The following is a 72089-nucleotide window of genomic DNA, read 5'->3' on the forward strand; positions in this document are numbered from 1 at the left end:
AGCTCTTGTGAATGCAAACCTAGTTGACTTAGTTTCTGTGTCTATGACAATTTCACCATTTTAGTAATCAAGCTGGTAAGCTTTGCTACATTTCCTCTATGGAAACTCTATCCTTTCTGTGGTGAGGAAATCAAAGCTGTGCATGAAACAAATGTGGTCTCCCCAAGATAATATATAATTATAGCAAGACATCATTGGTCCTGTACTCAAATCCTCTTTCCTTTAAGAGTTAAAATAACAATTGTTTCCTTAACTACTCAATGTACGTTTGCATTCAGTGGCAGTTGTTTAAGAGCACCTGAGTCTCTTATGCAGTCTTAGCACTTCCCAGCCTAAACTTCGCCAAGCCAAGCAGAGAAGGTAGGAGGGTTGGGCATAGTGCCAGCGACCCTACCCTGTCAAAACCAAGAGTTACAGAAATGCCAGCAGAAGTTCCAAAGACCTCATTCCTGGGAGCGAGGGGATCTAGAAGATATGTTACACCTGGGACAACTTGACAGAGTGGCTCAGGACAGGAACTCTGAAATGCTATCGGCCACCTGTGCCCCAGCAGGGGTGATGGGCTTAAGTAAGTACTTCCCAGCTGAACACTTTCTGTTCTTTCTACCAATCAATAATTTCACATTTATCCATATTTATGATTACCTGCCATGTTTATATCTACTCATACAATCTGCCTAAAATGCATTGAAGACATGTGTATCCTCCCTTCACTTTATATACCACCATTTTTGTGCAGTTGCCAAAATTCAAGATATTACACTTGGTTCCCTAATCCAAATCCATGCTATATTGTATTGTTCCAAAGACCAATCCTACCAATTAATGCCTGTTACCCAAATAAGGTTTATTTTATTCCAATTTTCAGTCTCCTCTTCCTGAACTGGTTTTCAACCCATGCTATTTTTGATAATATATAATTTTGTCAATAGACTTCGAAATAATTTTCTGTATAATTTTGTCAAAAGCTTTCTGAAAATCTAAATACAACACATCGACAAGTACTCTCTCATCTATTCTATCAGTTGATTACTCTTAAAATTTCAATAAATTTGTCAAACATGATTTCTCTTTCTGAAAACCATAATAAATTTTTCTAATGTCATTAATATTTTCTAAGAATCTGGTTATATTGTTACTTCATCCTTTATAACAGTCTCCAGCATTTTACACACTACATTTCTAGGCTGACAATTATTAGCTCTCCTCTCCCCTACCTATGCTTCTCTGTCTCCCTTCTCCCCTCTTCCTCTTCCTCTTTCCTTTCCCTTTCCCCTCTCCCTCTTTTCTCTCTCCTCCCTTCTCTCCCTCTTCCTCTCCCCTTCCTCTCCCTCTTCCCTCTCCCTTTCCTCTCTCCTTCTCCCCTCTACCTCCTCCCTCTCCCTTTCCTCTCTCCTTCTCCCCTCTACCTCCTCCCTCTCCCTTTCCTCACTCCTTCTCCCCTCTCCCCTCCTCTCTCCCTCTCCCCTCCTCTCTCCCTCTCCCTTCACCCCCTCTCCCCTCTCCCCCTCTCCCCTCATATTGATTATATTTTGCACCCTATATTGTGGGACTACTCCATTAGTTACAGAACTCTGGAAAATGATAATCAATACATCCATTAAATTCATACCTATGTCATTTCATTCTCTGGGATGCAAGTTATCAGGTCAGAGGATTTACCAGCTTTCAGTCATTTGTTTCTTTAGCATTCTTTTGTTACTAATTTTCTTTCACTTATCACTTATAATTCTTGGTTCTAAACCAAGGGGACTTTGGTAATATTTGGTAATGTTTATTAAATTGTGCTGCTGTTTTCTTCCTCATTATGAATCCTTTTATTTCTGACTGCAGTGGACTTTAACTTGACTTCATGAATATTTTTGCTTTTACAGTATACATTTGCAGAAATGCAAACAACATATTTCAGTTATTACCAACTATTATTTTCCTTTAAATACAATTCCAAAGACTCTTGTTCACATCTCTTGTAGTAACTCTTACATAAAATTGATCCTTGGAACACAATCATGCACTTCTTACATGGTAACATGTTACCATGGAGTCACTGCCTAGCTCAATGTTCCTGCTGGTTTTTGAATGACTGCTGACTGAGGTGAAGTCAGGCACAGCTAAATCATTCTAAATTGTTTGAGGATACACTGAAATAAAGGACATTAAAAACCTGCATTACTATTAACCACATAAGATATTCAGCCAGTCAAAGAATTCCATAAGACCATAAGATACAGGAGCAGAATTAGACCATTTGGCCCATTGAGTCTGCTCCTCCATTTCATCATGGCTGATTAGTTTTGTCTCTCTGCCCCAATCTCCTGCCTTCTCCCTGTATCCTTTCATGCTCCCCCTAAACAATCAAGCGTCTATCAACCTCTGCCTTAAATATGCATACAGACTTGGCTTCCACAGCTGCCTGTGGCAAAGAATTCTACAAATTTACCACACCCTGGCTGAAGAAATTCCTCCTCATCTCTGTTCTAAAAGCACGCCCCTCTATTCTGAGGCTGTGTCTTCTGGTCTTAGACACTCCCATCACTGGAAACATCCTCTTCACATCTACTCTATCAAGGCCTTTCACCATTCAATAGGTTTCAATTGGGTCACCACTCATTCCTCTGAATTGCAGTGAATACAGGATTCAAATGAGTTGACTTGTGGAGCCCCAGCAGATGGTTCACATCATGTTCCTGTGAATTTTCCTAACTATGGATGTCATTGCCTCCAATATGACTATGCCAGGCTGTAGAAGGGTCCATTACTTTGGTGGATAGACGTGAAAAGAAAGAGCTGGCTTATGGGTCAGTGGCCTCTGTTGAAAAGCTTGGCCCATGTAATCAAAATGCTGGAATAAACTCGCTTGTCAGCACCACTTTCACATTTGGATCTTAATACATATCAACCAGCAACGGTTTGTCTATTCAATACAATAGGAATATCTTAAATTATAGTTTAATCACAGTTACATCAACTGTTAGTTGTCAGTTAATTAAAGCCCTGTGCTTAAGATTCACTATCAAGACAAATTTAAATCTGCTAAGCACAATGATCTTTAAAATACATTCTACACTTTTGACGAGGTTAAATTTCAAACAGAACTTGATAAATCAATTTGCACGATAAATATAACTTAATGAATGTTCCAGATTTCAACTTGATTTCTTCCTTAAAATCACATTAGGATGCTTACTCTGGTTTGAACTGCATAATAAATTTGCACATCAGTGTGTTCTGATAATAAGCTGAAGTAAGATATTTAATCCCTCGTGGTTATTCAATGCAAAGACCATCTATTCAATGCATTATTTTTACATTAGCAATGTTGGAAGATTGATGTTAAATTAGGAAAAAGATAGATAATAAATTAGGAATTTAAATGGCCTAATTTCTCATGTGAATAATATCAAGTAAAATCAAGGCAAAATAACATGGATTAATGCTAATTTCATATTATTATTATTCAGAAATTTTGCTGTAGCCAGGAATAAAACATGAATAAATACAAATTAGAAGGTGTCTCTCTATGGTCCAACATCATACCCATTAAATGGACAAGAACAGAGAAGCAGCTCTTAGTTTACATAATGTAATGCTTGCATATATGAATGCATATTAACTATTGTAAGAACTAAAGGAGAATCCTACAGCTAACACGAAATGAAGCCCTTGCGGTAGGGTCTGCTTTTAAACTGGCTGAAAGTTCAATTGATAGTAACAATTTTATCTCCCAGATAATACCCCTGTGATATCTGCTGGCATCATTTCAGCTAAATTAATGATTTCATAACAGATTGAAATGGCAATTAAAACATTACTGATTTACCTGTAATCCCAGCAATATTCCAAAAATACCTCTGTGTCTTCTCTGATTAGCCATTCTTCACATCCAATTGATCTGTTGAGATAATTGTCAGAAACATACCATGCAGTAATTACTTACAGCTGATTTAAGAAAGGAATATTCAACACTCCCACTGTTCCACTTTAAGGTCTTCATGCACTATTAACTCATTCCTGTTTATTAATACTCTAATGGGTGGTTCCTGTCTAGGTTGCAATGATTATATACATATTTAAGCAAATGAAATTAATAAGTGAGGGTGAATTATTTGTGAGTTTTATGTGACAGGATTTACTAGTATATGACTCCAAACTGAAATAAACTGGGTTGCTAGACAGGTATGGATATAACAATATTCCTGTGTATGCTTTAATATGAATAGTTGTAATAAGTTTGGGAATTGTGTGTAGTGCCAGCTGTGGATGCTAAATTTATTTCATCCCATTGTACCAAGAAGGCTAATATTTTATAGACTGTTGCATTTATTGTACCTCTTTCTTTTATTACACCTCTTAAAATATGTTGTATGTCATTATCCATATTTTCTAACAATGTTATCCAGAGATCAGAGATACTATATGTAATGAAGAAATGAATAATTAATTATATTTAAAGACACTGCTTTAACCTTTTGAATCATACAGCCTGAGCCTAATGCTTTTTTTTTCAGGAATTCAGACCTGGAAAAACCTTAAGAACAGCAGTAGACATTTAGCATCTGGAGCTTGTTCTACCATTAACCGAGTCTAGAGGTAAATCAGGTAAATCTACACCACATCTCCTTAAAGTAAAATATATATTTTCTGAAAAGTAGTGCTCAGAAGTTTTCAGATTACTCCATTACTTTCCAAGGAAAGTTTTGTAGAAGCTTAGAATAACTTTTACTTCCTGGAATACCACACCTGCTGGTACTGTCTAAAAACTAGAATACCATTTGCCAGTTTGATTGAACTTTGTACTCACCTGTGATATTCTATTGATTATTCACTTACCCTACCGTAAATTTTCAAACCTCTTTGATCCAACAAATCTTTTAGTTTTCCACCCATTAAACTCAACACAATACTATCTTTCTGTACATTAATGTTCTAGCATATTTATGGCAATATAACATTCTATGCCATCTTCTAAATTATTATTAAATATGATAAATAATTGAGGTCCCAACACCACCCTTGTGAACACCATTGCTTAGTTCCTGCCAATTTAAAATAAAAGAGAGGAAGTATAACATAGCAAAGATGAGCGGGAAGGCAGAGGATTGGGAAACTTTTAAAGAGCAACAGAAGATAACTAAAAAGGCAATACGGGGAGAAAAGATGAGGTACGAAGGTAAGCTAGCCAAGAATATAAAGGAGGATAGTAAAAGCTTCTTTAGGTATGTGAAGAGGAAAAAATTAGTTAAGACCAAAGGTGGGCCCTTGAAGACAGAAATGGGTGAAATTATTATGGGGAACAAGGAAATGGCAGACGAGCTGAACAGGTACTTTGGATCTGTCTTCACTAGGGAAGACAGAAACAATCTCCCAGATATAATAGTGGCCAGAGGACCTAGGGTAAAGGAGGAAATGAAGGAAATTCACATTAGGCACAAAATGGTGTTGGATAGACTGATGGGACTGAAGGCTGATAAATCCCCAAGGCCTGATGGTCTGCATCCCAGGGTACTTAAGGAGGTGGCTCTAGAAATCATGGACACATTGGTAATCATTTTCCAATGTTCTATGGATTCAGGATCATTCCTGTGGATTGGAGGGTAGCTAATGTTATCCCAATTTTTAAGAAAGGAGGGAGAGCGAAAACAGGGAATTATAGACCAGTTAGCCTGACATCAGTGGTGGGGAAGATGCTGGAGTCAATTATAAAAGATGAAATAGCGGCATATTTGGATAGCAGTAACAGGATCGGTCCAAGTCAGCATGGATTTACGAAGGAGAAATCATGCTTGGCTAATCTTCTGGAATTTTTTGAGGATGTAACTATGAAAATGGACAAGGGAGAGCCAGCGGATGTAGTGTACCTGGACTTTCAGAAAGCCTTTGATAAGGTCCCATATAGGAGATTAGTGGGCAAAATTGTAGCACATGGTATTGGGGGTAGGGTACTGACATGGATCGTAAATTGGTTGGCAGACAGGAAACAAAGAGCAGGGATTAATCGGTCCCTTTCAGAATGCCAGGCAGTGACTAGTGGGGTACCACAAGGCTCAGTGCTGGGACTGCAGCTATTTACAATACACATTAATGATTTAGATGAAGGGATTAAAAGTAACATTAGCAAATTTGCAGATGACACAAAGCTGGGTGGCAGTGTGAAATGTGAGGAGGATGTTATGAGAATGCAGGGTGACTTGGACAGGTTGAGTGAGTGGGCAGATGCATGGCAGATGCAGTTTATTGTGGATAAATGCAAGTTTATCCACTTTGGTGGCAAGAACAGGAAGGCAGATTACCATCTGAATGGTGCCAAGTTAAGAAAAGGGGAAGTACAATGAGATCAAGGTGTCCTTGTTCATCAGTTACTGAAAGTAAGCATGCAGGTACAGCAGGCAGTGAAGAAAGCTAATGGCATGTTGGCCTTCATAACAAGGGGAGCAAAGAGGTCCTTCTACAGTTGTTCAGGGCCCTGGTGAGACCACACCTGGAGTATTGTGTGCAGTTTTGGTCTCCAAATTTGAGGAAGGACATTCTTGCTATTTGAAGGAGTGCAGCGGAGATTCACGAGGTTAATTCCCAGGATGACGGGACTGTCATATGTTGAAAGATTGGAGCAACTGGGCTTGCATACACTGGAATTTAGAAGGATGAGAGGGGATCTGATTGAAACATATAAGATTATTAAGGGATTGGACACGCTAGAGGCAGGAAACATGTTCCTGATATTGGAGGAGTTCAGAACCAGAGGCCACATTTTAAGAATAAGGGGTAGGCCATTTAGAACGGAGTTGAGGAAAAACTTTTTCACCCAGAGAGTTGTGGATCTGTGGAATGCTCTGCCTCAGAAGGCAGTGGAGGCCAATTCTCTGGATGCTTTCAAGAAAGAGTTAGATAGAGCTCTTAAAGATAGTGGAGTCAAGGGAGATGGGGAGAAGGCAGGAACAGGGTACTGATTGTGGATGATCAGCCATGATCACAGTGAATGGTGGTGCTGGCTTGAAGGGCCGAATGGCCAACTTCTCAACCTATTGTCCATTGTCTATTGTCAATTTGAGTGCCTACTCTCCTTTCCCTGCCACTCACTGATTTCCTAAAAAAAAAATAGCCTTCAATTCCACAACCATAGCAAACTATACAATCAAACTTTTCTGGATGTTTGTATAAATAATATACACAGAAATCATTCTGACTTTTCTTGCGAGATTCATCCAGGAAGTATGTTTATGCAGCAGACTGGATTCTTTATACAGGGTGTCACTCTGAAGAAATGCTGAGATGATGTGGCAAATCATTAAAGTAATCGGCCAGGGATGTCCATTACATCCATTGTTGGGCCTTCACAGCAGCATGTGATGGGATGTAATGCAACCCAGCAGGTAATTCATATTGGTAGTAGTAACAACATAGGTAGAGAAATGGAGGAGGTCCTGAAAACAGGTTACAGGCAGTTGGGAAGGAAGCTGAGAAGCAGGACAACAAGGGTATAATCTTGGGATTACTGCCTGTGTCACGCGACGGTGAGGATAGGAATAGACTGAGGTGGCAGATAAGTGCATGGCTGAAGAATTGAGCAGGGGACAGGGATTCGGATTTCTGGATAATTGGAACCTCTTCCAGAGCAGGAATGACCTGTACAAAAAGGACAGGTTGTACTTGAATCCAAGAGGGACCAATGTCTTGCAGGCAGATTTACTCGAACTGTTGGGAATGGTTTAAACTAGTATGGCAGAGGATGAGAATCAGTAGGATAGAGCTGAGGATGAACCAGCAGGTTTAAAACTAAATGATGGATGTAACATGAATGTAAGGAAGGATAACCCAATGATTGGGTAGAAATGAAGACAGAGCAAAGAGTTAAATTGTACCACAGAAATAAAATTCTAAAGGACTGAAGGTGCTGTATTTAAATGCATGTAGTATTTCGAATAAGATGGATGAACTCATGGCAGAATTAGAGATTGGTTGTCATGATGTTGTGGGCATCACTGACACATGGCCACATAGTTGGGAGTTTAACATCAAAGGATATACTTTGTACCAAAAGGACAGGCAGAAAGGCATAGGCAGTGATATGGCTTTGTTGGTAAGAGATCGAGTTACATCTTTAGAAAGAGGTGACATCGCGTCACATCAGCCCAGCACATCTGTCCTTGTGAGCTTCCCATGATTCAGAACAGTTACAGTGACAGGTGTGTGAAAAGGGCCCGCAGGATCATTGGGGACCCGAGTCACCCCAATCACAATCTATTCCAGCTGCTACCATCTGGGAAACAGTACCACAGCATAAAAGCCAGAACCAACAGACTCCCGGACAACTTCTTCCTCCAGGCCATCAGACTGATTAACTCACACTGATTTGAGTGTAATCTATATTACATAGACTGTTCTATTTATTATAAATTATTATAAATTACTATGATTACACATTGCACATTTAGATGGAGATGTAAAGATTTTTACTCCTCATGTATGTGAAAGATGTAAGAAATAAAGTCAATTCAATCCAATTCAGAGAATGTTGAATCATTGTTGGTGGAATAAAGGAACTACCAGGGTAAAAAAAAACATTATGAGAATCATATATAGGGTTCCAAATAGTAGCCAAGCTGTGGGGATGAGATTGCAAAGGGAGCTGGAAAAGGCATGTAATAATGGTAATGTCACAATTGTAACGGGGGACTTCAATATGCCAGGGGATTGGGAAAATCAGGTTGGTGTTGGGTCGCAAGAGAGGGAAATTGTTGAATGCCTATGAGATGGCTTTTTGGAGCAGCTTGTGCTTGAGCCTACCCGGGGAAAGGCTATCTTAGATTGGGTGTTGTATAGTAACCCAGAACTTATTGGGGAGCTTAATGTAAAGGAACCCTTAGGAGCTAGCGATCATAATATAATTGAATTCATACTGCAATTTGAGAGGGAGAAACATAATTCACATGTATGAGTATCGCAATGGAATAAAGGGAACTACAGAGGCATGAGAGAGGAGCTTGCCCAGGTGGATTGGAGGAGGATACTGGTGGGGATGACAGCAAAGCAAAGATGGTGAAGTTTTTGGGAATAGTTCACGAGGCGCAGGATAGATATGTCCCACAGAAGTTGTTCTCAAATAGCAGAGATAGGCAACCGTGACTGACAAGGAAAGTTAAGGACTGCATAAAGCCAAGGAAAGGGCACATAAGGTAGCAAAATTGAGTGGGAAGTTGGATAATTGCAAAGCTTTTAATATCCAACAAAAGGCAACTAAAAAAGCCATAAGAAGGGAAAAGATTAAATATAAGGGCAAACTAGCCAATAATATAAAGCAGGATACTGAAAGTTTTTCCAGTAACAGAGTAAAAAGGAGTTGGGAGTGTTACTTGGAGACTAATAATAAAATAAGTCAAAGTCAACATGGTTTCTTTGAAGGGAAATCTTGTTTGACAAATCTGTTAGAATTCTTCAAGGAAGTAACAAGCAGGGTGGATAAAGGAGAGGCAGTGGATGTCATTTACTTGGATTTTCAGAAGGCATTTGATATGGTCCCATACATGAGGCTGCTTAACAAGATAAAATCCTATGGCGTTACACCAAAGATACCGGCATGGATAGCAGAATGGCTGACAGGCAGGAAGCAGTGAGTGAGAATAAAGGGAGCGTTTTCTGATTGGCTGCCAGAGATTAGTAGTATTCCTCAGGGATCAGCATTGGGAGCGCTACCTTTCACATTGTTTGTCAGTGATTGGATAATTATTGACAAAGTTTGCAGATGATATGAAGACAGGTAGAGGGGTAGGTAGTGCTGAGAAATCAATGCAATTGCAGCAGAACTTAGACAAAGTGGAAGAATGGGCAAAAATGTGGCAGATGGAATATAGTGTTTGGAAGTGTATAATAATGCATTTAGATAAAAGAAACAATAGTGCTGACTATTATCTAAATCGGGAGAAGGTTCAAATGTCAGAAATGCAGAGGGACTTAGGTGTCTTTGTGCAAGATACCCAGAAGTTAATTAACAGGTTTAGTCTGTGATAAGGAAGGCATTTATTTCAAGGGGAATAGAATATTAAAGCAGGGAGATAATGCTGAGGATTTATAAAACACTGGTCAGGCCAACAGTTTTGGGCCCCTTATCTCAGAAAGGATGTGTTGTCATTGGCAAGAGTCGAGAGGAGGTTCACGAGGGTGATTTCAGGGATGAAGGAGTTAAGATGAGGAGTGTTTGGCAGCTTTGGGCCTGTACTCACCGGAACTTAGAAGACTGCAGGGGTGATCTCATTGAAATCTACCGATTGTTGAAAGGACTAGATAAGGTGGATGTGTAGAGGATGTTTCCTATGATGGGGGTATTCAGAGCTAGAGAGCACAGCCTCAAAACTGAGGGGAAAACTTTTGGAACAGAGTTAAGGAGGAATTTTTTTGGCCAGAGAGTACTGAATCTGTTGATTGCTCTGCATAGACTGAGGTGGAGGCTCTCTGTGTGTATATTTAAGGCGGAAATTGATCGTTTCCAGATCAGTCAGGGCACCAAAGGATATGGTGAGAAGGCAGGTGTATGGGGTTGAGTGGGATCCAGGATCAGCCATGATGGAATGGTGGAGCAGACTCGATGGGCTGAAGATCCTAATTCTGTTCCTTTGTCTTAAGGTCTTATAGTCCTATGGTAACTGGAATATCATGTTAATGTTAAGGATTGAAGGCTAACGAGGATCATTAAGTTTAAATTTTATGTTCTAGGTTCTCATGAAAGTTGTATTATTATTGAGGAGTTCCTAATTTCCAGATAGCTAGTGATTGCCTTATATGTTAGCTGGAAGATGAAGCCGAACAGGGACTTTGACATGTTCTTGCTCACTTTGCTTCTAAGGCTCTACCTCGAAGACTTAAGCTCCTGGCACCTTGGTCCTTTTCCTTCAGCAAAAGCTGCTCTCCTTCATGGCAAGGTTATGCAGCACACAGCAGTCAATGATATTGTATTCACATTCTCGGAGTGTTCTGCAAGGTGCCCCTTGACAGATACAGGCAGCAAAATTTCATCTTCACCAGACTGTCTTTTTTATCTTACTTTATGTTAAATCTGCGTCTTTCACTGTAGCCTTGTTTTGCTGGTGTGGTTGGAAACAGCACTGGTGTGGGAAGCCAGGGAAGTAGAAGGTAGCCCTTGTCTTGAGGTTCCTTAGCCACTGGGCAGTGCTGCGGACTCCTTCAGAAACACGACTCTAGAACGATGGAGTTCCCTTTGAGATTAGTGACGACCTTCAGCTTTAAAGAGACAATATCGCTCCTGTTCACAAAAAGAGCTGGGTCATTATGGGAAGACCTTATGATTACTTGAATACAGTCAATGGATACCTGTACTCATGGGCATCCAGCAATGCTGACAAATTCTAGTCGTCATTACTGAAATAAAAATAGATGAAATTATTTAATTTTGAATCAGTAACTAACAAATTGAGAGTCGCGCTGGAAATATACTGTGGTCGCGTGAAAAGATTCTGTAGGAGGCAACTTGAGATCTCCACTTCCTCTCTCTCTCTCTCTCTCCTTTCTGAAATAGTGGGTTTACATTTGCTACTCTTCAATCTAGAGGAGCCGTTCCAGAATCCACAGAGCCACGAAAAATGATGACTAGAGCATTCGTTATCTCTAAGCCACCTCATTCAAACCTTGGCCGTAGATCAACAAGTGGTTAGGATTTAGCAACTTCCACCAACTTCTCTAGCATTATTTTTTGGGTAATACTTAGTTCTTTCAGTTCATTATTCTTACTAGATACTTGATGGTCTAATTTGAAAAATTTTATATGTCTTCCATGGTCACAGGTGCAAGGTATATTTTAATTCCTCTGCCATTTCTTGTTTCACAATTATAAATTTTCCTTTTGCTGTCTGTAAGAAGGGGGCCATTTCATGCAGCTATGCTTGTATATGTTTCTTTCTAGTCTACTGTCACATTTTGCCTTACATTTTTTCATCTGGGTCTCCTTTTCTCTGTTCTAAAATACTTCCAATCCTCTGGCAAAATGTTATCTTCGGCATTTCTCCTTTGATTTAATACTAGCTTTAATTTCTAATGTTACCTGCATTTGAATCACTTTTCCTTGGGGTTTTGTCTTCTCAATTTGTGTTTTTTCTTAAAGGTTAAGCACTATGGTTCTCAGTATTCTCCCAAACAACTCATGCCAACTCTCCTTTCACAACTTCATAATTTCCTTTATTTATGTTGAACACCTTGTTTTGTATTGAATTACATCATTGTCAAGCTCAACGTAACATTTCATCATATGATTGTCACTCTTCCCCATAGGGTGCTTGACAGCAAGATCAACAATTACTCCCTTCTCATTGGACAAAAACAGATCTATAATAATAATTTGGAAACTCAAGAAATTCTGCAGATCACAGAAATCTTGAACTATATACACAAAATGCTGGAGGAACTCAGCGGGTCAAGCAGCATCTACAGAGGGAAATTAACATTTGATGTTTCTGGCCAGAACCCTTCATCAGGATTAGAAAGGAAAGGAGCAGAAGCCAGAATAAAAAAGTGGGGAAAGGGGAAAGAACACAAGGGAGAAACTCAGGGAGGGAATGTGAAAGGAAATTATGTGAGGAGTGCTGAGGTGGTAGGTGGAAGAGGCAAAGGGTTGAAAATGAAGAGATCTGATACGAGACAACAGTAAACTATGTAATAAAGAGAAGGAGTTGGAGAACCAGAAAGAGGTGATAGGCAAGTTGTAAGGGTGGAAAAATAAGAGAAAGAGTGAAAGAGCCAATGGAATAAAGGGAAACAAAAAGGGGAGAGGAACAGGGATAGAAGAGGAGAGTGGTTACCTAAAGCTAGAGGAATTGATGTTAATGCAATCAGGTCGAAGGTTACCAATGTGAGATGTTGCTTCTTCAACCTGTGTCTGGTCTCGTCATGTTAGTAGAGACAGCAACAGGCAGAACAGATGATGTGGGAATGGAAAGAGAGATTAAAACTGGTGGCCACTGGGAGATCTTGTCTGTTGGAGCAGACAGAGGGAAAGTGCTAACTGAAGCAATCCCCCAGTCTGCGTCAGGTCTCACTGATATAGAGGAGGCCGTACCAGGAATACTGGATACAATAAATGAACCCATCAGACTGGTAGGTGAAACGTTGCTTACCTGGATGGACTGCTTAGTGTTCTATATAGTGGTAAGACAGGAGGCATAAGGGCAGGTGTAACACTTAGCATAGTTGTAGGGATAAATGCCAGGAGGGAGAATGGTGGAGATGGTCTAGTGATCAAGGGAGTCATGGAAAGAATAATTACTGCAGAGAGGTGGGAAGGAAAGATGTGTCTGGTGGTGGCATCCCATCCCTTTCCCTTCATGCTCCCTCTGTGTGTGTGTGCACGCACACACGCACACACACACTCTTTGCTTGTGTTGTTAAAATCGCAATTTCCCTGGTGTTTGATCTGAAACGTTAATACTTCTTTGCTTTTCATGGATACCACCTGACTTTTAGAGTGTTTCTGGAGTTAAGTGTTCTTAACACAGATTTCTAGCATCTGAAGATTTATTTTTAATTTTAATTTAGCCTTTTTCCCGGCTATTTCTTCAACATGTTGTTCCAAAAAAAAATCTTGTTTGCATTCCACAGAAACATGTTTTATCAAATTACAGTAAATTTGATTTGTATAGTCTGTATGTAGATTAAAAACACTCATAAGTACTGTATTATGGATATCTAATTTCTGGATATGTCTAAGTTGCTGGTGAACGCAGCAGGCCAGGCAGCATCTCTAGGAAGAGGTACAGTCGACGTTTCAGGCCGAGACTCTTCGTCAGGACTAACTGAAAGAAGAGCTAGTAAGAGATTTGAAAATAGGAGGGGGAGGGGGAGGGGGAGATCCAAAATGATAGGAGAAGACAGGAGGGGGAGGGATGGAGCCAAGAGCTGGACAGGTAATTGGCAAAAGGGATATGAGAGGATCATGGGACAGGAGGCCCAGGGAGAAAAAAAAGGGGAAGGGGGGGAACCCCGAGGACGGGCAAGGTATAGTGAGAGGGACAGAGGGAGAAAAAGGAGAGAGAAAGAGAAAGAATGTGTGTATATAAATAAATAATGGATGGGGTACGAGGGGGAGGTGGGGCATTAGCGAAAGTTTGAGAAGCCAATGTTCATGCCAACAGGTTGGAGGCTACCCAGACGGAATATAAGGTGTTGTTCCTCCAACCTGAGTGTGGCTTCATCTTTACAGTGGAGGAGGCCGTGGATAGACATATCAGAATGGGAATGGGACGTGGAATTAAAATGTGTGGCCACTGGGAGATCCTGCTTTCTCTGGCGGACAGAGCGTAGGTGTTCAGCGAAATGATCTCCCAGTCTGCGTTGGGTCACCCAAATGTACAGAAGGCCACATCGGGGGCACCAGATGCAGTATGTCACCCCAGCCGACTCACAGGTGAAGTGTCGCCTCACCTGGAAGGACTGTCTGGGGCCCTGAATGGTGGTAAGGGAGGAAGTGTAAGGGCATGTGTAGCACTTGTTCCAGCTACAAGGATAAGTGCCAGGAGGGAGATTGGTGGGGAGGGATGGGGGGGACGAATGGACAAGGGGGTCGCGTAGGGAGCGATTCCTGCAGAAGTCAGAGAGAGGGGAGGAGGGAAAGATGTGCTTAGTGGTGGGATCCCGTTGGAGGTGGCGGAAGTTACGGAGAATAATATGTTGGACCCAGAGGTTGGTGGGGTGGTAGGTGAGGACCAGGGGAACCCTATTCCTAGTGGGGTGATGGGAGGGTAGAGTGAGAGCAGATGTGCGTGAAATGGGGGAGATGCGTTTGAGAGCAGAGTTGATGGTGGAAGAAGGGAAGCCCCTTTCTCTAAAAAAGGAGGACATCTCCCTCGTCCTGGAATGAAAAGCCTCATCCTGAGAGCAGATGCGGCGGAGATGGAGGAATTGCGAGAAGGGGATGACATTTTTGCAAGAGACAGGGTGAGAAGAGGAATAGTCCAGATAACTGTGAGAGTCAGTAGGCTTATAATTTCCAGCATCTGCAGAATTCCTTGTGTCTGGATATGTCTGCCTGATTTTGTCATTACTGTTTGGTGACATATAGATAACTCCTACCAATTATTCCTGTCTTTTGCTATGTTAGACCCATATTGATTTTGATTCTATATCAAGGTCTGTGAAGCCAAGATCATTTCTCATTGCTACACTAATTCCATCCCTTTTATACTGAGGCATCTAGAGCACCAGCTGATGTTTAGGATATAGTGTTCAGCACAGGAACAGACCCGCAGCCCACAGACTTGTGCTGACCAGCTAAAAAGTAAATCACAAAACCCCAGAAACGAATCCCTCCTACCTACACAATGTCCATATCCCTCTATCTTTGTGCCTACCTAAATACCTCTTAAAACCCCCTAGTGTATTTGTTTCTATCACCACACCAGATAGTACATTCCAGACATTCACCTCTCTCTGATTAAAAATTTTACTCCTCACATCCCCCTTGAACCTACCCCCTCTCACCTTCAATGTATGCCCTCTGGTATTAGACATATCAACCCTGGGAGAAAGGTACTCCCTGTCTATTCTATCTATGACTGGCAATATATTATAAACTTCTATAGGATTTCCCCTCAGCCTCCACCGCTCCAAAATAAATAATCTGTTTGTCCAGCTTCTCATGATAACACACATACCCTCTAAACCAGGCAGCATCCTGCTAAGCCTCTTCTGCACCCTCTCCAAAGCCTCAATATCTTTCGTATAATGGAGCGACCAAAACAGTAGGCAATATTCCAGAGGTGGCCAAACCAGAGTTTTTATAAAAGTGCAACGTATGCCTCGACTGATAAAAGCAATATTCTAGATTAGCTCCCAAGAGGTACTTTGTCAAACGCCTTACTAAAATCCACGTAGACAGCATCCACTACTCTAGGTTCAATAATCTCTCTCAATCACCTTGTCAAAAAACTGAATCAAGTTGGTAAGAGTCAACGGGCCTTGTACAAAGCTATGTTGGCTCTCCCTAATTAGGCCATGGATTTCCAAATGTTCATGTATTCTTTCCCTAAGAGTTTTCTCCAGCAATTTCCCTACAAGTGATGTGAGACTCACTGGTCTACAGTTTCCCTTGTTCCCTTTTTAAATATACGTACATTAGCCAGACCTCCGGGACATCGCCTGTGCCTAGAGAGGACATGAAGATACTGATCAAGCCCCAGCAGTCTCACCTTTTGCCTCTGACAATAATTTTAGGGAATGCCCATCAGGCCCTAGGATATATCTACCTTAATGGGTGTCATGGTAGCATAGTGGTTAGCACAACGCTTTCCAGTACCAGAGATCAAGGTTCAATTCCCATTGCTGCCTGTAAGGAGTTTGTATGTTTTCTCCCACAGTCCAAAGACATACCGATTGGTCGATTAATTGATCATTGTAAATTATCCCGTGATTAGGCTAGGGTTAAATTGGGGGATTGCTGGCCGGTGTGGCTTGAGAAGCCAGAAGGGCCTATTCTATGCTGTATTTCAATGAATAAATCAATCAATCAGTTAATTCATACACATTATTGGACCCAACACTTCCTCCTCCATGACCTCTAAATGCCCTAACATATTTATGCATTCAACAGTGATCTCCTGGTCTTCCATGTCCTTTTCCTTGGTAAATACTGAAGCAAAGTACTCACTAAGTACCTCACTCACATTCTCCACATCTAGGCAAATGTTTCCCTTTTTATTCTCTCTCTAGTTACCCTCTTGCTATTGATGTATGCATAAAATGCTTTGGGATTGACCTTAATCCTACTTGCCAAGGATTTTTCATGGTCCCTTCTGGCTTTCCTAATTTCATAGAAACATAGAAAATAGGTGCAGGAGTAGGCCATTTGGCCCTTCGAGCCTGCACCGCCATTTATTATGATCATGGCTGATCATCCAACTCAGAACCCTGCCCCAGCCTTCCCTCCATACCCCCTGACCCCCGTAGCCACAAGGGCCATATCTGACTCCCTCTTAGATATAGCCAATGAACTGGCCTCAACTGTTTCCTGTGGCAGAGAATTCCACAGATTCACCACTCTCTGTGTGAAGAAGTTTTTCCTAATCTCGGTCCTAAAAGGCTTCCCCTCTATCCTCAAACTGTAGCCCCTCGTTCTGGACTTCCCCAACATCGGGAACAATCTTCCTGCATCTAGCCTGTCCAATCCCTTTAGGATCTTATACGTTTCAATCAGAGCCCCCCTCAATCTTCTAAATTCCAACGAGTACAAGCCCAGTTCATCCAGTCTTTCTTCATATGAAAGTCCTGCCATCCCAGGAATCAATCTGGTGAACCTTCTTTCTACTCCCTCTATGGCAAGGATGTCTTTCCTCAGATTAGGGGACCAAAACTGCACAAAATACTCCAGGTGTCGTCTCACCAAGGCCTTGTACAACTGCAGTAGTACCTCCCTGCTCCTGTACTCCAATCCTCTCGCTATAAATGCCAGCATACCATTCGCCTTTTTCACCGCCTGCTGTACCTGCATGCCCACTTTCAATGACCGGTGTATAATGACACCCAGGTCTCGTTGCACCTCCCCTTTTCCTAATCGGCCACCATTCAGATAATAATCTGTTTTCCTATTTTTGCCACCAAAGTGGACAACTTCACATTTATCCACATTAAATTGCATCTGCCATGAATTTGCCCACTCACCCAACCTATCCAAGTCACCCTGCATCCTCTTAGCATCCTCCTCACAGCTAACACTGCCACCCAGCTTCGTGTCATCCGCAAACTTGGAGATGCTGCATTTAATTCCCTCATCCAAGTCATTAATATATATTGTAAACAACTGGGGTCCCAGCACTGAGCCTTGTGGTACCCCACTAGTCACCGCCTGCCATTCTGAAAAGGTCCCGTTTATTCCCACTCTTTGCTTCCTGTCTGCTAACCAATTCTCCACCCACACCAATACCTTACCCCCAATACCGTGTGCTTTAAGTTTGCACACTGATCTCCTGTGTGGGACCTTGTCAAAAGCCTTTTGAAAATCCAAATATACCACATCCACTGGTTCTCCCCTATCCACTCTACTAGTTACATCCTCAAAAAATTCTGTGAGATTCGTCAGACATGATTTTCCTTTCACAAATCCATGCTGACTTTGTCCGATCATTTCACCGCTTTCCAAATGTGCTGTTATCACATCCTTGATAACTGACTCCAGCAGTTTCCCCACCATCGACGTTAGGCTAACCGGTCTATAATTCCCCATTTTCTCTCTCCCTCCTTTTTTAAAAAGTGGAGTTACATTAGCCACCCTCCAATCCTCAGGAACTAGTCCAGAATCTAACGAGTTTTGAAAAATTATCACTAATGCATCCACTATTTCTTGGGCTACTTCCTTAAGCACTCTAGGATGCAGACCATCTGGTCCTGGGGATTTATCTGCCTTCAATCCCTTCAATTTACCTAACACCACTTTCCTTCTTCAGTTCTCTTCTGGCTTTTTTATAATCCCTGTGTGCTCCATTTCATCCTTCTGAACTTCTGAATCTTTACATATTTTTCCTTTTTCTTCTTGACTGAATTCATTACCTCTCTGGACATCCAAGATTCTCTTCTCTTTCCATCCCCATCCTACCTTCTAACAGGAACATAGCTTCATGTACTCTGTGCAATTGATCTGTAAACACCCTCCATATATCTGAAATAGAATTGCCAGAAAAATAGATGTTTTCTGTTTTCTGGCAGTTGGGATGGGGCTTTGAATGCCCTCCATCAGCAGTTGTTACAAAAATGTAAGTTGGTTTGGCTTTCTGAGATAGAATCTGGCACTACCTTCCGTAAAAATAAAGCTACTGAAGGCTTGAAACCCAATATATCTAGGGGTACCTTTATAGTTCTGTAGGTGGCCTGATTTGTACACTTGAGTGGCTTCAAGTGAGTACCGTGAGAACAAAAAGTTGTTCAAGTCAATACACATTTCGACATGCCTGTCAGAGTTTACATGCAGTAGATTAAAACCAGGAAAATTGGGCAGTGGTTAGTAGAATATTTCCTGTGCAAATCTTATCTTTCAAAAATGTTGAACTTGTCTGCAGCTCTATGGGGAAGCTTATAATTTAGGTATTGCATTGTCTGGTTAGAGCATCTATATCAAACTAATCTGCAGTGCGCTATTTATTTAAAATGTTTAATTTAAAGAAAATTAATAATGACATTGCTAAGGTAGGGTGCATTAAAATTTGATAGAAATAAATTAGCCAGTCTGATAAACAAGTCACACAGAGGAACTTCAACCCAAACTCTGTAAATATGAATTATTGAGCCTTAATTGTTGCTGATCATCTCTGACCTATTGTGCAAAATAATATTTAAATTTCAAAAACAATGAAGGAAAACAATGATCAACTTAGGCTTTTAAAAAGATCTGGTATTATATTCATCCAAATTGTGAACTGTGTTTCTTCCCACACAGAAGCTGTTGAGTTGCTACATTCTTCCAGTATATTCCTTTTTAAATTCATTTTCCAACATTTGCAGTATTTTGTTCTTGTATATAGAACTTAATTCATAATAAATTAGTGTTTGGCATGTTAGATAAGTGGTATAGTTCAAATCACTGCTCTGTCAGTGATGGCCAGGTTTTGTTAATAGGTGCACACTGCAGAGTCACTCCACTGTAGTAAACCTTCAGTTAACACGTTATTTTTTGGATTTTTAAATATTTACTTCAAATGTGTGTTCATGTGCATAGATCCAAAATCGAAACTAAGCTCAAAATATAATAATAATACGTTGCAGTGAATTGAAACAACTTACTAGCTCATAAATTTAATACACAATTTGATGATTGAAAGGATTGCTAATTAATGCCAAAAGGAACTGGTAATATGAACTAAATGGTGTATTTTTGAAGAGGTCTCAGGACAGAGACCTCAACGTATATGCACATTAATCTAAGAAGTTGTCAGAACAAAGTGAGATTTGTTTTAAAAAAAATTGTAATTGTAACACTTGGCTCTATGAATAGAGGAATAGAGTTCAAGTTCATGGAAGAGATGCCATTTAAAGAATAGTTTATACTGGGGACTGATGTAATCATTCTTTAAATACATTTTGAATGCACTTTGCTATCATTTAAATGCAAAGCTAGGTGCTATAGAACAGAGAATCCGAGATCTTATAAAGATTATCACTTACAGCTTTAGGAGGTCTACTTCCATTTCGATATTTTTGCACTTGGAAAAATATTTCTTCAATATATGTTTAAATACAATCTTTAACTTAATAATAAAGAACAGGTTTACATTTTTGACATCAAACACAATATTTCTGGAGTATTGTTTAACATAGTTTTTTCAAAGTAATCAAAGGACTTAGTTGATAATAAAGCCATACAGTGTCTGCAGTTGAATCCAATGTCACTTCACTTCATGCACCCATTATGACTGCATCAAAGCATTGTCAATTGAGCACAACTGTCCTCAGCTAAGCAGCAAGAATCCTGCATATCTTTAACTGAGGAATTGAAAGTAGGTCAAGGGAAGGACAAACCTCTCAGGTCAAGTCCTTCAATTGATCTGCCCATTCTCCATCGCATAGTAAAATATGGCAAGATGTCTACTAATGCTGTTTGATCACCCTAGAAATCTTAATATTGTACTGAAGTCTTTCCTCAGCCCTATCACTTCTGCTGGAGTGCTGTCACAGCCACTTACCTTGTATGGGCAACATAAGTATATGTGCCCTTAGATGCATAACATTTGCTTAACTGGGTGCTGTGAGGTTGTATTAGACAGTGAAATTACATTTATCCTTCCTGCCTTTCAGATGTAATGTGACTGAAAGGTGAATACCCAACATGGTGAGCTGTAATTATCTAGCAATAGTTAACTAAACATATCTACACTGTAAGACCAGAGCATTTCCTTCATGATACTTCTTTCTGTATGTTTCCTGTGTTGCAACTTTATCATTGATTTTGGTTTACATCAATCACAGTAATAGTTCACAGTTACTTGCATAACTTTTATAAATATTTCTAATTTGGACTTAGATTTCTTCATTTGATTGTTATTGGTTTATTCCACTTACAATGAAAAAGCAAGCTCTAAACCCTTAGAACTAGATTCCCATATTTGTTATTTTGTTAAGCTTCTTTATAATGAAATGTTACTAAGGAGAAAATATTGTTAATTAATGACTTTTTTTCTGGTTCCTTTTACCTCTATTTTTATTAATCCTCACACTGTTTAACTTAGTTTCATTTGTGAATTATAACGGAGGCAAAATCGCGACACTTACATTGCAGAATGTGCATAATGTAAAGGGAAATCAATTCCTCACTCAGTCTCCCATTTATCACATATCTGGTTATTTGAGTGTTAATTTTATCAGCTTGCAATCTTGAGGTTTATAGAGATGCTTTTGAACCCTCTCTGTTACATTATCGAGATAGAGATAAGGGCCTTCTGGCCCTTAGAACTGTGTCGCCCAGAACCCCTGAATTAATCCTAGCCTGATCACAGGACAATTTACAATGACCAATTAACCTACTAACCTTTAAACCTACTGTCCAAGTCTTTTCCATACTCTAAAAGTAAGAAAATCTCTCTCATGTATTCTATTGGTTTGTTAAGAAAATAGATTTATACTGCTTGCCTCTTCTTTAATACCACCACCAGCCCCCTTCCCCACCACCCTCACCTCAGTCTCACCCCTTAACCAAGCACTGGGCAGGAGTAGTTCATTTCAGGTTTAACCATGTGATGTCAGTGTCCCTAAACATAAGTTATCCTCAAGTACTTTCAGGTCATGTGGGACATCCTTTGTCCATGCTTAGCACCAGAAACAAGGCTTGAAAATGGAGTGACTGTAAGACAGGCTGGTTGCAGATCTTAGAGATCATAAATATATGCAGAAAGAAGCCCATCTGTCCTTGGAGGCCCATTTGTATGCTGCTGGATCCCTCTCAGAGACTTAAACCCTCCAGACTGGCAATGTTTCCTTGCATCTCATTTACCTGTCAGCTATGAACATGCATTTTTACAGCATACATTCAGCTTTCTACCTCTTCTGGAAATCCAGGCCATGACCAAGGATCTCCACTACTTAATTCCAGAACCTGAGAAGTGAATATTTCATGGGCTAACAGCGACAAAAATCAAACCACTAAACTTCTTTTGAAGCATCTTACTTCAGTGCAACACACGTAAAGTGATTTTGTTTGTTCAGTAACTCAAGAAGAACTGCATTTCTTAATTTGATGTGATTTATTCAGGAGGATGTAATTCTGTGATAGACATACAAGAAGGTACTGCAAGCATAAAATCCTTGCACGGGGTGCAGCTGGTGAAGCAACCCTCCTATCCACTAAACCAGTGGTATCCAACCTCCGGGCTGTGGACCGATACATGGCCGCGAAGAATGCAGGGGTGCAGCGGTAGTCAGAATGCACCCAGCACATCTTTAAGAACAAAGCCAAAATAAACAAGCTAATTAATTAGGTGCTGCCCAGCACGTAAATGTCAGCCCAGATCAGAGGCAATTGCCGATTGCGTTGCCTCTGATCTGGGCTGACATTTACATGCCGGGCGGCACCTCATTAATTAGCTTGTTTATTTTGGCTTTGTTCTTAAAGATGTGCTGGGTGCATTCTGACTATCGCTGCACCCCTGCATTCTTCACGGCAATGTATCGGTCCACAGCCCGGAGGTCGGGGACCACTGCATTAAGCTATGACCGTCCCACCTGTGGCAGAGTCCGGAGGTCCCACACTGTTTCTCATCAGTCATCTCTGATTCTGTAGAGGCAGTGTAGAAGCAAGTCACCTTTGACTCTAAGGGACTGCTTCAGGAGAAAAAGGAACTATGATGATGAGAAGCTTAGGCAGCCTGCTATCTTCACTCTCCCATGGCCAGAGCCCATTTCTCCCAGCAGGTTGTGGTATGATGGCTTCATGGAGCCATTATTACCCATGGCCTGGAAATATACTATCTGTAGCTTCTGGTTAAATTTTGATTTAGAACTCAGGAAAAGGCTTGGCGAGTTGTTTGGTTGTGACTATTACGGGGTGTTTTATTTTTGCATTTGCACCACCAGCAGCATGGACACAGAGATACTCACTACACACCAACAACCCCACACACCTACAGATACATGGACTCAGGAGAGGCAGGTCTCCTTCATGTACACACACATGAACAGAAAAGTACATTATGTACACTCAGAAGGGCAATAAACCAGCATGGCAAACCAGTGAGAAATTGGTTAATGAAATCAATATACAGAATGTGGGTTAAACTGCCAATGCTAAAGACGTTACAACTGGCAAGAAGTTTAACTTACTAAGTCACTTTACCTTTGAATTATTGGCAAACTTCACTTCAGAAATTCCCAGGTCCAATTTCTCAAAATATACAGATCCTGTTTAATGGCTAGGTTGTTGAGGTCTGCACAGAGAAAGATTGATTTTCAATCACGTTGCACTTAAAAGGCAGTGCCACCCGATCCAATTTCTGGCAAATGAGTTCAGGATCATCACCTCTTGACAAGTCCAAAGCCAGATAATGGGCACAATGAGTGTGGAATGATGACAAAATCACGGCTTTAATCTGGTGTTCACTTACTGCTGGCAACTGTTCAGAGGAACTGTTCACTGGAACACTTAACAACTAATTGTCCTATCACTTAAGACTCAGAAATATCTGAAACAAAAATAGACATTTGTAAAAAAAGACTTTGCATAATTTATACTGCAATAATTTCCATACTACTCAACAGAAGAATCAGACCTTTCCATTTAAAATCAGACAATGCAATTCTTTACAAATTAGCTCTCCAACTCTACTCAGGCCATTGGTAACTCACCTGACCATTAGGCACACAAAAGTGAGGCAACTTGTAAATTACTGCCAATTTTAATTCCTCTCCAAAGCACTTAGAGTAGCGTAAAAATATTGCGAAGGATTGCTTGTAAACTAGCCTGCAATGGAGCTTGGAAAGGGATTATAGAAAGCCATGCAATTTGCCGTATCTCAACTGAAATAGGCTTTGGGTGCAAATATTTTATCTGGTCAGTTTGCCACTGCTAACACTGTGCCCACCTGAAATCTCACTATGATCACAAGGTTTGCCATATAAGTCCATAATTAGTGGAGAAACAGAACTCATTTCATATCTTCTGGTCATTAACTTTTCAGGAGCAAAGGGGGAATGGTCAACTAACACCACCTATTCTCTCCTTTCTTTTCTGTTCGCAGATCAAAGAGCTTGGAGTAGTTTTCTGACCTGATCAGTTTTTCCTACTTAGATTGCCAGATGGGACAGGCTAGGTTTTTATTCCTTGGAATCAAGGATAATGAGGGGAAAACTTTTAGAAATGTTTAAAATTATGAGAGGCAAGGATGAGGTGATGGTGTCAGTCGGTTCCCAAGAGTAGGAGATTCCAAAGTTACGGGGCATGAATTTAGCTTGAGAGCAGAAAGGTTTAAAAGGGACCCAAGGAGTAACTTTTTTCATGCAGAGGGTGGTGAGTAAATGGAACAAGCTGCCAGAAATGTTTGAGGCAGGTACTATGGTATCATTTAAGAAGCACATAAATAAGTATATAACAGGAATTCTAGAAATAGGTATATAACAGGAATTCTAGAAATAGGTATATAACAGGAATTCTAGAAATAGGTATATAACAGGATGCTAGAAATTCAAGCAACACACATCAAAGTTGCTGGTGAACGCAGCAGGCCAGGCAGCATCTCTAGGAAGAGGTACAGTCGACATTTCAGGCCGAGACCCTTCGTCAGGACTAACTGAAGGAAGAGTGAGTAAGAGATTTGAAAGTGGGAGGGGGAGGGGGAAGGGGAGATCCAAAATGATAGGAGAAGACAGTAGGGGGAGGGATGGAGCCAAGAGCTGGACAGGTGATTGGCAAAGAGGATATGAGAGGATCATGGGACAGGAGGTCCGGGGAGAAAGACAAGGAGGGGGAAACCCAGAGGATGGGCAAGGGGTATAGTCAGAGGGACAGAGGGAGAAAAAGGAGAGTGAGAGAAAGAATGTGAGAGAGAGGATGGCATGAACAGCGACTTCTCTTAACTTCCGCTAATGCCCCACCTCCCCCTCGTACCCCATCTGTTATTTATTTTTATACACACATTCTTCCTCTCTCTCTCTTACATAGGTACATGTAAGGTTGGGGCTTAGAGGGATATGGAACAAATGCAGGAAATTGTTGCATTCTTGTTAGCATAGACTTGTTGGCTGAAGAGTCTATCATGCTATATTGCTCCATGACTTTATGACTTATTTGTAGTAATTCCCAGTTATCATATCATTGCACTGATTCGGATTAACTATTTCAATTGACAAGAATATACATTTTACAGCTACAACTATTGAACATGGCCACTCGTATTCCAATTACCACTGTAACATAAAATTACGTTTTCTTTGATTCTATTATATACTTACTGATTCTGTTAATTTTTCTGATGTGAAATATTTATATTCTTAGTGTGGTCTATTTCACCATTGATTTAGTCACCTATACAGTGACTTCTGAACTGGCTAGTTGAAGTCTAACTGTGCACTAGGAGAAAATATAATTCCAATCATTTTTGAGTATTTGACCTCCTGTATTTAGTGAGACTTTGGAAGTTAATACAACAGCTAGAACAATTATGTACGTGGATTTCACCTTTAACCTGGTAAAATGTTTAAAGTTATGGTCAAGGGTAAAAGATTTTAAAGAAAAGATTAACGCAGGGGGAGGTGTGGAGATGCAGAAAGGTTTTGTGGTGGAATTCCATTGCTGAGGGGTTAGCCCGAAGCAGAACAATGCACAAAACCAATGGTGGAGCAATTATTATTGGGAATTTGAATGGGTTTATACCTACAGGTACTTTGAGCTGGAGGAGACAAGTTAGGAGGGATACAACCATGCAATGTTTAATAATGTTTATGATGTTTATAAGTAAAGGATAAATAATGCAACAATAAACCTAAGCTCATCCAAACCTTCCTTACCTGAATTCCATTTCCACCTCCCCTCCACCCTCTGTACTCACTGACCTGTATTGGCTTATAAGCTTTCTAAAATTCTCTAGGATTTTGCTTTTCATTAAACATTGCATGGTTGTATCCCTCCTAACTTGTCTCCTCCAGCTCAAAGTATCTGTAGGTATAAACCCATTCAAATTCCCAATAATAATTGCTGATGAGCTTAGGTTTATTGTCGCATTATTTATCCTTTACTTATAAACATCATAAACATTATTTTTGCCATTCACAAAACAAGATAGATTGTTCGATGTATTTAACAAGGTGCACAATATATCAGCATGCCATTAATTGTCTTTTTTATGTACTAGGTTTCCATCTCTCAACATATAACAGTTTCTTCCCTCAAGCCGTCAGACTCCTCAATACCCAGAGCTTGGACTGACACCAACCTACTGCCCTCTACTGTGCCTATTGTCTTGTTTATTACTTATTGTAATGCCTGCACTGTTTTGTGCACTTTATGCAGTCCTGGGTAGGTCTGTAGTCTAGTGTAGTTTTGTGTTGTTTTTTACATAGTTCAGTGTAGTTTTTGTATTGTTCATGTAGCACCATGGTCCTGAAAAACATTGTCTTATTTTTACTGTGTACTGTACCAGCAGTTATGGTCGAAATGATAATAAAACGTGACTTGACTAGACTCAGTGTATAGGCACTATGGCCCATCATCATATCACCTGTGCAGTAGATGCACCAAATCTCAGTATTTCATTCAGAACACAGTCCCAGATCTTGGCAAGTTTCTGTTTGCAGACATCCCACCTCTCCCGGAAGTTCCGGGAGTCTCCCGCATATTAATGGTGGCTCCCTGATGCCCGCAAATTATATACAATATCCTGGAAATCAATTTTTTTGAGAATGAGCGAGCGAGAGAGCAAGAGAGAGTGAGAGAGACCACGAGAGAGAGAGAGTGAGAGAGCGAGCGCGAGTGAGAGAGCGACCACGAGAGAGCAAGCAAGAGAGCAACCACGAGACAGAGAGAGAGAGAGCACGCGAGTGAGGACGATAGGGAGAGAGCGAGCGCACGAGATAGAGAGAGAGAGCACCATGGCAGGGTGTTCCCAAAAGAGAAGAGAAAACATACGTCACCCCAGACTACCCTAAAGTGTACCCCTGCCTAATAGGGGTCAAAAATAATGACATTGTTGCTCGCTGCACTGTTTGCAACAGTGACTTTTCTATTGCCCATGGTGTGTTAAGACTGTAAAAGACATGTTGAGGTGAGTTTAACAGGTGTCATTCGTTCATTAGCATAGATAACGTTATTTAAACTACCTGGCTGGCTGCTAAGGAGCTATTCTATTGCAGACATCCCACCTCTCCCGGAAGTTCCTGGAGTCTCCCGCAAGTTGATGGTGCTATCTTCCTGAAATGAGTTTTTGCAGGGTGGGATATCTGTGTTTGCAACATTCATTTCAGAGCCGCACCTCACACTGGATGGCCAGCAAGTTCTGGGCAGAGAAGAAGGCCCCCTACCTAGCCTCATTTTATGTTTATTGATGCATATGGTTCAGCACAAAGATAGCAGGTCATGAGAAACATGCATAGATGGTTATTCACGGCATTCCATGAAACCTTTTCATACTCTTGTTCCTTAACTTGGAAGTAGTTATTGTTCACTGTCCTACAGGTCTGCCCATGTCACTTCCTGAAGTCAGAGAGCAAATGCCCCCACTTTCTTGTCAGGATGTTTAAATGTGGAAATAGATTACATTATGCTTCTCTCTAAATCCACAAATCTATTGTTTTAATTTCCTCCACTCTTACTCTAACCTTCTCGCCGATACATGCATTGTCAATTATAGCTCAGTGGTACACCACTCTGCCGTTCCATTCACTGATACTCCAAGAGGATGGATTATCTTTCATTAACTGTATGAAGTAGTTTACTGGAACCAGAGTGTAAATCCCAAGACTGTTTTATATAATCAGACTCTTTTCATTATTTCAGCACAGTGCGATATTTCATTGCTTTTATTTATGCAATTGTCAATGTTCACATCAGAGCATAATTGTCAACTGGCATTAACAGGCCTTGTAGCAAATCCATAAATCTGTTCCCTACTGTTGAAGAATAATGATCTAAAAGAAGAAAAGATCTGCATGATAAACAGGCAGCTGCCTTCACTTAACTTTCCTCCACAAACAGGGCATGAACTCTCACCTGAGTGTATGCTGTTTATTCTCAGGATTCAAGGACAAGCTCTCTTTGGCCTCCAGCTGCCTGAATTCAATTGGTAGATATGGTGATTAAAGATTACAATTTAATCCTGTGTATGGCATCTATCATGGTGAATGATATGCATAATTTCAGCAATTTTTGACAGGAGCTGTAACAAAACAGAGCTCCTTCCCCCAGATGCTGAATTTCAGCTGTATCCATGTGTGCTCATTGAAAGCTTTTAGGTTTTGCTACAGAAACAGATGACAACGCCCCCTTGTCTGGACCATGAAGACTGCAGTGCAAAGCTCAACATATCCAACTATTTCCTGGAGCAGCAACTTCACTTCGTGTATCACTTCAAGTATTGTGCTAAAACCAGACTTACAGAACTCTTTATATTTTACTAATTTAGGAAACTGTTTGTGAGGCTTACAGCACGATGACACTTTATATCCAATAACCTTCTTCAGCCTAGACAAATGGTGTGCCAGGTGAAAGAGAAAAGAATTTTTAAATTTTGCAATTGTTTAAATTATTCATTATAGGTTCTACATGAATTGCATATGGTATAATGCTACCATGTGATACGCTTAAAGTTAACTCAAAATTAGACCCACATTTCAGACTCCCGGGTCTTCCTTTGAATTAGTTTCATGTTTTGAAGTTACAAAAATAATCAATAGGTATCTAAAACTGTAAGGAAGAATGTTTTTATCTAGGGGGTGGATGGAACCTGGAATGCAATTACTGAGGATGTGTGAAGCATTCTCATAATGTTTAAGCAATATTGAAACAAGCATTTGAACTGGGATGGCATAGAAGGTGACGAATAAAATGTTGATAAATAGGATTAGTATGGATAAGTAATTGATGGTCAGCATGTACAGAGGGCCTGTTTCGTGCTATGTGACTGTATGACTCTCTTTTTATGCTAATCTGGTTAAAAATGACAATTAGAAGAAAAACATGTATTAGTTTGCACTTAACATATCATACAATGGAATTTCAGCCAAAAGAATAAAAGAAAGCCACTTGAATCTTTAATTTTGCTGATTTATCTTCTGGATTTTCAAGTTTAATACACCAGTATTTCAGACTGTTTCCCTATACAGGTACAGAGAAGCCATAAAAAAGGGTTGTGCAGATATAAAACAGGAGGCAGATTTTAGATTAGTTTGGAGTGCCCCTTCCCAGCTTTCCATTCAGGTAAAGCAGACCTTCATTCAGAGTTTGTCTGTGCAGAAGTGTTAGTGCAGCTGAGGAGAGCAGCCATTAAGGTCAACATTAAAATGATTGCAACTTGCTCTTTTTTGCCCCTGCATTGTACTATCACTCCCTAATCATATTCCCTTTTTCTTCATTGCATTAAATTGCTGATTTTACACTCTTGTTTTCTCCACTGAAGAAAATCCCTCCAAAATCATATTTCTATTGCTGTACAGAAATTGGAATACTCAAAGTGTTTCTGCTTGCTGTTATTGCATTCATTCTGTGACCTGAATATGGCTGAGTGTAAATTTCTCTGATGGGGATTTGTTCTGCTTGAATTATATTTTTTTAATATGTTTACATCCCAGATTACACATGATTGTGCTCATGTTCAGCAAATATCATTCTACTTTCAATCAAAGCCTGACAACTTTACATTTTAAAGCAGAATTAGTAGAAAGTGTTTTTGTTGCTTGTAAATTATAAATTGCTTCCTGCTGATACACTTTATGCTGCAGGTTTGCAATCCTACTTATAAAGGTGCCATGGGCACTAATGCCAAAGATAGTAGGTGTCAAAATTCATCAATAAGTTTTCTAATATTATAAATGACAATCAGCAAATAAGATTGGCTTTAATTAGATGTATATTTTTTCCAACTTTTTTCAGGTTATGATCAGGGTTAGGGATTTTTCCCTTTGTTTGGGCTTCATGTTAAGATATACTTTCACTGGTGTTATGTTTTTTGTGGTGCCTGCATATCCACAGGTCTGGTTAGTGAAATGTGGGCTGCATCTGATCCCATCTAGTAACCTCACTCTCCATCAGAAATCTTTAGACGTCGATTGGAAGACAGAAATTTGATTGATTTGTCTTGTGTGAACTCCAAGATTTGAAGGCCAGTATCAACGCTGGAACCCTTTTGCTCAAGAGTATCTAGACATTAAGCATGAAATACCGTGAACTCCTTCCCTTATTAATATATAATACTACACATGTGAGATGCATCCAATAACTCAAAAGTAAACCTTATTTAGGATGATTTTTGAAGAACACAGAAAATGAAAAATGCAGAAGCTCTGCCATTCAATTGGATTATATCTGGTCCTGTACTTTCGACTCAATTTACCACCTGATCTCCAGATCACTTGATTCCATGAGTGCATATAATGTTTATCCATCTCACTTTTGAGTATTCTCAATAATTGAGCATCACAGCTTCTGGTTAGAAAATTCCAAGGATATATAATACAATGTAAAAATTTCTCATTGTTTCAGACTTCTGTGAACAGCACCTTATCTTGAAATAATATTCATCATCCCTGATGTGCTATAAGATGGTACTTCATTTTTCTAACTTCTATATACCTTTGGATTTTTCATTAATAATTGTTTCTAAATTTACCCTCACTTTCAGGTTACAAGGAGTTACAAGGTTTTGAGTAACTGCTTCAATGCATTGTGTAATGATTTGATCTACATGGACAGTATGCAAGACAAACTTTTTACTGTGTCTCAGTCTAGCTATGTGTCAATGGTGAACCAATTCAATTCAATTGACTTTGAATATAATGGAATTCCCCTTCAGAAACAATCAAAAACTATTAAAAATTAATCAAATCACCAAAGTTTGAGATGTTTAGGTAAATTAATTGGTTAAAATATATGTATTACCTTACACTTGCAATTGTGCCTCCCCAATGTAATGAATGGATTTGCTGTTTCTATATCAGGTCCAGCTTGGTGCAGGTTCAACAGATACATGGTCAAGTGTAAGCTTAACAAACAAAATTCCATTAAAAAAATTCTGGAAGGTCTGGACTTCTGCATTTGTATCTTTAGGCACAGGGAGAATCGTCAATATTTCACAGAAAAGTCTGGGCTGATGACTCCGGTAGATTGGATATGAGGAATATTTCCCCTATGAAACAATTTAAAGAGTGGCAAGCATTTCTTGTTCAGTGAGAATATGTATAAATTGAAAGGAACCCTAAATTTGGTGACACTTGTTTGATAAAGTTCCACAGTCTCAGTATGACATAACCATGATGCACTAGAGTAAAGCTAACAACCATCTGTACAATGCCAATCCTTTTTCCATTATCCAGGAACTTACACCACTGAAAGAGGCCATAAAGGGAAAACTGATACAGCCTCAATGTCTGTCCACCTTCCCAAAGTGCAGAGGATATCTTGAACAATTAATCACAAATATGCAAATAATTATATTGTTATTAAATATATTGTACTTTCAATTGTCAACCTTGATGCGGATGAGATTTCATCAACTCATTTGCATATTGTGTAATATTCCATAACGCTTTGGAGTTGACCATCACAAAGGTAAGACTGCAAATAAAAGCTGGAACTTTCATCTTGAGCAACAGCCTTTTATTTTTGAACTCCTAATGTTTTCACACTCTTTGTGTTTACCCGAGTTTTAGGTTTATACTTGATCCAGTTCTGTATCTCTCCCATGTCAGCTTGAACATATTTGTCTGATTTTATAAGACCTGCTTGGCAGTGCAGATACTTTAAGCACCAATAACCACCAAGCTTGTGGATTTTCTACTCCACAGAAAATACATGAATAATTGTTATTGGACAGCAGAGCTCTCAATTGGAAGTGAAAGGTATATGTGATAAGAACAAGTGTCAGCAAGTCTTGCAATATACCAGACTGATGCATAGTGATTCACTCCCACATAAAAAGAGCAATAATTCCTTGGGATGTCGTAAATCCTACTCTTGTTTTGTAAGTTGTGTTTTAGTTAAAATGAGGTGATTGGACGAAGACTACCAGAGCTATGGAAGGAGTGCATGTCATTTACAGACCAAGTTAAGACATCCTTTTACAATAGGATTGTATTCAAAATGTTATGCCTAAAATATAAAGCCATTTTATGCTTCTTTATTGAATTCATAAAAAAGTATTAACTTTTTTTTTCTTTCATCCCTAATAAAGAAAGTGAACTTGAGTGTATTGTGACATTCACTGCTTTGCTCGATTATTCTTACAACTATCTTACACTAAAGTAAGCAAACAGTGGAACATATAACATTAAACGATTCATCTGCAGAATCCCATTTTATTCCATTATACCTGCATGTTCAGTGAATTAGAACCTTTTCACAATTAGAGAGTATCTTTGACCTTAGCCCAGACTTTGGATAGCAATGCTTAAACTCACACGACTGGTTTATTAATGAGAAACCGAAGTGTTTGCTTTTCTGTAGATTTAGTGGTGACCTTCTGTTACTATGACCTTGCCAGTTGCCTGGCATTACAGATCTGGAAGCAGAGAAAAAGAAATAGAGTTATGTTTCAACTTCGAGGGTCCTCATCAGAACTGGGAAAATCAGAAAGCAATTTAGTTGCAGAGACGGTGGAGACGTAGGTACAAACCAAAGGGATTATCTTCAGTAGTGTATCGCCAAAATTGCTGAGATCATCTTGATGTTTTTTCTTTAATTCTCTCTCATTAATAGATTACTCAAGACAGTTAGGGAGAGAGAGAGGGAGAGAGGGAAAAAACAGGAAATCCTTATGTTCTGTTGTTACCAAAACTGGAAGTCAAAAGTAGGATGCTGGAAATACTCAGAAGACCAAGCAGTACCTATGGAGAGAGAAGAGCTAAGCTTAATATTACAGATGAATAACATTACAGCAGAACAGGTCAGCATGGGAGGCCAGAATCAGAAGAGGGAGTGGGGTGGAGAATTAAAATCACAGATAACTGGAAGCTCTGCAACGAGAGTGAAGGTGTTGCACATAGCCAGCCGGTTCCTGAGCTGGAGATTAAAATGAAAACTTATAAGACAATCAAGAAAAGTCAATTTACTTTAAGTGATCACAAATAAATACATTTAAATCAACAGAATTAAACCATATACTAAGAAAATTTGCTTCTTCTTACCATTTCGCTGAGAATTCTTCTTTCTTATTGATTTCAGTGAGTTGCAGATGCCCCAGTCCAACTACATTGTCTATTAGGCTTCATGAGGAATCCTCTGTCAAGCATAGGTGTTGCAGAACTGGCTCTTAGCTGGAGCAGAAAGATGCATTTCAACCTGTGCTCAGAGACCTGAGCTTCTATCCACTCAGTGGATAATATGAGACAGATTAATGCAGACCTGCTGACTTTTAATTGAAGGATCAGGTTCATTAAGTTGCCCACAATGGAATTTAAAGTGGAATGCCTGGCCATAAAACTTACATTTTTGTGAACATTGAAAAATCATCAGCAAAACATAATGTAAAATGTATTATAGATCCTCGAGCAATTCGGAATGACTTTCCAAGTCAGGTTACTGGTGTAAATGTTGGATGCTCAGTCTTTTAACAGAGGCATTTCATTTTAGGTGAAGATGGCAGAACCACATGAGAAAAAACTTTAATAATTATTATCTGAGCTGAATGAATGTCAAATGAATAAAGAAGCCATAACACTAGAATAATATTAATTTAATGTCAAACAGAAATGCAAGTAAACTATACTGATAGACAATTTATACAAAATAATAAAGTAGTACTTAATGAGCGATGTGAATCTCAAATTTTTCAGTGCACAGAGATATGCATTCAATGGCCATTTTATTAGGTACCTCCTGTATGTAATAAAGTGGCCACTGAGAGTATGTTTGTGGTCCTCTGCTGCTGCAGACCACCCATTTGATGTGTAGTGTGCTTGGAGATGCTGTTCTGCACACCACCCATCAAGAAAGCTTTAAAACTCTCCGCTTCTTTCTCAACAACAGATCCTACCAGTTCCACTCCACCACCACCCTCCTCTCTGGCAGAAATGGTCTTCACACTCAACAATTTCTCTTTTGGCTCCTCCCAATTTCTCAAAATTGAAGGTGTAGCAATGGGCACCCACATGGGCCCCAGCTACGCCTGTCTTTTCGTTGGCTATGTGAAACAGTCCATGTTTCAAGCCTTCCCTGTTAACACACCCCAACTCTTTTTGCACTACATTAATAACTGCATTGGTGCTGCTTCATACACCCTTGCTGAGCTAGTTAATTTTATCAACATTGCCTGCAACTTCCACCCTGCTCTTAAATTCACCTTGTCTATTTCTGACACCCCTCTCCCCTTTCTCAATCTGTCTGTCTCCATCTCTGGAACAAACTGTCTACCGATATCTTTTATAAACCTACTGACTCTCACAGCTATCTTGACTGTACTTTTTCCCACCCCATCTTCTGTAAAAATGCCATTCCCTTGTTTAGTTCCTTCATCTCCACTGCATCTGTTCCCAGGATGAAGCTGTCTTTTTTGACACATCAGAGATGTCCTCCTTCTTCAAATAATGCTTTGGCAGTTGAAACAGTTATAAAGAAGGCAAGACAGTGACTATACTTCATTAGGAGTTTGAAGAGATTTGGGATGTCAACAAATACGCTCAAAAACTTCTATAGATGTATCATAGAGAGCAACCTGACAAGCTGCATCATTGTCTGGTATGGGGTGCGTGGGGCGGGGTGCGGTTGCTACTGCACAGGACCAGAAGAAGCTGCAGAGGGTTGTAAATTTAGTCGGCTCCATCTTGGGTACTAGTCTACAAAGTATCCAGGACATGTTCAAGGAAGCATCCATTATTAAGGACCTCTAGCACCCAGGGCATGCCCTTTTCTCACTGTTACCATCAGGTAGGAGGTACAGAAGTCTGAAGGCACACACTTAGCGATTCAGGAACAGCTTCTTCCCCCATCTGATTCCAAAATGGACATTGAATCCTTGGACACTACCTCACTTTTTTAATATATATTATCTCTGTTTTTTTGCAGAATTTTTAATCTATTCAATATACGCACACTGTAATTGATCTACTTATTTATTTCTTTTCTTCCATATTGTGTATTGCATTGAATTGCTGCTGCTAAGTTAACATTTTTCACGCCACATGGTGGCAATAATAAGTGATTCTGATTCTCAGTGTACCGGTCAGTGTGACACTATTTCCGATGCTGTCGGTAGGGAATTTGTGCGTCTTTCCCATGAGCACATGTGTTTCCTCCGGGTGCTCCGGTTTCCTCCCACCTTCCAAAGGCATGCTGCTTAGTAGGTTAATTGGTCATTATACATTGTCCTGTGATTAGGATAGTGTTCAATAGATGGGTTGCTGGGCAGTATGGCTTGTTGGGCTGGAACTGGGTGTTCCACTCTGTATCTCTAAATAAAATAAATAAAAATCATCCACCATTGATGCTGCCCTTACCTGCATCTCCTCCATTGCCCGGACATCTGCCCTCACCCCAGCTTCCTGCCACATTAACAAGGATAGAGTTCCCCTTGTCCTCTCCTACCACCCCATGAGCCTCCACATCCAACACATCATTCTCCATCATCTTTAACGGAATCCTGCCACCAAATATGACTTTACCTCCCCCACACTCTCTGCTTTCCACAGGTGCTGCTCTCTCTGTGATTCCCTTGTCCATTCATTCCTCCCATTGGGGTGTATGGCATATCAAGGAGGGGTAGCACCTCTGGTGGGGGAACATGTCACGTCCTTTTCAAGGTGGTTAGTCCACCTTTGGTCCCCACCTGGCATCTGTGGCTCCCCGTAGCTGTTTGCAAGTGACAGCGGCCACATCCCGGGCAACAGCTTCGACAAGCCGGCTAAACCAGGTGAGAGTAGCTGATGGGTCTCAAACCCTCAGTGAGATAGGGAGTTGCCTATCCCAGCATGTGAAGACAGACTCCGGCGGATTGAGTGGACGAGACCAATGGAAGGTCCCCAACGGTCAAGAAAGCAGTCTCGGCAAGTGTCATGGAACATGTAGAGCAGGACAAGACACAGAAGATGTCCTGGTCATCCACTGCACCTAGTCCCATCTCCAGCTGTCTCGACCTTGTCGTGCCACTGGATCCAGATGGGAATTGGGAAGAGAGAGTGAGGTAGATGCTGTGCAACTCTCCCTCATTTAAATCCAAATCACGTGCTAGTCTCAACACCATCATAATGGTGTCGAGGTCCTCATCAACGTCGACGATGGACGAACACATTCCTCCCCACTAATCTCCATCCTGGCACTTATCCCTGCAAGTGGAAGAAGTGCTACATCTGCCCATTCACCTCCTCCCTCACCTTTAATCAGGGCCCCAAACAGTCCTTCCGGGTGAAGCAACACTTCTTCTGTGCAACTGTTGGGTTCATCTACAGTATCCAGTGGTCCTGGTGTGGGACCTGACATAGACCGGGGGGGCCACTTTGTCAAGGAACTTTGCAACATCCACAGCAAGCAGGATTTCCTGATGCCCAACTATTATAATTCTCATTTCCACTCCCATTCTGGCATGACAGTTCGTGTCCTCCTCTATTGTCATGATGAGGCAATTCTAAGGTTGGAGGAGCAACACCTCATATTTCATCTGGGTAGCCTCCAACTTGAAGGCATGAACATTGATTTCTCTAACTTCCTGTAATTTTTACCCCATCCACTTCCCTCTTCTTCCAATCCTGACTTTGGCTCCCCCTTACCTCTTTTCTTCTCCTCACCTGCCTCTGGTGTCCCTCCTCTTTCCCATTCTCCCGTGGTCCACTCTTCTCTCCCATCAGATTCACAAGAAATTCTGCAGATACTGGAAATTCAAAACAACATACACAAAATGTAGGAAGAATTCCGCATCCATGGAAATGAACAAAGAGTCAAGATTTTGAGCTGAAATCTTTCTTCAGTCCTTTAACTTTTCTTCCTTGACTCTCAGCTTCTCACTTCATCCCCTCTCCCCTACATACCTGCCATCACCTATCACCTTCCAACTTGTACTCCTTCCACTCTTCCCACCTCCTTAGCCTAGGCTCTCCCTCCTTCCTTTCCAGTATTGATGAAGGGTCTTGCTCCCAAACGTCAAAAGTTTATTCCTTTCTGTAGATGCCACCTGATCTACTGTGTTGCTCCTGCACACCACTGTTGTAGCACATGGTTATTTTGTAGGTTTTCACAAATAAAAGTGGTGGGGGCATTTTATGTTTAAGAAAAACCATAACAACTCATTTATTGTACTCTAAACACTGAACACAAAGCACAGTAAAAGTACTTTGCATAATTACATCATCACGTCAGACCAGCCTCTTGAAGTGAAACCAACTCATTGTCAGCGGCTGTGAATTATGTATGTTTCCACCAACTACATTACCCTACAATTTGAGTTACTGTTGCCGTCCTGTCAGCTTGAACCAATCTAACCATTCTCCCCTGACCTCTCTCATTAATAAGTCATATTTGTCCACAGAACTCCTGCTCACCGGATGTTATTATGATTTTTCACAACATTCTCTGAAAACTCTAGAGACTGTTGAGTGTGAAAACCTCAGGAGATTAGCCGTTATAGAGATACTCAAACCACTCTGTCTGGCACCAACAATCATTCCAATGTCAAAGTCACTTTCTTCCCCATTTTGATGTTTGGTGTGAACAACACCTGAACCTCTTGACCATGTCTGCATGCTTTTATCCATTGAGTTGCTGCTACATGATTGGCTGATTAGATATTTACATTAACACACAGGTGTACAGGTTAACCTAATAAAGAGGCCACTGAGTGTATCCTTTGATGGGTTGAAGTAATAAAAAAACACATTGGTAAGTAGGTTTAGAGGGGTTCTTCTTCCTCAAGATACAAGTTAGGATCAGAAGAGGTTATACCCTAAATAGTAGGTGAGGTTTCTGCCAGAGGTTTCTCATCTCTGTGAAATTAGACCTTCTACATCAGGTACTGTAGATGAAGAGGAGCAGGGGAGTTAATTCTTGGATTGAAGCAAACTTTTGCTGATGGTTGGAATCTGAAACAAAAGCAGAAAATACTGGAAATACTCAGTCATTCCAGGTGCAAAAGGAAGTAAACTTTCTCCCTCTTTCCTCGTTGTTTGCTCTGCAGAGTTAACATATTTCTTGGACAATACTTAACTCTCAATCCACCGCTGGATCTGTCATCTTTTAATCTCAACAGCGGTAAATTTCGGGTGATTCTGTTTTCTATGTATAATCTTATCTCCAGCTCAGACGATGTTCAGAGCCCTGGTAGTAAGGATCCTGATTCAAAGCATGACTGCTGCTCACTTCGACAGATTTCCCTGTCAGTCACTTGATACAACCCAGCCTCCAATTTCCCATTCTACCCATCCTTTAACAACAGATCTACATGAAATTAACTTTATTAGATCATAAAAATTTCAGAGTAAGGTGGCCGAGGTCTCCCATGGCAACTTATGTGATCCTGATGTGTACAAATTCAGAGTTGTGGTGGGTTTAACAAGCCTTGGTTTGTATGGCTGATGAAAGTATAGGATGTCCTCCATTCACCCTACTGTAATGAGTCTTTGATCTTGTAAAGAAGGTGTTTCTCTGCTTGTACAGTTTGGAAGTCAAAGTTGTGACTACAACTATCAAACAGTATGTCCAGCAGGCTTTGCATCACTGTTTCCATCTTTTTCAACGGACAATTCATTAAAAAAAGAGAGCGATTCCTTGGAAAGTTTAGGGCAGCAAGGTCGAATATGGTTAGCACAATGACATGGGTCAGTTCCCGCCGCTGCCCGTAAGAAGTTTGTACGTTCTCCTTGTGATCATGAGGGTTTCCTCCAGGTGCTCTGGTTTCTTCCCACAGTCCAAAGGCATACTTGTCGGTAGGGTAACTAGGCATTGTAATGATTAGGCTAGGGCTAAGTTGGGGGATTGCTGGGCATTGCGGCTCAAAAGGCCAGAAGGGCCTATTTCACGCTGTATTCAATAAAGAAATAGTAATAAATAAAGAAATACTTTATTTTTAGAAATGCAATTGTAGAAATCGGAAGCTTAGCAGCCAAAACTCCAGGTCCTAATTCTGTAACACTAAACAGACACAAGTTACTGCTGGAAGAATCATCCAAACCAAAGCTCAACAATAATACATCATTCCAAGATCCTTTTTTAAATATTTTAAATCCTGGTATCCTGAGTTTTTAGGAATTTTACATGCACAATTCAAGACTGGGAAGAATCATGGGAACCTATATATAAAGTCATCTGCTTGCTAAGCCTTAGATTTAAATATTAAAATTAATCATGCCCTTGATTTTACCACTATCCTTATTTTTTGAAGTTCAAAATTCCAATTTTAGGGAGACAGTTTGCTTTTTATGTTGGTAGTAAATTCATAGCAATTTAATCTGCAGAGCTGAGGCCTGGGGTGGATCAGTCAGGATTACACTGGATGATCAGGCAGATTTGAGGGGACTGGTGTCCTGCTCCTGCTCCTTTGTTCTTCTGTAGCTGCATCTGTTGTGAAGCAACAGTTGCGTTTGAAATTTCATTTGGCTTTCACTGGTTTTTGAAGCTGACCTGAACTTTACAGAAAAAGATTGCTGCCCTGAAATTCCTTGCAGTACTTCCTCAATACTTAAAGCCCAGGACCCTACTCATCAAAAGGGGGCCAGCAATTAGCATGGGGGTTGGCTGGCAGACTCATTCGGGAAACCTATCCATTCCACAGGATAGTCCACCTAACAAAGTATCAGCAGTAGTGCTGGGAAATCTTTGGCCAATTGCTCCATTTGTTAAACTGTAAATTAAGCAGCTGAAGCTTTTGCCTTATCACTTACAAGGTTTGGAGGAACAACAGGAGGTGCTTAACAGAACCAGCTCAAGGTAAGTTGATATCCACACTGTGTGGGAACATAATCTTTATAACTTAGCCAACTCATCCATATCCCTTTCAGCTTGTTTAATGTGGATCTAGACCGGAGTCAGAGAAAGCATGCTGAGAATTTAACTTGATGCCAATCTACTGGTATCCCAACAGTTCTATACTTTATACTTTATACTCGATTGTCACCAAACAATTGGTACTAGAACGTACAATCATCACAGCGATATTTGATTCTGTGCTTCCCACTCCCTGGATTACAAATATTAAATATTAAAAATATTAAAATTAGTTAAAATTAGTAAATATTAAAAATTTAAATTATATATCATAAATAGAAAATAGAAAAATGGGAAGTAAGGTAGTGCAAAAAAAACGAGAGGCAGGTCTGGATATTTGGAGGGTACGGCTCAGATCCAGGTCAGGATCCATTCAGCAGTTTTATCACAGTTGGAAAGAAGCTGTTCCCAAATCTGGCCGTACGAGTCTTCAAACTCCTGAGCCTTCTCCCCGAGGGAAGAGGGACGAAAAGTGTGTTGGCTGGATGGGTCGTGTTGTACTTCCTCACTCAATGACATTCCTGGGTGACCACCATTTCAGTCTATTTTGTTGCTTGGTTTAGGTTATACTGGTAGAAGCAGTCATGGAAAGTAAGCCGGGCTAAGACAAACTGGAAATTGCCTGAGGGTCTCAAACATTTTAAAATATATGACAGGTTTATCAATCGTCTTCAGTAGTCACCTTATCCAACTGGAGCCATGGAATTTAACCATGTTGTAAAATCAACAGGTTAGCCAAGAAGAATATATCAAGGGGAATCCATTTTCTGTGCCCCATCCTGTAAAGTAAATGGTTACATCACTTCCTGTCTCAGACTCAATAGCTTCTCTGTTGTATGATGTAACTGCACTATCTTTCATGACTATCTAATCAGGTTACTGAACTGCAGAGTAAAATGGATCAACTTCTTTTTGAAAATATATTCTTGAATGATATTTGCTTATGATACATTGGTGGGCATGTGCTGATACAACCTATGTGAATATATCCTACTGAAGGTCTGGTAATTGTGCTGAGGCATCGAAAGTGACATAGGGTTCATTAAAATTGTGACTTAAGAGGAGAGATAATGCAGTAACTCACTGAGATCTGTTTGTCCACACTTCTCTGCTGTCAAATGAGTTCCCACATCACAGGATATTAGACATCCCACCCTGCAAAAACTCATTTCAGGGAGGTAGCACCCCCACCCCCCACAACCCCATATCCACCCCCCTTGACCTCTAAGAGTGTATGTAATACTTTGTTTAGTGATTTCGTCCAATCTGTAAACCAAGTTGGGTATATGCAGAAAATGTGACATTAAAATATGTACTTATATTATATGATCATGTTTATTCTATTACAACTTAAGCAAGTCTACAGGGAGTTTGGCCTCATCATGTAGGACATCAATAGTATAGCTCCTTGGCAGCTAGCCAGCTAGTTTAAATCAGGGGTCCCCAACCTTTTTTGCACCGCGGACCGGCTGACCCGGGGCGGGGGCGGGTGTTAAACACGACCAGAATATAGGTGATAAGTCAACTATAAGTCACTTGTAAGTGGCTAATACACTCAATTTTGTTTCTAAAGGGGTTTATCTAACGAATTTAATATTAAACACAGCGCATATTTTCCTCGCAAAGTCAATTATAACAGTGGTCCCAAACCTCCGGGCCGCGAAGAATGCAGCGGTACAGCGGTAGCCAGAATGCACCAGGCACATGTTTAAGAAAAAAGCCGAAATAAACAAGCTAATCGATTAGGTGCCGCCCGGCACGTAAATGTCGGCCCAGATCAGAGATGACGCAATCGGCAATCGCCTCTGATCTGGGCCAACATTTACGTGCCGAGCGGCACCTAATTAATTAGCATGTTTATTTCGACTTTTATCTTAAAGATGTGCTGGGTGCGTTCCGACCACTGCTGTATTCTTCGCTGCCCAGAGGTTGGGGACCACTGAATTATAAGTCACTTATAAGTCAATAGCATCATAACATTTTAAGTAACGTTTGGATATTAAACACAGCGCATATTTTCTGCGTATGAACATATAAAATCATTGCAACACACCAATATCGCTGAGTCAGTGGGAGCCCTGGGCTTGTTTTCCTGCAACAACACGGTCCTATCGAGGGGTGATAGGAGACAGCAATACTCGAAGGGGGTTCCTTATGTCCAGTCTATTCCGCAATTTAGTTTTTGTTGCATTCATGGCAGAAAACCCTGCTTCACAGAGATATGTGGGAAACGGAAGCAACGTTTTCAGTGCTTTCATGGCTGTCTCAGGATATTCAGCCTTGACTTTGATCCAGAATGCCAGCAGAGATGTTATGTCAAACATACTTTTCAGCCCACGGTCATTTGCAAGCTCGAGGAGTTGATCTTTTTCCCGCGCTGACATGGGTGATTCACCGGGGACATCCACAAACGGGTCACGGACCCATTCCTTTGCATGTCTTGGGTCACTGATGACCTTACATGCGTTAAAATTCAACAGTGCGTGACAGGGAAAAAGGAAAGGTGCATCATAGTGTTTCCTTGCGGCCTGGTGGTTGGGGACCACGCTTAGCACAAAGAGAGACCAATCAGGATACTCACTCTCCCTCACCCTCTCAAAAAAATCGGTTTCTGGGATATCATATGTAATTTTCGGGCGTCAGGGAGCCACTATCGATATGCGGGAGACTCCCGGAACTTCCGGGAGAGGTGGGTTGTCTGCGATATAAATGAAATGGCCTCCTCATTAATCACAATTTAACAAGTGTAATTTTACCACCAAATTTAAGATTTAATCTTTTTTTTCTTTGAAGGCTACACAGAATCAATGAATTTAAACATTGAAATTATCAGGTACCGCATTAGGTCAGATTGTTAATGTATTAATATAGATTGTTATTGTAAAAGAGGTGTAAGCTTGCTGAAGGACCATAAAGTATTATTTTACAAATGCCTTAAGTGCCTATATGCTAATATCAGACAGTAATTTATAGGTTGACATACTTCTTAGATTATCAGTATTCAGTATGAAACATGAGGGTGGAAATAAATTCCACTATACATGTAGGGTGATATGTATAATGCACGCTCTATCCATATTTCAACTTTTACATGAAATGTGGATGCAGCTTGCATTACTCATATCACCCCACATGTATAACGCATAATATAACAAATTACAGTGTGAGTTGTTCAGTGGATTCCACCAATAAAGCTCAGCCATCCCATTACTAGTTGTTAAACACACTGCTACTGTTGCTCTATTTCTATCCATCATTATCCTTGGTGTATTAATCAATATTGTTTTATTATGGGAAGTAACAGTCAGGAGCCAATTCCCCCAAATCAAATACAACTTCATTTATTTAGGAAACTGGAAAATTTAACAAATATAATTTAACAATTTTGCTTTGGGAAAGAACAGTTTTACTTTACTCAGAAAACACTTATCGTTTATTGGTTTGACATTGTGCTGTTAATTTCTAAATCTCTCCCCAAATTCTATAATCTGCTTACTATAATTTGCTGTCTTTGGTAATAAGCCTATTGCTCAAAGTGCCACATTCACTCTGTAGATACGTGGGGCCAAAATATTGCATCTGCAAGGTGAAATATTTTCTCAATATTGCAAGACCTCGTCCCCAGCTCCTGACTATATGCTTGACTGCTTGTGGTGAACCAGGCAATTGCTTGGCTGGAGGGAATGGCGAATGTGATAGATGTGCATTGGTAAAAAGAAGACCACTGTGGCGGTACTTCAGGAGATGACTATGTAGGGGTAGCCCAGACTTTGCAAAGGTTAATAGCATTTTGTTGGTCTCAGACCTGAAGGCTTGATATACGATACACTTTGCAGCATTAAGGACCTGCAACTATATTGAGGTCATGCTATGTTACAGATGCAAAATAATCTTTTATTTTGAAAGGAAACCTAATCATTTCACAATGGATTATCTGTGCAGATGAGCTGGATGATTTACAACCCTCTAACAAGCAAAACCATCATTCTAATTTGTTTCAGGGCTTACTTACATCAATTATATCTTGAAACTTTAAGGGCCACAGCACTAGACTAATACATTACATGTCATATTTCATAACGTCCCTGTCCTTATAAAAGCATATCATCCAATTACTGTAGCAACACCATGGGTGATCTGTTAGTATGTCAAAAATACCTTCACTTCACTCAATAAAGTTCAAAGTTAATACAGTCATGAAAGAGATCAAGAGTTTAACTTGAGTACAGTTAGTTCCTGCATTCTGGTTGGGTCTTCTTTAAGGGTTATAAAAATCATTTTCATACTTGTAATGACAAATTTTTCAGCCCACAGTGGAGCCATTGATGTTTATTTTTCTTATTAAATGCTGCAATTTTTACCCTGAATTTAAAATATATACAAAAGATCAACATTAACAGTATAACTACAACAGTTATAGCAATACCTTAGCCACTTCCAGTTCCAGCCTTTCCTTGAATGGTCCATCTTAGCTGCCCATTCTGAGCTTGAAGAGAATGGAAATTACAAAAGATAGAATTCCAGATGTAGCATCAGTAACGTTATGGCATTGGTCGAAGGGTTTTCTTCAGAAATGTCTTCTAAGAATAAAGCAATACAAAATATGTGCTTATCATTGTGTGCATCCAGTGAGACAATATATTATATTAGTGCTGTGGCTCTTAAAGTTTCAAGACATGCTGTAATAAGCCAGTAGGCTTAGGAGTAGAAGTAGGCCATTCAGCCCATTGTCTTGTCTTCACTCTTTGATAACAGCTGATTTACTTTCCCTCTACCCCATTCTCCTGCCTTCTCGCCGTAATCTTTGATGTCCTGACTAATCACGAACCTATCAACCTTCACTTTAAGTATACTTGATGAACTGGCCTCCACAGCTGTCCATGGCAATGAATTGCATAGATTCACCACATTAAATAAGTTCCTGCTCAGCTCTGTTCTAAAGGGCCATCCTTCTACTCTGGGCTGTGTCCTCAGGTCCTAGACTCACTCACTATTGAAAACATCCTCTTCCTGTCCACTTGATCCAGGACCTTCAATTTCAGTAGGTTTTGATGAGATTCCACCACCCCTCCCCCATTCTTCTGAACTCCAGCAAATACAGATCCAGTGCCATCAAACCTTCCTCATACTTTAACACTTACATTCCTGGAATCATTCTTGTAAACCTCCTTCTGGACCCTCTCTAATGTCAGCACATCCATCCTTGGACCTGAAGCCCAAAACTGCTTACAATACCCCAACTGTGGTATGAACAACAACCTATAAATCCTCAGCAATAAATCCTTGCTTTTATAATTTAATCCTCTGGAAAAAAATTGCATTTGCCTTCCTTACTACCTACTATCCTGTAATTTAACCTTTAGGGAATCCTGCACTATAACTCTCAAGGCCCTTTGTACCTCTGATTTCTGAATTTGCTCCCCATTTAGAAAGAGGCCTATGCCTTTTTCCCTTCTGCCAAAGTGCATGACCATGCACTTTCCTGCACCATATTCCATCTTCAATTTCTTTGCTTATTCTTCTAAACTGTCTAAGTCATTCCCTTCTTCCTTAACACTACCTCCCCCTCCATCTACCTTTGTATCACCTGCAAACCTTGCCACAAAGCCATCAATTTTCTCATCCAGATCATTAACTTATGACATGAAAAGTAGCACAGATCCCCTCCAGAATACCACCTGCCACCAGCAGACAACCAGAAAGGGCCCCTTTTATTCCTACTCACTGTTTTCTGCTAGTCAGTTAATCTTCTATCCATGCTAGTATTTTTTCCTGTAATACCATGGCACCTATCTAGTTTGCAGCCTCATGTGAAGCACCTTGACACCTTCTGAAAATCCAAGTGAACAACTTCCACCAATTCTCCTTTGTCTATCCTGCCTGCAATTACTTCAAAGAATTGATGTTCTCTTAAGGAAACGATGCTGACTTTGATCTATTTTATCATGTGCCTCCAAACACCCTGAAACCTCATCCTTAATAAAGGAGTCTAACATCTTCCCAACCACTGAAGTCTGGCTAACTGGCCTATAATATCCTGTATTTTACCACCCTTCCTTCTGAAAGAATGGAGTGACATTCGTGATTTTCCAGTCCTCCAGAACTATTCTAGAATCCAGAGATTCTTGAAAGATTCTATTTCAGGATCCTGGGCTGTAGTTGATCTGGTCCAGATAACTTAATCTTTCAGGATAATTGATGTAAGTAGATGCTAAAATAAATTAGAATGATGGTTTTTGTGTAACCTGTCTCCATTCTGTTTCAACTGTTGCTGCAATCACCCACAATCACCAGGCACCAGAACTGTCCTGCTTTTACCATAGGCATGGTGGCTGTTTGATAATTCACTCTAATATTTAGGTAATATAGCAGGACTTTTAGTTTCATATGTGTGATGTTACATATTTCTGAATTCTTCAGTGCTACGTAGTATCTCAAATTGGCGCCAAATCTTCAGGTTACTTAACAGGTCTTGAAGAGCTAGAAATGATGCAAGAAGTGAAGAAAATCCTGCCAGTAGTTAAATATGGTGGATTGGAACAGAGAGAGAAAGGCTGGGAGCTGGGAGCAGATGGAGACACAAACAGGAAGGAAACTGAGATGAGACAGGAATTAGCTGAAAATCTGGGAGCAGAGAAAGACAAGTGTGAACTGAAATGGAATGGACCCAAATGTCGTTCTCAGCTCTGGGACATGTGAGCTTACATAATGAGAGTTAAGGCTGTTCGAATCTGAAGGAGCGGCATCCTATTTTTATTGATTGCAAATGAGCATGAATTGCAAAAGATAAACACCTACAATGAACAGACTGTGTATTAATTAATTCAATAATAGAGAACAGAAATTTTTTGGGTGAATTTCTTTTAAAGGTTTCGAGACAAATATGTTTCAATATAGTAGGAAAATCAGTTGGCTGTATTTATCATACTTTCCTTACTTCATTGGAACTAAGAGTTTAAACAATCTTATTTTTCTTTTTGCTAAATAGGCTATTCATTGCTCCAACTTTTGAAATAAGGTTATAGTTCCTGAAAGCTTGAAGAGATGTGTTATGTCTTCACATCAGAAGGTAAGAGGGTGACATATCACTCTAGATTTCCATTTACCCATAAAATAGTAAAATTGCCTCTCTATTGTTTGTTTTATTTCTACTGATGACAACAGCTGCTTCTGTGAATTTTTAATTTGCTTTTTTCTTCCTATTTTTCAGATTAGCAAATCTAACTTTACTTACTTGGAGTTAGAACCTCTGTTGCTTCCATAGAAAGCTGTGTTGGGAAAAGATCAACGACGACTTGAGGAACATACAGTACCTGTTCTTGGCAGTGTTGGTGACAGCAATTGAACAAATCAAGCAAAAACATTCTTGCCACTCAAAGGTACTCCTTATAACCTCTGCACTGTGGTTGCACTTAGTGTGTTCCATTGTCAGTCTGACCTCGATGCTTTCTGCTAAAACAACTTTGAGCAAAGAACATAGTTTGAAAGCGTGGTTAGTTTGTACTATACGTTTTAGGCAGTAGCAAAAACTTGTGGCCTTTTACATAGCTAACCTGAAACTAAAATACCTTGGCTACAGATTGCTTGAGAAGTGACTGAATACATTAGACTTGTCAGCTGTACACTTAAGTAATTATAATTGGCCGTAAGTATTTTTCATGTGCAATTTTCTAGATTATGCTTTTATGGCTTGCTTCTCTACCTCTCAGCAATCTTCAATACTTTCCTTTATACTGCAATCTCAGCAGGTTCCCAGGATCAGTTTCTTGTTAACTTCACCAGGCTTCTGAAATAAACAAAAGTGAAACTTGTAATGTGTTTTAGCTGGTTCATTGAGTTTCTCCTTGCTCTCATTATTAATGTCAATGATCATTTGGCATCTTATACACATCGAATACTTTTGCTCATAACTTTCCACTCTTTCTGAACATGTGAATCTGGTCCTAGAGCTTTACTTTTCCCTGCTAGATAAATGCACTTCTCCTTGCTTTTATTAAAAACTCCCGAAAACTTACTTTAGTAGTCTGAGTTTCCTTCTTGTGTTCCCCACCTCCGTTTCAACCAGAAAATTGCAACGAGATTGGCTCAGAACAGGTTTCTTAAAGTCGATGTTATTTATCTGTGGCTGTCACTGTTAAATATTTGAAGGATTATGAACATTTATATATTAATTACCAGCCCAGCAGATATCAGGGCTGGGTAATACAAATATCTTTGCAGTCCCTCACTGGGGTGATAATAGGAACTAACAGATGTCAGTGCTTGGAACAGAGATTTTTTTTATTATTAAGTGCAATCATGATCAGAAATGCTGATCAATTCAACTTGTTCCCAAAGAGAACTTTGATAGACCAATCAGATGGTTCACTGCTGCTCAGCGATAGAACACAAAAAAATCATATGTACAATTAAGAAACATTAAAAAATAGTAGAAATACTGGAGTCATGATGATTGTGATGAGGTCTGCTGGAGAGAGACATTTAAACACATGCTGTCCTCCATAATTCAAAGAGATTGAAGGATAAGGTTGCAGGGTGACAAAACGTGGCAGAAGCACTTGGAACTAAAAACTAATCCCTACCGGGAGAAAACAGCACCTGCTCTTTGAGATGGCATTTTGTGCTTGAACCTCTGACCAAACAGAGTTTTTGCTATAACTGTTAGAATTGGTATTTTCTTCTCCTTCCATGATGATCAGGCCTTACCAGAGGGTTGAGACAGTGAAATCACAAAGGATCCCATTGTCTCTCTTTGGGATTTGGACTAGGATTTGTTTCTCAGAGTTGGGATAGTAGTGCTCTTTGGCTATCACAAAGTTTCTAGTGTCAGGGTGCATGTACTGGTGACTGTAACATGATTGAGTGAGACCAAGCATCACTGAACTTTCATTTCTGCATGCACGAGACTAGCTCCTTTCTAAGATTAAGCTTGTATTCTGAAATCAGGTGGAACAAGTGCAACACCTGCCTCTACACCTCCTCCCTCACTACCATTGAGGGCCCCAAACAGTCCTTCCAGCTGAGGTGACACTTCACCTGTGAGTCTGTTGGGGTCATATACTGTGTCTGATACTCCCGATGTGGCCTCCTGTATATTGGTGAGACCACACGTAGACTGGGTGACCGTTTTGCTGAGAACCTACTCTCCATCTGCCAGAAAAAGCAGGATCTCCCACTGGCCACCCATTTTAATTCCACTTCCCTTTCCAGTTCTGATATGCCAGTCCATGGCCTCCTCCACTATCGTGATGAGGCTATACTCAGGTTGGCGGAACAACATCATATATTCCGTCAGGGTAGCTTCCAAACTGATGGCATGAAAGTCAATTTGTTGAACTTCTGATAATGCACCCTCAACCCCCCCCCCCCACCCGTTCTCCATTTCCCAACTCCTTTTCCCTCTCTCACCTTATCTCCTTGTCTGCCCATCACCCCCCTCTGGTGTCCTCCCCACTTTTCTTTCTTCCATGGCCTCCTGTCCTCTCCTATCAGACTCCTCCTCCTCCAGCTCTCATTCTCTTTCACAACTCAACTTCCCAGCTCTTTACTTTATCCCTCCCCCTTCAAATTTCACCTATCACCTTGTGTTTCTCTCTCCCCTCCCCCTACCTTTTAAATCTACTTTTCAGCTTTTTTCCTCCAGTCCTGCTGAAGGGTCTCGGCCTGAAACATTGACTGTATTCTTTTCCATAGATGCTGCCTGGCCTGCTGAGTTCTTCCAGCATTTTGTGTGTGTTGCACATCCTTCCTATAATGAGATGACCAGAACTGAACAGAATGATCCAACTGTGGTCTAACCCGAGTTTTATAGAGCTGCAATGTTTCCTCACAGATTTAGAGCTCAGTCCCCCAACTATGGAATGGCAGCACTCTATATGTCTTCTTAACCATCCTATCAACTTGCTGGAAACTTTGAAGACATGGATCCTAAGATCATTCTGTTCCTCCACATTGCTAAGTATTTTGCCATTAACCTTGAACTCAGCCTTTAAGTTTGACCTTCCAAAGTGAATCACTTCACACTTTGAAGTTGACTGGGTTTTTTTCAGGAACCAGTAGTGGAGGATCAAACAATTAACAAGAAGGAAAAAAGTAATTATGAGAGTAAACTGGCAAGTAATGCAAAGATAAACAGCAAAAGCTTTTATGCATGTATATTAAGTCTGGCTAAAAGTAAGTGTGTTGCCCCTGGAGAATAAGACTGGGGAACTAATGATGGAAAACAAGGAAATGGCAGACAATTTAAACCTTTATTTTGTATCAGGCTTCACATTGAACACACAACAAATGTTCCACAGATAACAGATGGGCAAGCTTCAAATAAGAGGGAAGATCTGTCTCCTGAACCTTAATCCCTATCATGAAGGGAAAAGTATTAAAAACAAACTAGGGACTAAAAGCATAACTTAATCACCTGTATGCAAGGGTTATAAAGGAAATGGACACAAAAATAGTAAGTATTTGGTCAAAGATTTCTAAAACTTACTGAGTTTTTTTCAGACTAGAAGGATTTAACTAATAGAGTGAACAAAGGATCAGGCTGTGGCACTCAGTTATGTACAATCTATAATAATTGTATGAGGGAACGGACTGTAAGGTATTCAACAAGATACAGTATAGTTTCACTGAGTGAATGGGCTAAATATTGACAAATGGGGTTTAAAGAATGAAAGTATGAGGTTATGGAAGTCAAAAGGTGGAACGAAAACTGGAAATGAGTAGAGTAGAGAAGGTTCTAGATGTTCTTGTGCATCAAACATGAAGAAGTTTTTTTCTGTGCATTGCAGCAAGTGATCAAGAAGACAATTGTGTAGAGTTTGATTTTAGAAATTGAAAAGTATTGCATGATTATGTAATTTCAAACTGAAGTGAGTAGGGTTTTTTATATACAGTAGAGTAGTGAATATTTGGACTTCTCTATCCCAGAGAATTATGGAGATATTTACACATATTGCAGGTAGATACAGTTCTGAAAGATCAGGTAATTGAGGGCTATGATGAGCTGGCACAGAAAAGGAGTGGAGGTCTTGAACAGATCAACCATGGTCACAGTTAGTGCTGGGGCAGATATGAGAGACAAGGTGAATTACTCCTGCTTTCATTTTCTTCTTTTTATTCATGTGTACAGCCAACATCAACATCTTTTTCCACGCCAATGTCTATCAGTACCAAGGCCCCAGTTGCTCTCATTTGGCAGACTGCCTATTTTTCTTATGTGACACCAAACCCCCAAAACAGAAACATGTGTTCTGTCCTGGGATAGGTTACCAGTGGTTGGAGAAAATGATCTCAAGGCTGTCCTTAAAGCTTCCTTGAGGTGCAGCATCCCCACTGACTCCTGAGAGTCTCTGGCCCAGAACATCAAAGCAGATATGGAGCATTCAGGATGGTACTGATTCCTCGAGCTGATCGAGGGGCAGGGCACAGAAGACCAGCACAAATGGTAGAACGAGCTCATACCTCGAACTAGCCAGTCACGTACCATTAGCTTACTCTGGCCCCTAAGTTGCCTCATTAGCAATCTCAGAATAAGGGAAAGCAGAGTGGAATCTAATCATCATCAGTTCCAATGGACTCTAAAAGAAGAAGGACATAAATGACCATACCTGAGCTGGTTCGAAAAGAAAATATGGAAAGAATAGATTGATGCAAACAGCACAGATAAGTAATCTGTCTGCACCTTTCTACATTTGTACACAATATCCCAAATGAGCAACATCAAGCTCCATATTTATATACTTATTTTTGAAGAAGGTCATCATTAACTAAATTTGTTTAATTTTATCCCCAAGTTAATTTAAAACAAATAAATCAAGTAGCAGTGGAGTATTGCTGGGATAACTAGAAGATCGTGGTTCCTATGTTCCTCTCTACAGTGTGAGATTTAGTTGGCCTCAGAACACAATACCATTCTGTTAATTATTGTGCTTAACTGTATTTCCTATCTTAAATACTATATTCAAAACTATGAAGAAAGATATTTCTAGTACTAAAGCTTTATTTAATTTAAACTGAAGTGATTTGGAAAACTAATCTTATTGTGTAATATGACAATTAACATAACTAACATCAAGTAGATGGTACAAGAATCATAGGACTCTTACCACCAGTTTCAAGAACAGTTACTACCCCACAACCATCAGGCTCTTGAACAAAAGGTGATAACTATACTCATTTGCCCATCTATTGAGATGTTGCAACAACCGATGATCTTACTTTAAGAAACCTTTATCTCATTATTTATTGGTATTTATATTTGGATTTACACAGCTTGTTATCTTCTGCATTCTGCTTGATCTTTCATTCATCTTGTTATAGTTACTTATCTATATATTTGCTGAGTATGCCTGCAGGAAAAGAATCTCAGGGTTGTATATGGTGATAAATAAGTACTTTGATAATAGAATGTACCTTGAACTCATCGAACTACAAAAATATGGAGACTTCTTCAAAAAGCAAAAAAAAAAAAAATCCAGTGGATTCCACTTAATTTGGACACATTAGGACAACTGCATTTTAGCCCAATTAATCAGCTGCTCCAATTAGCCAAATTTTCAAGGAAACAAAAAAAGACAAACTACCATTTAACTGAGTAACAAATCATGCATTTAACTGAAATACAGAACAAATTAGAACACTACCAATGCAGTGCCATAAAACTGTGTATTGGTTCCTAATAGTTATGGTTGGAGGATTTCATCCAGTGTACAGTGCTGTGTTCTTTTGATCCATCATAAATGAACAAAATCAGCACTGGCACCTAGTGCAAATAATGGACTGCCTTCATGTAATGCTTTCAACAATTACATCCAGCAAATCTTTGTTTTCATTGTAACATTCAAGATGATTGTTGATACCTTCAAAATCTTCATAGTTTCTAACTTGTTGAAGTACTGAAATCATTCAATTTTGAAATGACATTTCTGGCATCTTCGAGGCTGAATGCTTGAAATCATAGTGAGCAAAACGGTTATAAATTGTCTTAGTGCTTATTCTTCGCCAACTATCAGTGACAAATATCTCTGCTTGTTGAACGCAAAACACACACAACTGGCACTGCATAAAATCTATTTGCTCTAAACGCTGTATAGTGTCTAATAACCACATAAGTTCATGCAACTGGCTAGTTAGAACTGTTAGCACCAGTCTCCTGCCCCAATTAAGCATCATCATGTCCCCAATAAATGAAGGGAGTTGCAGCTATTTTCTCAATTTGTTTTACTCTCTAAGAGTTGTTCCATATAAGCAGCTGCCCAATTACCCGATGGCCTGATTAACCAGTATTAATAAAAAATATAAATACATTACAATGATCCATGGACCCGAAAGAAAATATAGAATGGATAAATTGATTGGAAAGGGTGAAACATAATGTTTCATTCTTATAGGCATTACTGTAGAGAAAAGTCAAAACATGATATATACAAGAGTAGTTGATTTTGACAACAGATTAAAATGCATTCATTTTATGGCAAATTAGGATGAAAAGAAGCAATAATTGTCTTTCACTGTACAACTACTTATTGTTGAACAGTTGTTAAACAGGATTACTTATGTTGCTCACTGCCAGCTGACAGTCATGTGGCAGCACAGAGTTTGTAGTTTAGTGTGAATTTGAAGAAGCCTAGCAATCTGTAAATGTTATTTGCATACTTAAGATTATAATTTGGCACTCACACAAATGGTAAAGTTTTTTAACAAATACCTCTACAGTACAAATTTGACAGAGTTAATATCTTCTCAACATGCTTTATTGAAGTGTGAAATAAAAGAAAGCTCCCGTTGGTTTTAGATAGCTTTGTTTCAAAACTGCTGCTCATATTAGTGTTTAGTAATTCACTCTGCTGGGTCTATGCTCTTTCTGAGCACTGTGAACATTATGACAAAACCAAGATAGGTGAAATATAACTACATTGTTATTTTATACATATCTTTCCTCTCAAATTCAGTGGCTAATCATAACGTTAAGACATACACATGATCAACATAAAATGGTCCTTTTTGACCATTAAAATTGTTAGATGTACTGAATTTGGTTATGCAGCTTGATGCTTGATTTCATTACTCCTGCTTCATAGGTTAGTTGCCATAGTGTTTCAACTACCATATCACTGCCTAGTGCTTTATTAAAAAAGGTAACCTTACAAAATGTATCCTCTTTAATTCAAAGTTGCATATTTCAAATGATCTAATTTGATTTATCACTATATTTCCACTGTGCTTTGCTATTTATTCAGATTAATTTCTATTACTGGATATTCTAACATCATAGCACAAAGAAGCTACATTAAATTACTTGTTGAATATTACAGAAATTTAAGCACCGAAATCATGCTACCAAAATATAATGATGAATACTGAAGACAGAAGAGCCTGCAGATGCTGGAATATGGTAAAGAAACTCAGTGGGTCAAGCAGCATTCATGGAAGCAAGAGGTATTAGTTGACATTTTGGATTGAGATCCCACATCAGGATTGAGAGGGAAAGGGAAGGATAGCCAAAATGAGGTGGGCTGGTGGGTTGATAGGTGGAACTAGATGGAGAGGAGATGATGGAATGATGGAACCAGGCAGGCAGAGAGAGTGGAAAGGATAAACAAAGAAATAAGAGTACTAGAAGTAGAAGTGGATTGGTGGAGGAGAAGAACATGGAGCGCGGTTATCTGAAGTGGAAAAAATTCAATAATTATACCTTTGGGTTGTAAGCTATCCATCTGCTATCTTTTTGATATCGTCTCTAACACATCCGCAGCCTTTTGCAGACAGTTTTAGTCCTCCTGCAATTTAGTTTCCCATTTAAAAGCCAAGCATTGCAGATTCTGGAAATCTGAAAACAATAGAGAATGCTGGAAATCAAATGGTACGATGAAATGGACTCTTGACCTCACAATCTAGCTCATTATGTTCTTCCAACTTCTTGTTTACCTGCACTACACTTCCTCTGTAGCTGTTACACTTTATTCTGCATTGTTATTGTTTTCCTTTGTTCTACCTCAATGCACCGTGTAATGATTTGCTGTATGAACAGTTTGCAAGTTAAGTTTTCAGTTGTATCTCATACATGTGGTAATAATAGACTAATTCAAATTCTAATTCCAAATACCCAGAAATTCAGGCTGCATCCAAGGAAAGAGAAGAAAGTGTTAAAATATCAGATTAGTAATTCTGAGTTAGAAAGATCTCAAATTTTAAGTTTGGCCAATTTGGCTGATGTGATGCATGACCACCAACAGGCATATTTTCCCCTCCCCACTCATCTCTGCCTTCCACAGCCCTTCCAGATGAGGCAGAGATTCGCAGGTACTTCCTCCAGCCTCATTTATTGCATTTAGTGCTCTTGAGTATGGTCTCCTCTACACTGGTAAAATTAAACATAGACCAGCTGACTACTTTGCCAAGCATATGCCTTCCTTCTGCTATAGCCAGTACAGAACAGACATAGCTCAGAGCTATCCGTTCTTGGGTGAGGCTAAGCAAAAACTAGAGGAATAGCACCTCAAGTTCCACCTGAGTAGTCTGCAACCTGATGGCAGGAACATTGAGTTCTCTAATTTCAGGTAACCTTCTCCACTCAGGTCCCTTTTCACGCTTTCCTGTAGCATATCACCCTGGTTCTCCCTTTCATCTGTCTATCACCTATACAATCCTCCATCGGGTCCCTTCCCCCTATGGTTCCCGTCTGCCCACCCCACCTCCTTTTGCTCCATCTTCCTTTCCAATCATATTCATTAACTACATCCCTTTGTTGTCTTCACCTATCACCTCCACCTCAAACAATCACTTTGTCATGATTTTCACTCTTGTATCTGGTTGGCAACCCTCATCACCTAGATTCAACAATTGCTTGCCAGCTCTTGCTTCACCCTTACCTGCTTAAACTCTCTAGTCTTTCACTCTTTTAGTCCTGAAACGTTGGCTGTCAATTTCCCTCCATAGATCTTGCCAGATCTGCTAAGTTATTCTAGCAGTATGTTTTTGACATTTGAATGAATCCCACTGGAAATATAGCACTGACATAGATGGTGTGAATTACAAACTTTTCGGGGAAAACCTGATGAGGTAGAAATGACATATTGACCTTTTGAACTCCCCTAAAAATAGCACCTCCATGAAGATATGATAAGCTGGAGCCCCATTGTTAAAAATACAGCCAATCACTATTTTATACATTGTCAGTGGAGGAGAAATGTGGGAGGGGGACAACATCAATGAAGATCTATCCTGGGCCCAACATATTGATGCAATTACAAAGAAGGCATGGCAGTGGCTATATTTCATTATGAGATTGAGGAGAATTGGTACATCACAAATTTTTACAGATGTACCATAGAGAGTGTTCTAACTGGTTGCATCACCATCTGGTATGGAGGGGCTATAGGATCAGAAAAAAAGGGGCAGCAAGTTGCAAACTTAGCCAGCCCCATCATGGGCACTATATCCTCAGTATCGAGAACATCTTACAAAGGAGATGCCTCAAAAAAGTATCATTTGTCTTGGACTCCATCACCCAGGACGTGCTCTCTCCTCATTGCAGCTATTAAGGAGGTAAAGGATCCCGAAGACACACACTCAATGTTTTAGCAAGAGCTTCTCCCCCTCTGCTATCAGATTGCTGAACAGACAATGAGCCTTTTGCCCTACTTATTTATTTATATATGCACGTATATGTACACACACACACACACACACACACACTTATTTAGTTATATATAATATATACTTCCGGTAAGATGGTCATGAGCTCAGATGCAGTGGCTTCTATGGGATTAACCAGAGGTGTCGTTCTCTTTTTTAAAGATATTTTTTACAATCGCTAGACCCTGCTTGACATTAAGAACTTAAAGTAGAAACAGAAACAGAAGGAGCTGGACTTGTTGCAGACTGTGATGCTGCCTGCAACGCAGAGGCATCATACACGAATGAGGTGTACAGGTGATCACCTTAGTCATTTCTCTTGTGATTGCGAGACCATGTTGGACATTGATGGTGTGGAATTCATTGGCTTATTGACAAACTGCAGGGGCAGACAGTGAGCAGCCGCATGGCCTCTGTCATAACAAGGACTGGGCCTCATGCCATGGTGTCACCTATTCGCAGCCACCCAGGGGGTGGCGTTGGAGGCGGGCACTAAGATGGAGTGCTGGAGGTGACGTCCATGCAGCAGTCAGGGCTGCACCCCTGTGTTTGCTCGGCAGAAGACAAGTTGTGTCCAACTGCAGACTGCTGCAAAGTTCATGGGCTCAGGGACTACTGTTTTTATTTGTGTGACTGTATTTTACTGATATCATATATGTGCTTGCTATCTTATATGTGCTATTTATGCCTTGTGCTCTGTATGACCGTTAGTGCTGTGTTTTGCACCTTGGAGTAATGCTGCTTTGCTTGGCTGTATTCATAGGTATTCATGTTTGTTGAATGGGAATTAAACGCATTATTATTCACCCTCTTCAAGTTAGTATTTAAAAGATACTTTATACTTTATTGTCGTCAAACAATTGATACTAGAATGTACAATCATCACAACGATATTTCATTCTGTGCTTCCCGCTCCCTGGATGACAAATATTAAACATTAAAAATAATAAAATTAGTAAAACTAGTAAATATTAACAATTTAAATTATAAATCATAAATAGAAAATAGAAAAATGGTAAGTAAGGTAGTGCAAAAAAACCGAGAGGCAGGTCTGGATATTTGGAGGGTACGGCCCAGATCCGGGTCAGGATCCGTTCAGCAGTCTTATCACAGTTAGAAAGAAGCTGTTCCCAAATCTGGCCGTACGAGTCTTCAAGCTCATGAGCCTTCTCCCGGAGGGAAGAGGGACAAAAAGTGTGTTGGCTGGGTGGGTTGTGTCCTTGATTATCCTGGCAGCACTGCTCCGACAGCATGCGGTGTAAAGTGAGTTGAAGGACAGGAGATTAGTTTGTGTGATATGCTGCGCCGTGTTCACGATCTTCTGCAGCTTCTTCCAGTCTTGGACAGGACAACTTCCATACCAGGTTGTGATGCACCCTAGAAGAATTTTTTCTACGGTGCATCTATAAAAATTAGTGAGGTTTTTAGGGGATAGGCCAAATTTCTTTAGTTTTCTCAGGAAGTAAAGGCACTGGTGGGCCTTCTTGGCAGTGGACTCTGCTTGGTTGGACCAAGTCAGGTCATTTGTGATATTGACCCTGAGAAGCTTATAGCTTTTAACCTGTTCCACTTGCGCACCACTGATATAAATTGGATCGTGCGGTCCGATATTCCTTCTGAAGTAAATAACCAATTCCATCACCTTGCTGACATTGAGGGATAAGTCATTGTCTTCACACCATGCCACCATGTTCTTAATTTCCTCTCTGTACTCAAACTCATCATTACCAGAGATACGGCCTACAATTGTTGTGGCATCAGCAAACTTATATATTGAGTTCAATGGAAACTTGGCTACACAATCATGGGTGTACAGTGAGTACAGCAGGTACACCTTCGGCAGCAATCACAGCCCTGAGTCAGTGTGGATACCTTTATCAGATTTGCACATCTGGACACTGTAATTTTTCCCCATTATTCTTTACAGAACTGCTCAAGCTCTGTCAAACTGCATGGGGATCATGAGTGAACAGCCCTTTTCAAGTTCAGCCACAAATTCTCAATTGGATTGAGGTCTGGACTCTGACTAGCTCACTCCAGGACATTAACTTTGTTGTTTTTAAGCCATTCCTGTATAGCTTTGGCTTTATGCCTGAAGTCATCATCTTGTTGGAAAACAAATCTTCTCCCAGGTTGCAGTTCTCTTGCAGGCTGCATCAGGATTTCCTCCAGGATTTGCTGCTTTCATTTTACCCTCTACCTTCACAAGCCTTCCAGTGCCTACTACAGTGAAGCATCCTCACAGCATGATGCAGCTGCCACTATGTTTCACGGTAGAGATGGTGTATCTTTGATGATGTGTGGTGTTTAGCTTACACCAAAAATAGCATTTCGTCTGATGGCCAAAAAGCTCAATTTTGGTTTCATCAGACAATAGAACCTTCTTCCAGCAGACTTCAGAGTCTCCCACATGCCTTCTGGCAAACTCTAACGGAGATTTCATGTGAGTTTTTTTCAACAGTGGCTTTCTCTTTGCCACTCTTTCATATAGCTGTGATTGGTGAAGCACCCGGGCAACAGTTGTCTGCGCAGTCTCTTCCATCTCAGCCACTGAAGCTTGTAACTCCTCCAGAGTTGTCATACGTCTCTTGGAGGCCTCCCTCACTAATTTCCTTCTCACCTAGTTTTAAGGGTAGCCTGCTAGTGGCAGATTTACAGCTGTGCCATATTCTTTCCATTTCTTGATGATTGACTTAACTTTACTCCAAGGGATATTCAGTGACTTGGAAATTTTCTCTTACCCGTCTCCTGACGTGCTTTACAACAACATTTTTGCGGAATTGCTTGGACTCTTCTTTTGTCTTCATGGTATGATTTTTGCCAGAATACTGACTCGCCAGCAGTCGGATCTTCCAGATGCAGGTGTATTTTTACTACAGTCAATTGAGACACCTTGACTGCACACAGGTCTCCAACAACAGATCTCCATTTAACTAATTATGTGACTTCTAAACCCAACTGGCTGCGCAAGTGATGATTTAATGTGTCATATTAAAGGGGGTGAATACTTATGCAATTAATTACTTTGTGTTTTACATTTGTAACTAATTTAGGTCACTTTGTAGAGATCTATTTTCACGTTGCCACAAAAGAACCTTTTTCTGTTGATCAGTGTCAAAAAATAGCCAAATAAAATCTACTGTGATTCAATGTTGTGAAACAATAAAACATGAAAACTTACGGGAGGGGTGTGAATACTTTTTATATGCACTTTCACCACATATATATATATATATATATATATATATATATTTTAGGTTGTAATTTATACAGTAGATTTTTAAAATTATGTAACACTGTATTGTTGTTGCAAAACAACAAATTTCATGCTATATACTATCGATATTCAGCCTGTTTCTGATTTCTGATTCATTGTTCTGTAATATTTGGCTGGCCTCTGAATTAATCAGAAGTATTGTCTCTAATATCAGCATGGTCCTCCATTCAGGGGAGGAGCCAAGTATCAGGGTCACCAATGGTCACTACAATTACCAGACAACGCAGCCTTATATTACCTGGCAACTTCAGCTTTATTTTGTAGTAGGTGGAACATTCCCATCATAACTATAACTCAATGAAAAGTGGTCAATACATTTGTTGTCAAGTACTTGAGAAAGATGTGACTGTAGATGTGAACAGGCTGGACATTGATCACCTCAACATAACCCTTTAGTGTACAACTGGTCTAAGTGTGGAACAGTGTGACTGTGTAATTCTATAATACCTATGAATGATTAATCAGGTAATAGCATATGCTAACTTCAGATGTGATTCCTATCTTCTTTGCTGAATAAGAACCTTTGTCTTCCTAATCACCTGCCTAAATACGATGTGCTCAGCATTATCTGTCCATACAGCTGTACAAGGTACACTGCATGGCCACAGAGCACCTCTCCTGCAAAACTGGCTTGTTTCTCTGTCACTTTGAATCCCTCATTCCCTTTGGGAAAACCGCTGATGTCAGCTTTGGAGCTCTGGACCTAAAAGAAATTGACACAGTAGTTAATGGGAGCCTCGGCAGCAGCAGAGACAATCAAAGAAATGAAATCAATGCTTCCATTATTCAATTAATATTTAAATAAACAGGACTGTAGTTTGCCAGCAGGAGGTGGAGCAAGTTTAAGGTCATACATCGCTGACCACCGCCTGTTTAAAATGCGCGCTCATGAATATGATGACTCTTACCCAAGAGAAATTGTATATTACACAAAGTGGGATGGCTCCTGATACAATTGATCTTCACCCACCTTTATAATCTAATTTGCTCGACGTACACTTTGAATTAGAAAATCCAGGATATTACAGTTGAGCATTTGAAGCTGTAGATATATTATGCTGTCAAAATCTGCTTGCACTTGTACAGAAGTAATTGCTAAGGATAGGCATATCTAGAATATATAGAAAAATCAGAAGATGATTTAAGTAAAATTGACATTATGTGTTTATGCTAAATCATGTAACCATGCCACTCAGCAACACCATATTCCCTTAAAAGTATCCCCCTTTCAAAATCTAACAGTAGCTGTTGTGAAGAGTTGGAGCTGTATAACCACTGATATACTGCTGAATGAGTAAAATTTACTCTTTGACCTCTGTCATGTATGTATATAAAACAACTCTTTTCAGTGGTATGCAATACACTTTATTTATTCAAATAGATGGTAGCTTAAATATGGGACTTCTGCGGCATGCTAAATATCCTTGCCCTTTGCTGACTATAAGTGAATTTATTCCATTTTTCATATACAATACCTAAGGAATAGGAAGTACCACTTCCTGAATTGATCCTAAGGTATTTGAAAGGGAAGAATATATTTTTCTCACGTTATCAATGAAAAATCTGTCTCCAAATCACTAATTTACCAAAATATTTATTTTCAGTAACTCCTGCATCTCGGCACATTTTATCCAAATTGGCAGCACCAGAAGTAAGCTGGCTGAAAACAAATCTGAAAATAAGAATCTAATTACAAACAAGGGAAAAAAAGGCTTGCAGTCTACACAGAGCAAAATATTCCCATAATAAAAAAGTCATCATCAGGACTGGCATGTGAAAGAATGCCAGTTATCATCACACACTTCTTTGAAATGGGATTAACAGTGCAAAAACATCAACAATTAGAAGTGAGATACGGCGCAAGGTCACAGGCTTTCTTTAAAATCATCTGTATTTACATGCTTGAAAATGTTAACAATGCACTTACAGAAGCTTTATATCTAGTGGGTAACATTCCATAATAAAAGCTGAATGACAGCTAGTCATAAAGCTGCCTTTTCTCATATGAAGTAATCCCGCAGCAAGCACTTGTTAGCCAAATGAGAGTCAGCTGAACCAACCATACTGTAACTCCTGTATTTGCATATTTCATAGTATGAACATTTTATTTTCATAGGTCTTATTATAGTTTTATAGAAATAGCACTGTATAAGACATATTACAAACTGCAAAATAATGTGAAATTCTGTCCTTAGCAAGGACTTTAATGTTTGTCCCCTTCACCTGCACATCAGAGAGTTCCACACCTGTCACACCACCGAGCTCTTCTTCTGTCACCTTTTGTCTCCGAGTCCACTTCTTTGGTAAAAAATTCCCTTCCCTACACCGATGACCTCTTCTTCCATCTCCATCCCTCCTCCTCTCCTGGGACACCCCACCCTAGTTTTCTTCTTGCTCTGCATCTTTTCATCTCTCATTGCCGACGAGACACCAACCAGCTTAACTACAGCACTCCTCTCTCCTCCTCGAAATTTACCCCTCTGAATGAACTGCCTTCCAATCTCTCCGCACCAATCCCAACCTTATCATCAAGCCTGCAGATAAAGGGATTGCTGTTGTTATGTGGCAGACTGACCTCTACCTTGCTGAGGCCAGGTGGCAACTGTTAGGCATCTCCTGTTACTTACCTCTTGAAAAGGACACCACTCCAGACTATCAGGCCACTGTCTCCCACATATTCACTAACCTCCTCAACTCTGGAGAACTCCCATCCACTGCCATCAAACTCATCATTTCCTTACCCCACACTGAGCATTTCTACCTTTTACTCAAGATCCACAAACCTGACTAGTCAGGTAGGTCCATTATCTCGGCCTGTTCCTTTTGCCTCACTGAACTCATCTGCACACCTCAACACCACTCTATCCCTCTTGATTCAGTCCCTTCCCACTTACATTCATGACACTTCACATGCTCTTGATATCCTCAAAAACGTTCAGTTCCCTAGCCCAGACTGCCTCACTTTCACCATGGATGTCCAATAACTATACACTGCTACCTTCCATCAAGAAAGCCTGAAAGCTCTCCACTTCTTTCTCGACAGACGACCCAACCAGGTCCTCTCCACCACCACTCTCCTCCATCTGGCACAAATGGTCCTCACCTCTTCTTCGGCTCCTTCCACTTTCTCCAAACTCAAGATGTGGTCACATGAGCCTTAGCCTTTTTAATGACTACTTAGAACAGTGCATGCACGAAGTCTTCCCTGTTAATGCTTCCCAAGTCATTCTGTGCCATACTGACAACTGCAATGTTGTTGCTTCATGCACCCGTGCTAAGCTCATCAATTTCATCAACTTTGCCTCCAATTTCCACCCTGCCCTTAAATTCGCTTGGACCATTTCTGACACCTCTCTCCCCTTTCTTGATCGCTCTGTCATTCCTGGAGACAAACTGTCTACCAACATCTTTTACAAAGGTACTGATTCCCTTGGCTATCTTGACTATACCACTTCCCACTCTGTCTCCTATAAAAATAATATCCCCTTTTCTCAGTTCCTTCGACTCTGCTGGATCTGTTCTCAGAGAAGGCTTTTCTTTCCAGAACATCAGAAATATCCTTCTTCTTCTAAAAAGTGTTTCCTTTCCTTCACCATTGATGATTCCCTCATAGGCATCTCCTCCATTTTCCAGACATCCGCGCTTATCCCATATTCCCGCTGTCTTAACAGGGATAGAGTTCTTCTTGTCCTCATGAGCCTGTGTTTCGAACACATCATTCTCTTCCCACCTAACATATCTTTACCTGACCCCTCCACCTCTCTGGTGACCACAGGGGTCGCTCCCTCTGTGATTCCCTTGTCCATTTGTTCCTCCCCACTAAATTCCCTCCCGACATGTATCCATGCAGTGACACGAATGCTACACCTGCCCATTCACCTCCTGCCTCACCTCCATTCTGGACCCCAAACAGTCCTTCCAGGTGTGGCAACACTTCACCTGCAAATCTGTTGAGTCTGGTGCTCCTGATGCAGCCTCATCCACATTGGTGAGGCCCATTGTAAATTGTGGGACTGCTTTGTTGAGCACCTCAGCTCCAACCTCCAAAATTGGAAATCTGGTGGCCAATGATTTTAATTCCTATCCACATTCCCTTTCCGACATTCTCTCCTCTTTTGCCACCATGAGGTCACTCTCAGGGTGGAGGAGCAACGCCACATATTCCAACCTGGTGGCATGAATATCGATTTCTCTGTCTGGTAATTTCTTCCTTTTTCTTCTTTTCCCCTCCCCCTTCCCTCTTCTTCTATTCCCCACTCTGGCGTCTTACCTCTTATCCTCACCTGCCTAGCACCTCACCCTGGTGCCTCTCCTTCTTCTCTTTCTCTTATGTTCCACTGTCCTCTCTTATCAGATTCCTTCTTCTCCTGCTCTTTTCCTTTCCTACCCACCTGGCTTCACCTATCAACTTCTAGCTATCCCCCTTCCCCTCTCTTCATCATTTTATTCGGGCATCTTCCGCCTTCTTTTCCAGTCCTGATGCCCAAAATGTTAACTGCTTACTCATTCCTACAGATGGCACCTGACCTGCTGAGTTCCTCTAGCATTTTGTGTGTGTGTTTCTCTGGATTTCCAGCATCTGCAGAATCTCTTCTATTTGCATTACATCAACCCATTTCAGTGCATTTACACTGGCAAGTTAGTATTAAAATTAAACATGGCTTTTTGGAAAGACCACAACCAAAATTTAATTCCCAAGGTATTCAGCAAAGAGATTTCCAAATCCCTAAGAGGTTATCAGCATCATATTTACAGATCTTGTTTTATTTCCAATTCAAGACGTGTGGACTCCAGTAGGGTTGAGAGAATGATGAGGTTCAATGGACTATAAAGTTGACCCTTGCATCCTTCGGCAACGGCATATTATAATTCATTCAGTCGAGGACTGCCTGCCTAAAACAGAAGTTTAGTATGAAATTAAATACCAACTAGGCAGCTTGGATTAGACTACTGGAAATTAGTCTCCGGAGCCACACTAAATGAAAATCAGATTTCAATTTAGAATTGTAATTTGATGGCACAAATGGATTAAATATTGAGACATGGAATCCAAGCCAGTTTACAACAAACTGACTGCAAGGGGATTAATTTTATGCATTAAAATGCCTTTTGTCACCATTTCATGTTGCTTGCTTCATCAAGTATCTATTTTGTACTGACGGAAATATGACCCCATCTGGTTTCTTAGAAACACAAACTATACTGTAGTTTCAGAGTGCTCATTGGACTGGAATTTCTCAACCTACTTCCATTCATACAGTTTGAAGGAATTTGAGACATCAAAGTTTTGCTTTAGAAACCTCTTGAGATTTCATTTATATCAACTGATAACCCTTATCAAAATTCAAATCAATCTAAATTCATAAAATTGGACCACAAAGATTTAAGATATGTGGCAAATGCAAACTACAGCAAAACAGATAAAGGTAAGTTCAACATATGCTTTATAATGCAGCCTATAAAGATTCACAGAACGCAGAAGGGTTGTGGTAGCTTTATCTGTTCAGAGTGAAGATACTCCCTGTCAATTGTTTCTCCACCACCTTGGCACTGGAGTTGGGAGTGCTTGCCACAGCAGACTGTGTTTAAGCAGATGTTGTCCCATTAATTAGCTCTGGACCTGGTTCGATGAGAGAATTCCCAGCTCTCGTTCCAAATGGGATAGGTCCCAGAGCGCATGCTCCATATCTACACTCAAACGCCAGCTTTACAGCACCATTTGTGCAACTGCTGCATTTCTAAGTTGAAAATATATTTTTGGAGATCTTATTTCAGGATACGGCTTGATCCTTTAATGTCAAAGCGGTAGAAATAATTGGGAAGTTCATGGAAGCATTTTAATTATTAGAATAATGACTTTAAGAATGGTTCATATCATAACAAATTCAATAGGTGCCGTCTATATTTAAGAAAAAAAATCCTTGCAATCATGCTCAATTAATCTGAAGGAGAGATTGGATTTCATGTGATTGATTCAATTATGCCCCAAATCCCAGGAAATTTCAACAAAATAAAAAATCCTAAAAATGTTGAGATGAACAATCATTCTGTGATTACTATTTTAAAAAATAATTTGTTGTAGCACAGCTGAATACCAAAAACATCTCATCTCCTTTACCTACAGCAAATTACTGAATAGATGGTTTTTGTGTACTATCATGGATTAATTTCAGATGTTAATCCCAAACTGCATAAAACACTACAGAATATCTTGTGGACTATTTCATTCACTACTAATGAATTAGCCTTAATTATAGTATGTGAAAAATGCTAAATGCTAACTTTAATTTGTTGGCAGAGAATTTAGACTGGATTCCAGTACAGTGCATTATTATTGCATAATAAATACTTGCAGATTAAGTCCAAAATATTGTGTGACCAGTTTCAAATGCAATATATGAAGTATTTTTGACATATACATGGACTAATTTTAATAAATATTTCACACCTTCATTACCCACTCAGTTGGTTATGGATGATCTGGAATTACAGTTGGAGATGATATTCCACACCTCCAAGAGGACCACAGCCTTGTCATGGTTTGAAGGCTTGCATACCTCAATGATTTAGAGAGCTCTGCTGGCTGGAATCAGCGCTTCATACGTTGGCTCTTGGCTGGGTCACCCATGCCAAACAGGTCAAAGGGTAGAGACCAGACTAAGAGTGGTCCACCAATCCTCTAGATTCAGGGGTTCAGCTCAAGGCTAATAACCCTGACTGGTCAAAAAAAACTGTTACAGAAACAGCAATGAAGAATCCTTCTACATCTGAGTGTGATGGTATTCCTGAGTCTCCACCCAGGACTTGCAGGACCGACAGTAGTGAAATCTGAAAGGAAGCTGCTGACACGATGAAGGGAGCTGTGAACGTTGCCAGAGAGAGAGAACGGTCAAGGCTTGTCCTAAATGCCAGTGGCATAATGAGAAAGACAAGAATGATACTCCTCAAGTGAAATGAAATAGGAAAATATGAACCATTGCAGCAAATTCTGTAGCTAATGGTAAATTTCACTAATTGGAGGTAACATTTTGCCTGAGACTGAAATCTACAACTGGCAACAGTGTACCTTATTTCTATTTCCCATGAAAGGAAAAGAAAATTAGGTAACACATGAACTATTTACCCAATTGAAACTGCTCCCGCTTTTTGGAAACATATCAATCCAGAATCCAGAAAGATTAAAATGCCTACTGTCTAACTTTAATGTCATTTTCTTCTCTCTGCTTTGTCTCTATCTTAATGTGGATAAAGGAAATGGCTCAGTCATTGTGAGGAGTACAGAAGGATAGTTGTCTTCAGTTCCAGTCATTTTATGGGTCATCCCTGATTCCCTAGATGCTGCTAAATGTATACATTAATAAATTATTTCCCTTCTTTAAACCCCTGGAGGTGCTTTTAGGGATGTAAATCTGTATTCTCATATTTACTCAAAATAATTAATAATAGTCTGAATAAACACTATGAGTGAAGTAGTAGCAACACACATCAAAGTTGCTGGTGAACGCAACAGGCCAAGCAGCATCTCTAGGAAGAGGTACAGTCGACGTTTCAGGCCGAGACCCTTCGTCAGGACTAACTGAAGGAAGAGCTAGTAAGAGATTTGAAAGTGGGAGGGGGAGGGGGAGATCCAAAATGATAGGAGAAGACAGGAGGTGGAGGGATGGAGCCAAGAGCTGGACAGGTGATTGGCAAAAGGAATATGAGGGGATCATGGGACAGGAGGCCAGGGAGGAGGAAAGGGGGGAGGGGGGGAAACCCAGAGAGTGGGCAAAGGGTATAGTCAAAGGGTCAGAAGGAGAAAAAGGAGAGAGACTGAAAGAATGTGTGTATATATATAAATAACGGATGGGGTACGAGGGGGAGGTGGGGCATTAGCGGAAGTTAGGGAAGTCAATGTTCATGCCATCAGGTTGGAGGCTACACAGACGGAATATAAGGTGTTGTTCCTCCAACCTGAGTGTGGCTTCATCTTTACAGTAGAGGAGGCTGTGGATAGATATATCAGTCGGCCCGAAACGTCGACTGTACCTCTTCCTAGAGATGCTGCCTGGCCTGCTGCGTTCTCCAGCAACTTTGATGTGTGTTGCTTGAATTTCCAGCATCTGCAGAATTCCTCGTGTTTAGTGAAGTAGTGTTTGTGTGTGTGAGTCCCATCTGTCTTGAGAAGAGTATTTGCAATGGATGTGCTACATTTTCACCTGCAGGTTCTATAAGCTGGAACATAGTCATCCAGCTGTAATTGGTTACCTCTTTGGGATAATAAATATTAGTTCTGGAGATCAAAACACCATGAACAATACTGACAAAGTAAGATAAGTTACAAAGCTAGTCCTAGCTTTTGAACACATAGTCCACTGATCACCTTTTCTTGGCTAATTAAATGCATTATACAAATCACTCTGCTAAATAATAAGTAATTCATATAAGAATGTGTCTAAGAATGATGTAACAGTTACACATGATCTGTTATTATAATTATTTTTCCTGTTTTATTCCCATTGTGACTCTATTTACTGCTAATTACCAAACAGTGTAATTTTTATTGCTGCCTGTACTAGTTGCAATAAATGGATTGGAATAGTACTTTACACCGAATGAGTTAACAAAGTGTAAATTTTACTGATTCTGATTTGAATATGAGTTATAAAAACAAACAACAATGGAACTTCTGGAGGGAAAAGCTGGGAAATTTTGGAACAATAGGGTTAAAAGCTGTCAGAAGAAAACAACAAGTTGGCTGCTGGCAGATGGAGAGAATCTTCCATTTTCAAGATAACTTTAATGAGCAGACTAGTTTAAAAAAAAACATCAGTCTTGCTGTTCCTTCAAAGCAATCCAAGCTTGAGAAAATGAATTCGGTGATAGATGATATTTGTATATTCAGGTTTTTTGCAATGACATTGTAATATGTTGATATGCATAAGCCTATTTTTGTCTAACAGGACAAATATCCTTGGGTTTTCTCTGTCAAACCAACACTATTTTTCCATGTCAGAGGGCTATAATATCCTCTCGGTCCATAGCAGCCAGTGCATAAGGAATGATGCTATTAATTCTCCTGGGCAATCTTCAGGTCTGATTATTGGTGAAATAAATTTGCATGCTGAATATGAGGTAGGTGAATCACGGAGAGCACAAATTATATTTCCTGACAGCGGTTAGCCGATGGTACTGCACAGCTTGTTTTTTCTTTGTTGAAAGCTGGAGAATTTCAATTCATTACATGAGATTGGATAGAATTCAAGTCTCTTTATACTTGATATTGAGTCTGTTATCTCTGCATAGACTACTATTTTCCCCTGAGTACCCACCTAATCACTACTTAAAAAATCGAAACGTATAGTTAGTGTCATGATTTAGAGACCAGAGAAGCTTTATTTATCAGTACAGTGAGATAATTTCAATTTGAAACTTTATCACTCTCTGCATTTAACTGATTTGAAGGCTTTTTGCATATTGTGAATGAGGCAACTCCATCTAGCTACTGCTTTGTGTCCAATGATTTTTATAGACAAGATTCATACTTCATGTGAAAAAGAACAGGTTACCATGGATATAACTAATAAAAGCAGGTTTAAGGAGCACATATAGTGAAAGTATGAGTAAATATATTTCAGATATGCTCAATCAGAATCTTGCATTGTCAGGAAGATTCAGGCTTTGTGAAGGTGTTTAAATATGAAATGTGGTAGCGGCCGCATTGTAGATGAATATTATACATAAATTCAAGCAATAAACATGATTTTTTTCTCCCAAAATATTAATGCTAAAGAAGTTAATTCAATCACTCTTACTTCCAATATCTGAAGCAAAATAGCTGTGAAAATTAATTTTAGACATCCTTATTAGGAAAATAATGAGATGTTACCGTGAAGAGGCACAGACGGCACGGGAAAGACAAACCTATCAAAGCCTGTCATTTGCCATCAACACTGACAATTAATTCTTTTCATATACTTTCATGCATTTAAAAAAAAGAAATTATTTGATTTAATAATCAACATATAAATATATATAAACCAGATGCTGTAATTGTTTAATCTTTTGAAAGCACAGAAGAAATTTCCATTTGGTTCTACTCAAAGTTTATTGAATTAAGGTTTATTGATTTAAGATGCTCCCAACATAAACATTTCCATATCAGAAATTATTTTATGACTATCAATAGCTACTAAAGTATGTGTATTATCCCTGACTTCACATATAATTAAACGGATGAAGTAGCTGGTCCTTTAATATGCATTCATGTCTGGGAAAATGGTGACAGGAATGATTTTTCAAAACTGTCTAAAATAATTCATTTTGCAACGTATCTGTTCCCTATTGATTTTCCTGGATTTGATGGCACAATATAGTTGTGATAAAACATTTATTATACAAAAGGAAATTAAACTTTTAAACTTTTTAGAAACTCATTACTCCTGACATCAAAAGGGGCTGGTATACAAGACAAAGGAAAATAGTGGGTTGGTGTAAGAACTGACAAGAAACTCCTGTTGCCAAAATCAATATACTAGTTAGTGAAGACAATGATTTGTATATTAATCTGGCTGACTAGTGCAAGCTCGGTCATCATGCTGCTTAAGAACAATGAGGAGCTGTGCTTTCCATAGTATTATGGTGACTTAAGGGCAACTAAATTTTTAATAACATTTTGAACATCACAGAAAAAACTGTCACTTGACATTGTTCCCACAATATATACATGAGAACCAGCAGAATATTACATCTCCTATTTACATAATGCCACCATCATTTTTTAAAAAAGAATATTGCTTCCTCTATATTAGAGCTTATATGGTGTACAAGAAATTTTAACTTTGTATTTTACTGTAAATGAACTACTGGAATATTCAGAAAGCTTCCTACACAATGCACTTCATGTACAGGTGCGTACTGAAATTGGAAGCCTTAAATAATGAATAACATGTTTTTATATATATCACATCATGTAAAATAATTAATTATTTCTCAAAATGTACTCCTGTTTGCTTGTCTTAATTATAAAGAGGAAAATAAATTTATTATGCTAATTGTTACACACACCATTTCATTCTTAAAATATATTCAGCTTACACCTTAGTTAAAATGCTGTACTTGCTGGATGCATAATCTGAGACTTTTTTCACATTTACCCCAGTAAAGTTAGGAAATGAAGAATATTTTTAAAGAAAAAAATAAATGCGCAGAATAATGTGAGTTCAATAATATGAGGATAAGTATTCATTCCAGTAAAAACTCCATAGGCCATGCCTATCTCATCAATTTTTCTAATTGTGATATTATGCAAATTGTCCTCAATTATCAATCAGAGTAATAGGCAAAACTATTTTTGATGAGCAGGATAAAAAACAGTTTGCTGTGTGGTATAACTCAGCCACATGTAGCTGAAGGTCCTGGCTCATGTATGATGTGACCTTAGTCTGAATGCATGGACTGTGCATTGGCCTATCAAAACAAAGGAAGAATTCCAAATGACCTAAGTGACTGACAGAGTGCTTCACCTTTCAAGTTTAATGTAATATTCTGTGATAAGGAGCTTCTGCTGTGTTTTTTTTTATCAAAACATATATGTGTAGTACTCTGCAGAAATGTTCACCTGGCCAAAGAAGAACACTTAAACTAGCACTGAAGGGAACATGTTTTTAGAGAAGTGATGGTATGATGATATGATGAAAATCAGTGTTTGCAGATTTACTACTAGACTAAAATCAATTATATGCCCTGTACCAACAAAATATACATCAGTGAAGAAAGAAACCAGGACACACTTTGTTTACCATCAGTGCTTGTGCATGCAATATCTATAAAATGGTGTAATACCTTGCATAAACGCTGACCTGATATCAGTGTTTGTATATGTGCATTAATGTGTATAGACCTTGTCCTATGACCACTGTTTGAAGTTTTACATTCAAATAAGTAACACTAGGTGGAGCAGGTCAAGAGTATCAAAACCTTAGGCCCTCAAACCAGCATCACCTTGATGAGATTTGACAGCTTGCGCCACTTGAAAGCATAAGTCACCATTTTAATCATCTATTATATAGAGATACATCTAAAGTAGTTCAATGGAGCTAACAGAAAATATAACTTAGTTAAGCA

The sequence above is a fragment of the Mobula birostris genome, chromosome 8 (genome assembly GCF_030028105.1).
Source record: "Mobula birostris isolate sMobBir1 chromosome 8, sMobBir1.hap1, whole genome shotgun sequence".
Classification (NCBI taxonomy): domain Eukaryota; kingdom Metazoa; phylum Chordata; class Chondrichthyes; order Myliobatiformes; family Myliobatidae; genus Mobula; species Mobula birostris.